We start from the raw sequence: 63,052 nt of genomic DNA on the forward strand, positions 1-63,052 counted from the left end.
GAGAGAGTGAGGGGAGAGAGGAGTAGGGGGAGGGAGGGAGCGAGGGAGGAAAAAGTAGGGAGTGAGGGTCTGTGGGGGGTCTGTGGGTGGGGCGGTCAGATTCCAAGGATCAGCTGTGTGTACTCACCTAGATGTGGTTTCAGGGGTCGAGACCCAGCTCCCGGCCCGCAGTGTGTATGTGTGTGCGCGCGTTCGTGTGTGTGTGTGGGCACGTCAGTTGTTTATATGTCCCAGAAATACAACTCACTTCTGTGTACCCGTAATACTAATGAGATACCATTAACACTGAGAGTAGTTCTAATAATTATAATACTAGCGTGTGTTAACAAGTCACTCTTTCACTACCTTTTTACTACATGTGTACCCAATACTTGCTTCTCAGATTGTACTGTCTTTGTGTCCTAAAACATTATCTCTCGAAACTGTTGTCAGGGCTGTAGTCCCATTAGTCCTTGCTCCTACAAATTTTATCTTCCTACTACTGCTAGGTGTTTTGTGTATGATAATCGCTCTGGAGCAGGGTTTAGATAGCGAGCTAACCAGTGTCCGCCGGGCCGGTTCTACCCTCAGACTTCCCGCCACCACAAACAAGTGAATTGTACGTTACTCAGAGGGGACGTCCATCCAGATGCCTGATGTACGATGCTCGCTGTACGATGCTCGTTGTACGATGACTCGTACACCTCGCCCTTCCGCCTCTGACTTCTTCGGCTATACTTTTCTCTTGCCCTTTTGAGTCCTCATTTACCACACTTATCACTTGTATGTGTGTGTGTGTGTGTGTGTGTGTGTGTGTGTGTGTGTGTGTGTGTGTATGCAGCAGGAGAGAGAGAATAAAACCACACAAGATATTATCCTGCTTTACAATGTCACTTACCTTCATTTAGTATCACCTATGTTTAACCAAGGAGAGAAATGTATTACATTATCCTACATATTATCCAATATATAACATAATGCCACTGGAGATGGACAAGGTTACCGTAGCTTTAGAATAATATGTAAAACAGATTAACAGTAATTATATAAAACTGAACATTGTTTGATACTTGATAATCCAATAATTTCTTATTTTGGTGAATAATTGTGTATCAGTAACAACGAAATATGTTTTTAATGAGAGGAAATATCTTAATAAATTCTTATATATTTTTTCCTTTGTATTTTGACTGGCATTATTTTCACACTTGTAGTACATGAGTGTTGGTGTTACCTCAGCCACCAGAAGAGATGAAGAAGATATTAAACAATGTCTGGAGTCTGGAGTGTCAGTGGGCAGCAGAGAACAAACAACAGGACGGCTGGTCGGTGTTGCTTTGAGTTGCATCATCACTTCAAACTCTTCCTGGTATACTGATGAGGCCAAGTGCAGCACCCAAGCTGAGGTAATAGCAAATATATTTTTATATATAAAATTAAATACGAACGTTTCCTGGAATGAGGACCCAACTGGTTTTTGTCTGATTTGTTTTTCATCCATCATGGTTTTCCCTTATTACTTAAAAGGCTATTACAAGGTGTTTTCTCACACTACTGAAGATTTAGATACTTCAGCAATATTTGGGAATCTTTACTGTGGAATCTTTTCGCCAACAACTGGCTTGTTTAATGCAGTACAGAGAAGAACAGTGGAAGATAAGGAGGAGTTTGAGGTAATCAGTTCCTCAGCTGGGAGTTGATGCATTCAGTCTCGAGAAAAGTAGAGCATATGCTTGACTTATATACTGCAGTCAGGTGAGTTGAAGCAGAAGGAAGTGGAGTCACTAGTGGGAAATTCCACTAGTGTAAGTAGGTCATGACTACAGTTTAGGCAGGTATTGAAGAACTCCGATATTGTGCACAAGTTTCTTATTCTTTAACATGTAGGTTTTCTAATTATTAGTATTGTTATTATAAGCTCTAAACCATAAGGGTTAAACAGCACAGCATGGTAAGGATACACTGGTAATGTGTAGCAAGAGGGAGAGGGATGATTATTAGGTTATGGAGTGCAGTGGGGCAGTGGATAGTGCGGGGGTAGAGGGTAGCTAGAGATTGAGGAAGAAAGGACTGAGGAGAGTGCTAGAGGTATCATCATCAGAGTTTGTGTAGTAAATCAGTTGCTGTCAAAAAGTCAGTGAGAGAGTCTGGATTAAAGGAGGGTCCATCAGCAAGAAGAGAAGGTAAAGAAAGGACAGTGGAGTTGGAGGTAAATTCTGTGTGCTCGTTGATAGAGAGAGCAGTCCAACAGAATGTGGCTAACAGGTACTGGAACCTGAAAATACTCACAGACAGGAACAGGGCGCCTCTCCATGAGATACCTGTGAGTAAGATGAGTGTGGCCGATGCGAAGACGGGAGAGAGTAGTCTCCAAACCTCGACATTGATGACTAGAAGACGCCCAGAAACCTATACTCGGTTTAATAGAATGAAGTTTGTTATGGAGCAGATCAGACCAACGTTGTTGCCAACAGGTGTGAAGGTGGGTAGCAATTACAGCAAAATAGTCCGTGAATAGAACACTTCTATATGAAACTGGGAGGTCATGTATTGCTGACCGTGCAGCAGTGTCTGCTTGTTCATTGCCCTGAATGTCAACATAACCATGCTAGAGATATGATGTAACCAATGTTGGATACGAAGAACTAGGGGGTGAGGTGTATTAAATTTTCGTATAGCCTGTAAAGCACTATGGGAGTGTGAAACGACCACAAATGGTGACACAGGCATAGATACAATACGGGTAAGTGCTACAGGAATGACATACAATTCAGCCGTAAAAATGCTAGCCAAGGATAATAAATGCCCTCGCAAAACAGTGTCTGGAAACACTGCTGTGACTCCAACGCCGTCAGAAGACTTAGAACCATCGGTATACAGTGTGATGGCATGAGAATTAGAGCAGAAGTGGTCAAGAAAATGAGAGTGGGAAGCCACTTTAGGTAGTTGGGCTTTCGTGCATGGCAGTGGTAAAGAGCAGACACGAACAGCTGGAACTTCCCAAGGAAGCAGGGAAAAGTGAGATGCTGCATGAACATAGAAAGGTGGTAACTGAAGAAAAGACAAGAGCGAATGTAATCGGAGAGAAAAGGGACGGGGTATACAGGGGCGACGAACAAATGAAGAACATCTACTAACATCAGTGACTATCCTATATATTGAAGGATTGTGGAGGTCACGAAATCTAACATAGTAGCGAAGGCAATGAGCATCACGGCGATCGGACAAGGATGGAATATTCACTTCTGCATAGAGGCTCTCAACCGGCGAAGAGCGAAAAGCACCGAGGCATAAACGTAATCCCTGGTGATGGATGGGATTAAGGCTAGAGAGAGTTGCAGGAGAGGCCGCCAAATAGATCTGGTCACCATAATCAAGTTTCGATAAAATTAGGGCTGAAAGTAAGCGAAGGAGTGTTCTACGATCAGCTCCCCATGAAAGATGAATGAGTGTTTTTGGAAGGTTCTGCCGGCTATGACAAGTTGTCTTTAGAGAGGTAATGTGAGGTTTCCAGGATAACCTACGGTCAAACAGAAGGCCGAAAAACCTGACCTTATCACATTCTGGGATACGTGAGCTATATAGGTACAAGTAATGATCAGAGACGACTGAACATCTAGTGAAAGTAATTTGGTGAGTTTTACTACTAGAAAATTTAAACCAATTAGTGGTAGCTCAATTTGAAACACGGTTGACCGTGTGCTGGAGAGCAACCGCAATGAGGTGAGAGGCAGTATCGGCATAAGCTATAGCAAAATCATCAACATAGAGCAATGACCAAGTATTGAAAGGAAGGACAGATGCTAGATCATTTATAGCAAGGAGAAAAGTGTTGTGCTCAGAACACATCCCTGGGGGACACCTTCAGCTTGGGTATAGTCCGGGGAAAGCACATTATTAACCCGGACATGGAAGTGTCTTTCACTTAAAAGTTCTTAAGGAAAAATGGCAGGTTACCTCGGAGGCCTAAGGAGTGGGCGTGGGTTAAGATATTATACCTCCACGTTGTGTCATATGCCTTCTCTAGGTCAAAAAAGATGGAGATAACCGAGTGATTATTGGTAAAAGCATTACGAACATATGTATCCAAGCGAATTAAGGGGTCAATGGTAGAACAGCCCTTATGTAAGCCATATTGACGAGTGGAGAGACTATTGTCAGTCTCTAACTACCACATCAAACGTCTATTTACCAGATGTTCCATCACCTTGCAAACTGCACTGGTAAGAGCAAAGGTAGAACAATGGCAGATTTCCACAACTGGGGAAGAACTTCTTGTGACCAAATAAGATTAAATAGTCTTAAGAGGACTACAAGAACTGACTGATGTAAATGCTGTAGCATTTACAGAGAGTGTTGCCTCCAGTTCCAGAAGAGTGAAAGGCACATTATATAATTCTTCTTTGAGAGAAGAAAAGTGTGAGGGTTCTAACTCTCTGGCAGACTTGGAGGAAAGAAACGAGGGGCATAGATGGAGTCCCTAAGACATACGGACATATGATTACCAATGTCAGTGGCAACGTCAAGAGTGTCTGCTATATTGACACCAGAAACCCAAAGGTTAGGAGCTGGGTCGGGGGAGTATTTACCACTCAGTTTCCATATTTTTTTCCAGACTACACTCATAGAGGAAGCCGAAGTGATAGTAGAAACATAATCCTACCAGCATATGCGTTTAGCATCACGGATGGCACGGCGAGCAACAGCTCTCTTCTGTTTAAAATCAAGGAGTCTCTCGATGCTTCTGTTGTACCGGTATCTGCCCACGCAGCGCATTTCAAACGTACTGCCCGAGCACAAGCAAGAGATCACCAAGGTACGCACATCTGAGAAGAAGTGCGGGCATATTGAAGTGAAGGGTATAGAATGTGAAGCTGCAGTTAAGAGCGAGGTCGAGGAGTAAAATCTCATCAATGGAGGAAAAGAAAGGAGCCTCATTGAAAGCAGTTAGACTCGCATAAAGATCCCAATTCACCCTGTCAAATTTCCAGGAGGTGGGGAATACGATGGAGGAGTAAGGATGAGTGGAAAATGATCGCTGTCATGCAAGTCCGGGAGGACAGACCAGATGAAGTCGAGGACAATTGAGGAAGAGCAGACCGAGAGATCGATGCAAGAGAATGAGTACAAGGATCAAAACGGGTGGGAGAACCTGTATTTAAAACATCGACGGGAAGAAAAACGAGAAAAGTCTCTAACTGAATGCCGCGGGAGTCACAGTGAGACCCCCATGAGGAAATGGTGGCCATTAAAATCACCAAGCAACAGAAGTGGTGGCAGTTAGGACGAAATTAGAAAGGCAACATCTGGGATAGATAATGCCCGAGAAGGAGAGAGATACAAAGAACAGATTGTATACCACTTATTCAAGTGGATACGGGCTGCAGTGTATTGCAGCGAAGTATATCAAAGAGCTGACGGTATGGAATATCAGTGTGTGTCAGAAGGGCACTTCCATTAAAGGTTCCATCGGAAAAATGATCCGATGAATTCAATAAATCATAGCCTGAGATAGGATGCATAACAGCGGAGTGTAATTTGGGTTCTTGTAAACAAACACTGACAGTGGACAACTGGAAGAGCAGCACCTGAAGCTCACCCCGGTTATCTCTGAGGCCACGAATATTCCACTGTAAATAAGCCATGATTTGTAATGAGAAAGATACAAGAAATCTGCAGGTAAAAGTAGCTATGGACTAGAAGGGTTAGAAAAGTCTACATGTGGCGGCAGCTTAAAATGGTCAAGCATCGAAGGAATGGGATGCTGCAAAGAAAGGAATTGCATGGATAGAGAAGAGGGAAGATGAGGAACAGGAGATGGATCGGTGCTCATTGATGGTCCAGTCTCAGCAATATATTCTGAGATAGCATCCAGTATTTTGGAAGACAAGGAAGATGTGTGGGAGACAATACTAGGGATGGAAGGAAGAGGGTGAGTAAAAATTGGAACGACAATGGACTGTACCAAACTAGGGGAGGACGAAAGGGTAGAGTAAACTGAAGAAGAAGCAGGGGAGGGGACAGAAGAGGAAGTAACTTGGGAAGGGGCAGAAGAGGAAGAAACTTGGGAAGGGATAGGGAAGGAAGATACAGTACAAGGAGGAAGGTGAACCTCCACTCTTGTAACAGAGCCAGATAGAGGTGAAGAACCAGGTACAGAGACTAGAAAGGTAAACTGAGGAGGTAGAAGAAGGGAAGGAGAGGTTAAAGGAGATTTGAGCAATGGGGATTTTATGGACTTCTGAGAAGTAGAGGGGTGATGGGGAGGATGTGTTGTGAGTGAGAAGATGAAGAAGTGAGAACAGAATGAGGTGTTGAGGTAGGGGCTTCTGAGTCCAGAACAGCAAAAGAATTAGAGACAGGAGTGACTGTGGAAGGGGTAACCACAGAGGAGGCTGCAGAAGTTGGGATCCCGGAGGAGTAGGGACGTTTAGTAACACGAGAATGAGAAATACGGGGAGGCATAGATGAGAGACTGCCATAGCATATGGGAGGCCTTCTGCCTCTTTGACACAGCGGATTCCATGCTCGTTTAAGTAAGCCTGGCAACGGCGAGAGTAAGTTGGGTGAGCCTTATGACAATTAAGGGTAGAGGGAGGTAGACTACAAGACAAATTGATGTGGCCGTCGGCACCACAGACTGGGCGTTCAGCCATGGACCTGCAATATTTTGCTGGATAACCAAAATGCCAGCAAATTCTACACTGTTGTGGTGTAGGGATCACCTTTCGATCTTGTAAACGGTGTCCCCCAATATATATACAGAGAACGGAAGCTCACGTCAGTCGAAAGTTAAGCAAGCTACATTGTAAGGGTATCGTCTCCGCCTGAGGGCAGGGAGGACATAAGTGTCGGCTTTGGGGATTTGGAGGTCTTAATTAAAGGTCTAGCTGTTCTAGAATGTCATGGCCACATGTCTGTAAATTCTGTTGAACAATGGTATGAGGCAGAATGACAGTACCACTACAAGAACTGAGGGAATGTTTTACAATAGTCACAGGAATAGTATCGATAGATGTAAGAAGAGAAAGATTGTGATCTTGGTTAGCATTGTGGACAGTGATGATGACTGTACTGCTCTTGAGAGGATGAAAGGATATATTTCTACTAACATGGTGGAGGAGTGCCTTGCCAATACTATGGTCGGAAAGATAGGCAGTAGAGGAAGTCGATCATAAAGTAAAGAATTTAGTCCATTGTGCATTCTGAAACATAGCGTGGAAAGGGAGTGCATGATATGCCGGTCTTTTCTGAGTAGAACGAGAAGGAAGCAAAGAAGTACCATCAAGTAATTGATGTGGGCATTTAGGTGTGGGACCGGAGTTGGTCTGACGTGGGACGGGCTGGTGATTCGAAAATTACCACACCATAGAGGAAGAAGCCGGAAGCATAATCAAAGAAGAGCAAAGGTCATACATATCAAAGGAGTCAGTCGAAATCCCGGTACCTGAAGTTGATGATGAAACAGCTCCAGCAAGGGGTACAGTGGCATTAGAAGTGTCCAAAGATGGTCAAAACATGAGTCAGGGTCAGAACAGGGTGCGGTATCAGGAAGGGGCCCAGGGTGAGGAGGTTCATGGATTTGGGGTTCCATAGTTAGGTCTCTTCTTTCTTTTTACTTGTTAGGAAAAAAAGTAAAGAAAAAAAAAGGTGGGGAACGTGGAGGAATAGCTCCTAGGAGGTAAAAAAGGGCCGTAAATCCCCCTCCGCACCCAAGAGAACCCCAGCACCACAAGCAGTGCAGATGCTGCATGGAACCCATGCCAGTAAACCAGCAATCCAGGATAGCAACCTCACATTCGCCGAGCCACCTTCGTGGACAAAAGAGAGGGCAGCCAGACACCCGCCACAGTGCATACCTCCTTCGACCTCCACCCCTTGGAATCCGACAGGTAGCCTCCAGAGATACACCCGTCACCTGAAAGACACCCAAAGCCACCGCCCCCCGGGAGACCGGAGAGAGATTGGGACACCACTAGGTGATGCAGATTCCACAGCAAACTACACCACCGCCAAGGATCTCAACGGAATGTGATGGACCCTGGTATCCTTTCCCCTTCATAGGAACCAGCGTGCCTGTGGGAAGAATACCAAAGGCCAAAAATAGGAAGGGAATAAGGGAGGGATGGGAAGGAGGAGGAGGAAAGGGAAAAAGGGAGGATGGGGAAGATGGGATCGGGGAGGGGACTAGGGGGTAATTAGGTTAGGTCTGAGGAAGGAAACTACGCCAAGGAGCCCCCCTTGAAAAGGTAATGTCTCTTAACTATTTACATCATAGTATGTGTAAAGCACATCAGCATCCTGGGATCATGATACAGGGAATATCTCAATGCTTGACAAACATATAGTCATGACCCGCTTACACTAGTGGACTTTTCCACTGGTGTCGCCGCCTACCCTTGCTTTTCCTCACTTATTTGTTATATATAAGCCACTTCTCCATGTACATGTACTTTTCTCAACATTGATGGACTGAACACATCGACTCTGGGTTAAGGGACTGATTATCTCAAGCTCCATCTCTCCTTACACCTTTCTGCTTTGTATAGGACTGATGAATCCAATATGTGGAGAAACATTTCTTCAGTAAAGATTCCCATATGCTGCAGAAGTGTCTCAACACTCAGATGTTGTTGTTGTGTTTATCGGGTGTTTTGGTACTGTCACTCAGGTGTTGTGGTCATGTCATTCAGATGTTGTGGTACTGTCACTCAGGTGTTGTGATAGTCACTCAGGTGTTGTGGTACTGTCACTCAGGTAGTGTTATCACTCAGGTGTTGTACTGTCACTTAGATGTTGTTCTACTGTTTCTCAGGTGTTGTGGTACTGTCACTCACGTGTTGTGGTACTGTCATTCAGATAGTGTTTTACTGTCACACAGGCGCTTTTGTCATTCAGGTGTTGTACTGGCTTCCAGGTATTATTCTTCTCTCAGGTGTTGTGATGCTCTCGTTCAATTGTTCAACAACTGTCACAGGTTTTGAGCTTCCATAACTCATAAGTTTGGATACTGTCACTCATGTTTTCTAGTACTGGTAGTCAGGTGCTACACTGGTAGTCAGGTGCTGCACTGGTAGTCAGGTGCTGCACTGGTAGTCAGGTGCTGTACTGGTAGTCAGGTGGAGTACTGATAGTCAGGTGCTGTACTGGTAGTCAGGTGGAGTACTGGTAGTCAGGTGCTGCACTGGTAGTCAGGTGGAGTACTGGTAGTCAGGTGCTATACTGGTAGTCAGGCGGAGTACTGATAGTCAGGTGCTATACTGGTAGTCAGGTGGAGTACTGGTAGTCAGGTGCTATACTGGTAGTTAGGAAGAGAACTGGTAGTCAGGTGCTGTAATGGTAGTCAGGTGGAGTACTGGTAGTCAGGTGCTGTACTGGTAGTCAGGTGCTGCACTAGTAGTCAGGTGCTGCACTGGTAGTCAGTTGGTGTACTGGTAGTCAGGTGCTGCACTGGTAGTCAGGTGGTGTACTGGTAGTCAGGTGCTGCACTGGTAGTCAGGTGCTGTACTGGTAGTCAGGTGGTGTGCTGGTAGTCAGGTGGTGTACTGGTAGTCAGGTGGTGTGCTGGTAGTCAGGTGCTGTACTGGTAGTCAGGCACTGTACTGGTAGTCAGGTGATGTACTGATAGTCAGGTGGTGTACTGGTAGTCAGGTGGTGTACTGGTAGTCAGGTGGTGTACTGGTAGCCAGGTGGTGTACTGGTAGTCAGGTGCTGCACTGGTAGTCAGGTGGTGTACTGGTAGTCAGGTGCTGCACTGGTAGTCAGGTGCTGTACTGGTAGTCAGGTGGTGTGCTGGTAGTCAGGTGCTGTACTGGTAGTCAGGCACTGTACTGGTAGTCAGGTGATGTACTGATAGTCAGGTGGTGTACTGGTAGTCAGGTGGTGTACAGGTAGTCAGGTGCTGTACTGGTAGTCAGGTGGTGTGCTGGTAGTCAGGTGGTGTACTGGTAGTCAGGTGGTGTGCTGGAAGTCAGGTGCTGTACTGGTAGTCAGGTGTTGCACTGGTAGTCAGGTGCTGTACTGGTAGTCAGGTGGTGTGCTGGTAGTCAGGTGCTGCACTGGTAGTCAGGTGCTGCACTGGTAGTCAGGTGCTGTACTGGTAGTCAGGTGGTGTGCTGGTAGTCAGGTGGTGTACTGATAGTCAGGTGGTGTACTGGTAGTCAGGTGGTGTACTGGTAGTCAGGTGCTGCACTGGTAGTCAGGTGCTGTACTGGTAGTCAGGTGGTGTGCTGGTAGTCAGGTGGTGTACTGGTAGTCAGGTGGTGTGCTGGTAGTCAGGTGCTGTACTGGTAGTCAGGCACTGTACTGGTAGTCAGGTGATGTACTGATAGTCAGGTGGTGTACTGGTAGTCAGGTGGTGTACTGGTAGTCAGGTGGTGTACTGGTAGTCAGGTGGTGTGCTGGTAGTCAGGTGGTGTACAGGTAGTCAGGCACTGTACTGGTAGTCAGGTGGTGTACTGGTAGTCAGGTGGTGTACTGGTAGCCAGGTGCTGTGCTGGTAGTCAGGTGTACTGGTAGTCAGGTGCTGTCCTGATAGGTATATTGGTAGTCTGGTAGTGTACTGAGAGTCAGGTGCTGTAGTGGTGGTCAGGTGGTGTACTAGTAGTTAGGTGGTGTACTGGTAGCCAGGTGGTGTGATTGTAGTGTTACGCAGAAAGGTGGGAAAGTTGGGGGCTAGAGCCTTGTCTAAGGGCAAAGGTAAAAGTTACACACATCTCAAGCATAAACAGGCCACCCAGGCCTATCCCAGTCAAAACAGGAAGCGCTAAACCAGTATTCGTTACTTCAATAGGTTGGTAAACAGAGGGTTAGGTAAAAATCTTAGTTAGGAACATATATCTATTTATTCAACATAACACTAAATACACACTCTAGAAACACCTTCATCTATCTTCTATCCTAAACGTCCAAATGAGGGTACACAAGAAACAGCTGGTTGGAGGTCCAAACAACATAACCACTTGGCCTAGGCAGCGTCAGGCCGTCACTTCCACTACCAACCCCATTTCTTATTTCCTCACTCCTCCCACAGCACCCTGACCATGTCAGAGCCTGGTTGAACATACAGGTAAGCCATAGAAGAGCCTATGGCCTGAGTTAGCTAAACAAAAGGAGTACACAACTACAAACTTAGCTTAAATTCACAGCATCTCCGACACCAGCCTCCACACCATGTTGACTCCACGTGACTGCCCCAAGCCACGCTTACCCAGCGTACCCAAATATAGTTGGAAAATAAATCCCCAGCAGGATTTCTTTATAATTACCGTTAGAGTACTTTACAGTTCCCCCAAAAGCACATTATGAATTATAAAATTATTCTTTACAATTATAACATTCCTACTATTATGACACCCTTCACTACTGTATATACATTACAATGTCATGCAGAACCCTGCATAACAGTAGTCATGTGCTGTACTGGTAGTCAGGTGATGTACTGGTAGTCAGGTGATGTACTGGTAGTCAGGTGCTGTAGTGGTAGTTAGGTGATGTACTGGTAGTCAGGTGATGTACTGGTAGTCAGGTGATGTACTGGTAGTCAGGTGCTGTACTGGTAGTCAGGTGATGTACTGGTAGTCAGGTGCTGTACTGGTAGTCAGGTGATGTACTGGTAGTCAGGTGATGTACTGGTAGTCAGGTGATGTACTGGTAGTCAGGTGCTGTACTGGTAGTCAGGTGATGTACTGGTAGTCAGGTGCTGTAGTGGTAGTTAGGTGATGTACTGGTAGTCAGGTGCTGTAGTGGTAGTTAGGTGATGTACTGGTAGTTAGGTGATGTCTTGGCAGTCAGGTGATGTACTGGTAGTCAGGTGATGTACTGGTAGTCAGGTGCTGTAGTGGTAGTTAGGTGATGTACTGGTAGTGAGGTGATGTACTGGTAGTCAGGTGATGTACTGCTAGTAAGGTGATGTCTTGGTAGTCAGGTGATGTACTGGTAGTCAGGTGCTGTAATGGTAGTCTGGTGCTGTACTGGTAGTCAGATGATGTACTGGTAGTGAGGTGATTCACTGGTAGCTAGGTGATGTACTGGTAGTGAGGTGATGTACTGGTAGTTAGGTGATGTACTGGTAGTCAGGTGCTGTACTGGTAGTCAGATGCTGTACTGGTAGTGAGGTGATTCACTGGTAGCTAGGTGATGTACTGGTAGTCAGGTGATGTACTGGTAGTCAGGTGATGTACTGGTAGTCAGGTGCTGTACTGGTAGTCAGGTGATGTACTGGTAGTCAGTTGATGTACTGGTAGTCAGGTGCTGTACTGGTAGTCAAGTGATGTACTGGTAGTGAGGTGATGTACTGGTAGTGAGGTGATGTATTGGTAGTCAGGTGCTGTACTGGTAGTTAGGTGATGTACTGGTAGTGAGGTGATGTACTGGTAGTGAGGTGATGCACTGGTAGTCAGGTGCTGTACTGGTAGTTAGGTGATGTACTGGTAGTCAGGTGATGTACTGGTAGTTAGGTGATATACTGGTAGTCAGGTGATGTACTGGTAGTCAGGTGATGTACTGGTAGTCAGGTGCTGTACTGGTAGTCAGGTGCTGCACTGGTAGTGAGATGATGTACTGGTAGTTAGGTAATGTACTGGTAGTCAGCTGCTGTACTGGTAATGAGGTGATGTACTGGTAGTTAGGTGATGTACTAGTAGTCAGGTGATGTACTAGTAGTCAGGTGCTGTACTGGTGGTCAGGTGCTGTACTGGTAGTGAGGTGATGTACTGGTAGTTAGGAGATGTACTGGTAGTCAGGTGATGTACTGGTAGTCAGGCGCTGTACTGGTAGTGAGGGGATGTACTGGTAGTTAGGTGATGTACTGGTAGTCAGGTGCTGTACTGGTAGTCAGGTGCTGTACTGGTAGTGAGGTGATGTACTGGTAGTTAGGTGATGTACTGGTAGTCAGATGCTGTACTGGTAGTCAGGTGATGTACTGGTAGTCAGGTGCTGCACTGGTAGTCAGGTGCTGTACTGGTGGTCAGGTGTTGTACTGGTAGTCAGGTGCTGTACTGGTAGTCAGGTGCTGTACTGGTAGTCAGGTGCTGTACTGGTAGTCAGGTGCTGTACTGGTAGTGAGGTGATGTACTGGTAGTCAAGTACTGTACTGGTAGTCAGGTGATGTACTGGTAATTAGGTGACGTACTGGTAGTAAGGTGCTATACCGGTAGTCAGGTGCTGTACTGGTAGTGAGGTGATGTACTGGTAGTTAGGTGATGTACTGGTAGTCAGATGCTGTACTGGTAGTCAGGTGCTGTACTGGTAGTGAGGTGATGTACTGGTAATTAGGTGACGTACTGGTAGTAAGGTGCTGTACTGGTAGAAAGGTAATATACTGTCACTCAGGTGTTATAATACCGTCAGTCAGGTGTTGTGGTGTTTTTTCATAGGTGCTGTAGTAATGTGACTTAGGTGTTGTACTGTCACTCAGGTGTTGTTTTATTGTCAATCAGATGTTGTGGTACTGTCACTCAGATGTTCTGGTACTGTCACTCATGTTGTGGTACTGTCACTCATGTTGTGGTACTGTCAATCAGATGTTCTGGTACTGTCACTCAGATGTTGTGGTACTGTCACTCAGATGTTGTGGCACTGTCACTCAGATGTTGTGGTACTGTCACTCAGATGTTGTGGCACTGTCACTCAGATGTTGTGGTACTGTCAATCAGATGTTGTGGTACTGTCACTCAGATGTTGTGGTACTATCACTCAGATGTTGTGGTACTGTCACTCAGTTGTGGTACTGTCAATCAGATGTTCTGGTACTGTCACTCATGTTGTGGTACTGTCAATCAGATGTTCTGGTACTGTCACTCAGATGTTGTGGTACTGTCACTCAGATGTTGTGGTACTGTCACTCATGTTGTGGTACTGTCAATCAGATGTTCTGGTACTGTCACTCAGATGTTGTGGTACTGTCACTCAGATGTTGTGGTACTGTCACTCATGTTGTGGTACTGTCACTCAGATGTTGTGGTACTGTCAATCAGATGTTCTGGTACTGTCACTCAGATGTTGTGGTACTGTCACTCAGATGTTGTGGTACTGTCACTCATGTTGTGGTACTGTCACTCAGATGTTGTGGTACTGTCAATCAGATGTTGTGGTACTGTCACTCAGATGTTGTGGTACTGTCAATCAGATGTTGTGGTACTGTCAATCAGATGTTGTGGTACTGTCACTCAGATGTTGTGGTACTGTCACTCAGATGTTGTGGTACTGTCACTCAGATAGATATTGTGGTACTGTCACTCAGATGTTGTGGTACTGTCAATCAGATGTTGTGGTACTGTCACTCAGATGTTGTGGTACTGTCACTCAGATGTTGTGGTACTGTCAATCAGATGTTGTGGTATTGTCACTCAGATGTTGTGGTACTGTCACTCATGTTGAGGTACTGTCAATCAGATGTTGTGGTACTGTCACTCAGATGTTGTGGTACTGTCACTCATGTTGTAGTACTGTCAATCAGATGTTGTGGTACTGTCACTCAGATGTTGGGGTACTGTCACTCAGGTGTTGTGGTACTGTCACTCAGATGTTGTGGTACTGTCACTCAGATGTTGTGGTACTGTCAATCAGATGTTCTGGTACTGTCACTCAGATGTTGTGGTACTGTCACTCAGATGTTGTGGTACTGTCAATCAGATGTTGTGGTACTGTCACTCATGTTGTGGTACTGTCAATCAGATGTTGTGGTACTGTCACTCAGATGTTGTGGTACTGTCACTCAGATGTTGTGGTACTGTCACTCAGATGTTGTGGTACTGTCAATCAGATGTTCTGGTACTGTCACTCAGATGTTGTGGTACTGTCACTCAGATGTTGTGGTACTGTCAATCAGATGTTGTGGTACTGTCACTCAGATGTTGTGGTACTGTCAATCAGATGTTGTGGTACTGTCACTCAGATGTTGTGGTACTGTCACTCAGATGTTGTGGTACTGTCAATCAGATGTTCTGGTACTGTCACTCAGATGTTGTGGTACTGTCACTCAGATGTTGTGGTACTGTCAATCAGATGTTGTGGTACTGTCACTCAGATATTGTGGTACTGTCAATCAGATGTTGTGGTACTGTCACTCAGATGTTGTGGTACTGTCACTCAGATGTTGTGGTACTGTCACTCAGATGTTGTGGTACTGTCACTCAGATGTTGTGGTACTGTCACTCAGATGTTGTGGTACTGTCACTCAGATGTTGTGGTACTGTCAATCAGATGTTGTGGTACTGTCACTCAGATGTTGTGGTACTGTCAATCAGATGTTGTGGTACTGTCACTCAGATGTTGTGGTACTGTCACTCAGATGTTGTGGTACTGTCACTCAGATGTTGTGGTACTGTCACTCAGATGTTGTGGTACTGTCACTCAGATGTTGTGGTACTGTCACTCAGATGTTGTGGTACTGTCACTCATGTTGGTACTGTCACTCAGATGTTGTGGTACTGTCAATCAGATGTTGTGGTACTGTCACTCAGATGTTGTGGTACTGTCACTCAGATGTTGTGGTACTGTCAATCAGATGTTGTGGTACTGTCACTCAGATGTTGTGGTACTGTCAATCAGATGTTGTGGTACTGTCACTCAGATGTTGTGGTACTGTCACTCAGATGTTGTGGTACTGTCACTCAGATGTTGTGGTACTGTCACTCAGATGTTGTGGTACTGTCAATCAGATGTTGTGGTACTGTCACTCAGATGTTGTGGTACTGTCAATCAGATGTAGTGGTACTGTCACTCATGTTGTGGTACTGTCACTCAGATGTTGTGGTACTGTCAATCAGATGTTGTGGTACTGTCACTCAGATGTTGTGGTACTGTCACTCAGATGTTGTGGTACTGTCAATCAGATGTTGTGGTACTGTCAATCAGATGTTGTGGTACTGTCACTCAGATGTTATGGTACTGTCACTCAGATGTTGTGGTACTGTCAATCAGATGTTGTGGTACTGTCACTCAGATGTTGTGGTACTGTCACTCAGATGTGGTACTGTCAATCAGATGTTGTGGTACTGTCACTCAGATGTTGTGGTACTGTCACTCAGATGTTGTGGTACTGTCACTCAGATGTTGTTGTACTGTCACTCAGATGTTGTGGTACTGTCACTCAGATGTTGTGGTACTGTCACTCAGATGTTGTGGTACTGTCAATCAGATGTTGTGGTACTGTCAATCAGATGTTGTGGTACTGTCAATCAGATGTTGTGGTACTGTCACTCAGATGTTGTGGTACTGTCACTCAGATGTTGTGGTACTGTCACTCAGATGTTGTGGTACTGTCACTCAGATGTTGTTGTACTGTCACTCAGATGTTGTGGTACTGTCACTCAGATGTTGTCGTACTGTCACTCAGATGTTGTGGTACTGTCACTCAGATGTTGTGGCACTGTCACTCAGATGTTGTGGTACTGTCACTCAGAGGTTGTTGTACTGTCACTCAGATGTTGTGGTACTGTCACTCAGATGTTGTGGTACTGTCACTCAGATGTTGTGGTACTGTCACTCAGATGTTGTGGTACTGTCACTCAGATATTGTACTGTCACTCAGGTGTTGTGGTACTGTCACTCAGGTGTTGTGGTACTGTCACTCAGATGTTGTGGTACTGTCACTCAGGTGTTGTGGTACTGTCACTCAGGTGTTGTGGTACTGTCACTCAGATGTTGTGGTACTGTCACTCAGATGTTGTGGTACTGTCACTCAGATGTTGTGGTACTGTCACTCAGATGTTGTGGTACTGTCACTCAGATGTTGTGGTACTGTCACTCAGATGTTGTTGTACTGTCACTCAGGTGTTGTGGTACTGTCACTCAGGTGTTGTGGTACTGTCACTCAGATGTTGTTGTACTGTCACTCAGGTGTTGTGGTACTGTCACTCAGGTGTTGTGGTACTGTCACTCAGTTGTCTTTTTACTCCCTCAGATGTTGTTGTACTGTCACTCAGGTGTTGTGCTACTGTCACTCAGGTGTTGTGCTACTGTCACTCAGGTGTTATGCTACTGTCACTCAGGTGTTGTGCTAACATCACCCAGGTTTTGTACTGACCCTCAGGTATTTTAGTACTGTCTCTCAGATGTTCTGCTGTTCTTACTCAGGAGCTCTGGTTCTGTCACTCCTATATTGTAGTACTGTACCTCAGGTGTTTTGGTACTGTGATTCATGTATTGTTACACAAATAACCCGCACATAAAAGAGAGAAGCTTACGACGACGTTTCGGTCCGACTTGGACCATTGACAAAGTCACACTAACAGAGGTGGAGCAGGACGGGTATATATAGGCAGGAAGAGGTGGTGGTAGTAGTAGTAGTAGTAGTAGTAGTAATAAAGTTGGTAGAATTACCGACAATATGTAAAGTAAAAGGACACAAGTGCAACTAATGTGACATTTTATTGTGGCAACGTTTCGCTCTCCAGAAGCTTTATCAAGCCATTACAAACAATACATGGACACAGAGGGTGTATATAGGCTCAGAGTGAGGTGCAATACTAGTGAGGTACCATTTCGATGTTCACTAGTGGTAGTAGTAGTAATAGTAGTAGTAGTGACAAAAGCAATACAATATGGTAGAGCAATTAATTCGTACATGAGAAAAAGGATATAAAAGCTATTACTTGGGTAACATAAAAATAGGTTGGACAAATATAGACTGGAAAGAGGCAGCTTGTTTCAGTGTTCACTCCTTGTATGTGCTTGTGTAGTATAACAGGAGAGACTATGTGATGGCAGGGTTTACTGTTTTCAGGAGGATTCTTGCTAAAACTTCGGAGATGGTGAAACTGCCGTTGTTTTGTTTAATTGTATTCGAAACAGCGATCAGTGCTGATTCAAGGCACTTGCGTCTGCGGAAATTAGTTTCTTTGATCACTAATTGGGCGTCTCTTAATTTCATGAGATGATTGGTGGAATTTCGGTGTTGTACACAGGCGTTGTTCAAGTTATCGTTCCTACATGCGTAAATGTGTTCATTGAGGCGGGTGTCGAGGTTTCTTGCTGTTTCACCTACGTAAATCTTGTCACAGCCTCCACAGGGTATAGTGTAAACTCCTGCATTGACTGGTTCGTGATGCAGGAGTTTACACTATACCCTGTGGAGGCTGTGACAAGATTTACGTAGGTGAAACAGCAAGAAACCTCGACACCCGCCTCAATGAACACATTTACGCATGTAGGAATGATAACTTGAACAACGCCTGTGTACAACACCGAAATTCCACCAATCATCTCATGAAATTCAGAGACGCCCAATTATTGATCAAAGAAACTAATTTCCGTAGACGCAAGTGCCTCGAATCAGCACTGATCGCTGTTTCGAATACAATTAAACAAAACAACGGCAGTTTCACCATCTCCGAAGTCTTAGCAAGAATCCTCCTGAAAACAGTAAACCCTGCCATCACATAGTCTCTTCTGTTATACTACACAAGCACATACAAGGAGTGAACACTGAAACAAGCTGCCTCTTTCCAGTCTATATTTGTCCAACATATTTTTATGTTACCCAAGTAATAGCTTTTACATCCTTTTTCTCATGTACGAATTAATTGCTCTACCATATTGTATTACTTTTGTCACTACTACTACTACTACTATTACTACTACTACTACTACTACTACCACCACTAGTGAACATCGAAATGGTACCTCACTAGTATTGCACGCCACTCTGAGCCTTTATATACCCTCTGTGTCCATGTATTGTTTGTAATGGCTTGATAAAGCTCCTGGAGAGCGAAACGTTGCCACAATAAAATGTCACATTAGTTGCACTTGTGTCCTTTTACTTTACAGTAGTAGTAGTAGTAGTACAAGAATTGCATATAATACCGACAAGATGAAATTAAGACACATGCACAACACCCGGGCATCCCCATCGTAGACGTAGATGTAGAAACGTCCACAACAAAGACAACCAGACGCCGCACATGTGTCTTAATTTCATCAGTAGTTGTAGTAGAAGAAGAAGAAGAAGAGGTAGTAGTAGTGGTAGTGGTAGAAGTGGGAAATAAGGAAGACGAGCCAGTCAAAAACAAAGGAAGGGGAGCACTGCAAGAGAGCTAGAACCCACAGAGGGAGAGCAAGCGCACAGAGGTGTGACTTTGTCAGTGGTCCAAGTCGGACCGAAACGTCGTCGTAAGCTTCTCTCTTTTATGTGCGGGTTATTTGTGTGTCGTTCCAGTCACGGTATTGTGCCTTTTTTGTTATTTATGTATTGCATTGTCACTCAGGTGTTTTTGTGCTTTCACACAGGTGTTTCTTGCTGTCACTTAGATGTTGTAGTTCTGTGAATCAGGTGTTGTATTGTCATTCAGGTGTTGTTCTCTCACTCAGGTAGAGTCGTACTGACATTCAGGTGTTTTTGTACTGTCACTCAGGTGTTGTGGTACTGTCACTCAGGTGTTGTGGTACTGTCACTCAGGTGTTGTGGTACTGTCACTCAGGTGTTGAGGTACTGTCACTCACGTGTTGTGGTACTGTCACTCAGGTGTTGTGGTACCGTCACTCGGGTGTTGTGGTACTCTCACTCGCGTGTTGTGTTAGCTTCACTCAGGTGTTGTGTTATTGACACTCAGGTGTTGTGGTACTGTCACTCAAATGTTGTGTTATTCTCACTCAGGTATTGTGGTACTGTCACTCAAGTGTTGTGGTACTGTCACTCAAGTGTTGTGGTACTGTCACTCAGGTGTTGTGTTATTGACACTCAGGTGTTGTGGTACTGTCACTCAAGTGTTGTGGTACTGTCACTCAGGTGTTGTGTTATTGACACTCAGGTGTTGTGGTACTGTCACTCAGGTGTTGTGGTACTGTCACTCAAATGTTGTGGTACTGTCACTCAGGTGTTGTGGTACTGTCACTCAAGTGTTGTGGTACTGTCACTCAAGTGTTGTGGTACTGTCACTCAGGTGTTGTGGTACTGTCACTCAAGTGTTGTGGTACTGTCACTCAGGTGTTGTGGTACCGTCACTCAGGTGTTGTGGTACTGTCACTCAAGTGTTGTGGTACCGTCACTCAGGTGTTGTGGTACTGTCACTCAAGTGTTGTGTTACTGTCACTCAAGTGTTGTGGTACTGTCACTCAGGTATTGTGGTACTGTCACTCAAGTGTTGTGTTACTGTCACTCAAGTGTTGTGGTACTGTCACTCAGGTGTTGTGGTACTGTCACTCAAGTGTTGTGTTACTGTCACTCAGGTGTTGTGTTACTGTCACTCAGGTATTGTGGTACTGTCACTCAAGTGTTGTGGTACTGTCACTCAGGTGTTGTGTAACTGTCACTCACGTGTTGTGTTACTGTCACTCAAGTGTTGTGGTACTGTCACTCAAGTGTTGTGGTACTGTCACTCAGGTGTTGTGTAACTGTCACTCACGTGTTGTGGTACTGTCACTCAGGTGTTGTGGTACTGTCACTCAAGTGTTGTGGTACTGTCACTCAAGTGTTGTGGTACTGTCACTCAAGTGTTGTGTTACTGTCACTCAAGTGTTGTGGTACTGTCACTCAAGTGTTGTGTTACTGTCACTCAAGTGTTGTGGTACTGTCACTCAGGTGTTGTGTTACTGTCACTCAGGTGTTGTGGTACTGTCACTCATGTGTTGTGGTACTGTCACTCAAGTGTTGTGTAACTGTCACTCACGTGTTGTGTTACTGTCACTCAAGTGTTGTGGTACTGTCACTCAGGTGTTGTGGTACTGTCACTAAAGTGTTGTGGTACTGTCACTCAAGTGTTGTGGTACTGTCACTCAGGTGTTGTGGTACTGTCAATCAGGTGTTGTGGTACTGTCACTCAAGTGTTGTGGTACTGTCACTCAAGTGTTGTGGTACTGTCACTCAAGTGTTGTGGTACTGTCACTCAGGTGTTGTGGTACTGTCACTCAGGTGTTGTGGTACTGTCACTCAAGTGTTGTGTTACTGTCACTCAGGTGTTGTGGTACTGTCAATCAGGTGTTGTGGTACTGTCACTCAAGTGTTGTGGTACTGTCACTCAAGTGTTGTGGTACTGTCACTCAAGTGTTGTGGTACTGTCACTCAGGTGTTGTGGTACTGTCACTCAAGTGTTGTGTTACTGTCACTCAGGTGTTGTGGTACTGTCAATCAGGTGTTGTGGTACTGTCACTCAAGTGTTGTGTTACTGTCACTCAGGTGTTGTGGTACTGTCAATCAGGTGTTGTGGTACTGTCACTCAAGTGTTGTGTTACTGTCACTCAAGTGTTGGGTTACTGTCACTCAAGTGTTGTGGTACTGTCACTCAAGTGTTGTGTTACTGTCACTCAAGTGTTGTGGTACTGTCACTCAAGTGTTGTGTTACTGTCACTCAAGTGTTGTGGTACTGTCACTCAAGTGTTGTGTTACTGTCACTCAAGTGTTGTGGTATTGTCACTCAAGTGTTGTGTTACTGTCACTGAGGTGTTGTGGTACTGTCACTCAACTGTTGTGTTACTGTCACTCAAGTGTTGTGGTACTGTCGCTCAAGTGTTGTGTTACTGTCACTCAAGTGTTGGGTTACTGTCACTCAAGTGTTGTGTTACTGTCACTCAAGTGTTGTGGTACTGTCACTCAAGTGTTGTGGTACTGTCACTCACGTGTTGTGGTACTGTCAATCAGGTGTTGTACTGTCACTCAAGTGTTGTGGTACTGTCACTCAGGTGTTGTGGTACTGTCAGTCAGGTGTTGTGGTACTGTCAGTCAGGTGTTGTGGTACTGCCACTCAAGTGTTGTGGTACTGTCACTCAGGTGTTGTGTTACTGTCACTCAGGTGTTGTGTTACTGTCACACAGGCGTTGTGGTACTGTCACTCAGGTGTTGCAGTACTGTCACTCAGGTGTTGTGGTACTGTCACTCAGGTGTTGTGTTACTCTTGTTGAGAAATTGTATTACCAACTAAGTTTGAAGAGTTTGTACTTAACTTAGAAAGACAGCTCATCGCCTGCACAGCCGCCCCTGCAGAGGAGGTCTTGAGAAGCTGTCGAAGTCATCTCTCAACGGGCTGTAAAGAATTATTATTTGTAAGATTATAAATTACCCCTAGGGGGTGTTATGTCAGCATATTTCATTCACTGATTGCTGACAAATTACATACTTGTTTGGACTCAAAAGTCAGCACCTCACTGCTGACTATAGGTTGATTACAAACTCCTTGCGACTCAAGAACTGCGCTGTCCCCCATACTACAAGAAATTCGTAACCTACCTTGCTCTTGTAGCGTCAGCTATGGTGTTCTTCACACCTTCGACAGATATCGGTGACTTGATAGAAGCTGAAGTGTCCTTGGATGTCCACGTCTTCCATAGTCTATGAATACGCACACTGGTACACTATGTTCCACAAGATTTGTCTTTATTGTTCATAATCTTATCACTAAAGAAGCTGATCACACTTCTCTTAAGTGTTCATTGTGTTTTATGAGACACTTTGTTCACACTAACGCACAGATCGTTCTTTGTTGGTTATCCTGGCGTCAGTGTCACTCTCAGTAGAGTCAAAAGTAATCTGAAGATGCCACAGCACCCCACGCCATTACTGCCCCTTGCACAAAGGAAAAGCTGACATAGTACTTTTGCTTCCTTGCCACTTCCTCGATGAAGCAAAACAGAATGTTTAAATCTTGCTGTCTTAAGCATAGACAACAATGTCCACTATCTTTACTATGGTAATAAAGTGGGAGCAGGATTTTCCTTAATTGTCCTGCTAAAGTAAGAGATGTACTGTCTCTTATTAAAATACACTCTGCAACACTGGACTGCAAGGAGCAGTGGTCGCTTGACCACGTCGCATACTCGTACTGCATCTGCGATCAATTACTGTAGCAGTAAACAAGACGCTTGCCCCTTCTGAGAGGGCTGGGCCCCTCAGGGCAGAAAGGGATGAAAGGGGCTGAAGGGGGCTGATACCCCCCTCCTGGAGAAAATTTCTCCACACTGGGGGGCGGTGGAGGTTCGCTGCAGGTGAACTATTCATCACTTAACATTTAATTTTCTCACTCGCCACCACTGCTGCTTGTCTTTTCTGAACAGCTTTAGTCTGTGTGGCTTCTGGAGAATCACTAATTTTGTTTTCAACATTGTGTAATTCTAACGGTACTAATTTATTTATTGTCCGCTTATTCACTACACCTTTGCTCAAAACATCAACTGTCCTGATGATTCCATTTGCATCAGGATATATGGTCACAATTTTTCCAAGTGGCCATTGGGACCTCGGACCATCATTGTCAATAATCACTATGTCACCAGGTCTTAAGGACTTAAGATTTTCAGGAACACGAGCTCCATAGAAGTGTTCTCTCAATGAGGTGAGATAGTCTTCTCGACAAATTTTCTCCCAACGTTCAATCACTTTATTAAGGTGTTTGAATTTACGTCTGAGTTGCTCAGGTTCAAAATAAGTAGGATCCTCTATGATTTCTTTATCATTCATGGGAGGAACAGGTTCGAGCCTTCTGCCATGGAGTAAATGAGATGGACTTAACACTTCTAAATTGTCCAGATCATCGGTAACATAAGTTAGAGGTCTGTTGTTGACTCTATTTTCTATTTCAGTCACAACTGTACGGAATTCTTCTAAGTCTATTCTCTGACGATGAAAAGTCTTCCTTAAACAACGTTTTACAATGCCGATCATTCTTTCATAAAATCCGCCGTGCCAAGGAGATTTAGGAGGAATGTATCTCCAACGACAACTGCGTTGATTCAGCATCTGTTGTACTTCTGGTTGATCAAAGATCTTGCTTATATAAGCAGCACCAGCAACAAAGTTCGTTGCATTATCTGAAATCATCAGTCTGGGACATGCCCTTCTGGCTGCAAACCTTCTGAATAATTTGATAAAGGTTTCAGCAGACAGGTCAGTGGCTACTTCTAGATGTACTGCTCTAGTTGTAGCACAAGTGAACAAACAGATGTACACCTTGATGGGAACTTTGTCAACTGTTTTGGTTAAAATTATTGGTCCAGTGTAATCTACACCTGTCACCTCAAATGGAGTGATATGACAAACTCTTTCAGAGGGATATGGAGGTGGACCTGGATACTGACATACTCGCATATCGTAGTGACGACAAGTAATACAGTCCTTTATTTGTTTTTTCACACTTTGTCGACCTTGAGGTATCCAGTAGGACTGTCGTATATGACAAAGTGTGTCAGCTACCCCACCATGTAACACGTTACTGTGGGCGTTTTGCACAATCAGTTTTGTTAGCCAATGATTCTTGGGGATCAATATTGGATGTATGGCTTCTTTAGGTAGTGAAGAATTATGAATTCTTCCTCGACATCTTATAATCTTTTCTGAGTCGAGATAAAGTCCTAAAGAATTAATCATAACAGGTTTCTTTGGGGATTTATCTTGTGTTTCCAGAAATTTATATTCTGTAGAGAAAACATCTTTCTGCATTAGTTTCACCCAGTATTTAATGCGTTCAAGACATTCATAATCAGGTTTTATTCCTTTAGTGAATTTAAAGACAAGAGCTGTAACTCTTAAGAGTTTACCCAAAGATGAGTATTTAGATCCATCAATGACTATTTCTGTTGTGTCTGCAGTATTTACACAACTTATTTCTGTTGTGTTCAAGCAGACTGTTTCTTCTGGCATAATGTGAGCTTTTTGCTGAGGCCAGTTATTTTCATTAGAGAGCCAGTTCGGTCCTTGGAGCCATAATTTATTATCCACAAATTTCTTGAGTGGGACACCACGTGACAACATGTCAGCTGGATTCTCTTGGGTAGAGACGTGGAGAAAGAGATAATCTCTCTGCATCTCTTTTATTTCTGCTACTCTGTTCTGTACATAGACCAACTTACTCTTATTATTTCTTAACCACTGGAGAACTGCTTCATTATCACTCCAGATCACGGTTTTTTCAATAGTGAGATGATCAAGTTCTTTGTTGAGATAGACAGCTAATTTTGTACCTACATAGAGTGCTGTCAGATCCAGTTGTGGTACTGTTCTGACCTTAAAGGGTGCTACCCTGGCCTTTGAAGTAATTAGTGTACTTCCTTCACCATTACTCATGTAAGCTACAGCGCCATAACCTCTTGTTGACGCATCACAGAACACATGTAATGTGTACTTGTTTCCCTCTTGACCTATTTGTCTGGGAAATTTAATTTGATGAAGTTGTTTAAACTCCCTGGATATTTCATCCCATGTTTGACTCATTTCTAGAGGCAAGTTCTCATCCCATCCAATTTTGAGCTTCCATGCATCTTGCATAAGCATTTTACCCTTTATGGTGAGACGAGTCCTGGAGGATCAAAACATTGTGATACCTCTGACAGTAAACTACGTATAGTGAGTGTACTGCATGATTTATTGTTTATCTTTTTGAGACTCAAAGTATCTTCCTGTGTGTTCCAATTAAGTCCCAGCATATTGTTGCAATCAGGAATTTCAGCTTCAGCGAAATCTTCTTTGATAAGTTCCCTTAATTGCTTTGAATTTGTATTCCACATCCTTAGAGGCATATTTGCTTCCTTCATCTCCTTGTTAGCTTCTCTGTATAAGGATTTCAAATCCTCCTCTTTATTCACAGTACCTTGAAGATTGTCCACATAGAAACTTTTCTTTAAGATTTCTTTGAAGGGACTTTCAGATTTCTTCAAATGTGTATTTAGAGTAGCTTCTAGTAAGAATGGAGAGGATGTTGCACCAAATAATACTGATTTGAAACGATAAGTTTTCACAGGACTTTGAGGATCATGTGGATTTTCAGGCCACAAGAATCGAGTATAATCTCTATCTATTTCTTGTAGTCCTACTCTTAAGAAAGCTTTGGAAATATCAGCCGTGTAGGCATATGGGTTTGTGCGAAATTTCATAAGCACGTCTCCAAGCTTCTCAGTTAGTGAGGGTCCGGTCATCAGACAGTCATTAAGACTTGCTACAACTTGATTTGCACGTGTGCTGCAATTATATACAACACGTAGTGGAGTGGTTTCAGAATCTTTTCTGACTCCATGGTGCGGGAGATAATGAGCTTCTGTCTTCAACTTATCTTCGACTATTTCCTCAATGAATTTATTGTCCAACTGTTCTTGTATGATATTATCATAGACAGTCAGTAGCTCTGGATTCTTCCTGAGCTCATGTATTTGTGCTCTCATTTGTCCGAAAGCAATGCGATAATTGCTAGGCAGATGTGGTGGATTTAATTTCCATGGTAACCTAACCCAATACTGTCCATCTTTATATTTGACAGTGTCCAAATATTGGCTATAAGTCTGAGACTCTTGTGGGCTTGGTTTATTTACATCAATACCTATCGCATCTAAATCCCACAACTTATCAACTGGTTCATTCATTTCTTCCAGTAATGATAATTTTTGCTGTGGTACATGATCAGCGGTTATTCTCGTAACTAGTACATTTTCCACTGAATCAATATCAGCTTCTTTCCCACTTTGAGAGGGAATGGGACCACATATCATGTGGCCTCCTGCTGTTTTCAGCAAGTGAACATCATGTTTACTTACTATATTTTGCACAAAACAGTGATAATAATCACTTCCAATGATTAAATCAATTGGACTAATTGTGTCCGTCTGTATGTCAGGACAGGCTAACTTGACCTTAGCTTCTTTCAGTGCTGCAACTGTTTCTTTTAATCCCTGGATCTGCACAGACTTAGGCAAATCATCTACTACCACAGCTTCTACTGTCTTTTTCCTGTTTCCTAGACCAACAGTGATTCTGGCTAGGTCACATGTCTGTTTACCAGAATTGTGGAAAAAACCAGCTATATCTAACTGTATTTTGGCATAGGGTTGTTTATTCAGTTTCTGCAACACTGATCTTCTTATGAAGGACCTTTGTGAGCCTTGATCAAATAATGTTAACACATTGGTTTTGTGTAATTTATTAGATAACTCAACTCGAGCTATCGGGAGAGCAGTTGCTTTAAACTTATCTCTCACGTTTAATGCTGTTGCTTGTTGACTTCCTGATTCTGTGGAAGTCTTCTGTTGTTCAGCAAAAGTATTTGGGCATAATGCTGTATGATGCATACCCTGGCTTTTAAAACACTTCTTCAGTGAGCATTTTCCTCCCTTGTGTTCACCTAAACACTTGATGCATCTTTTCAGTTGATGAACACGTTGTTTACGTGCCTCCATTGATGTGTATTGAATACAATACTGTGCCCAATGTGTTCCATCACAAAGTACACATTTTTGAGTACGTTTATGTATGACAGTCTGTTTACTGTCTGTTGTATTCACAGCTTGATAAAGGCCTATATGGGATTTCCCATTCTGTGGTTTAGTGGGAGTAGTTATACTCTTTTTATACTGAGTTGAAGGTTTATTATCCATGGGATTTGTGGATTTTTCATCTTGTTTCGTTGCTTGCATGCATGAAACTATTTTTTATTTTTTTTTATTTATTTAGTAAATTTAGCATACAAACAGAGGTACAAAAAAATACAGGTAAGAGCAGCATGCCAAAGCCACTTATATGCATAGCATTACGGGCTGGCTTAAAATTAACTTAAGATTAACTAAGCAATGATGAAATCAGTGATAAAACATTATTGTAAGCAGATAACTATAAAGCACAAATGAGTATTACAAAGACAGGTCATATGGTTGCATGCACTGCTGTACATTCAGTAGAATGGAGTATTCTGTCAGGTAGTGTATTTAAAAAAATAACTAAGTTAGATTGGGTCTTAGGTTTAACTTTTATGTGATATAATTGTGAGTAACATATAGGATATACAATTTATAAGGTTCAGTTATTCAGTATTTATTTGGTTTTGAGTGAGTAAGTGATCTTTGAGAAGAGACTTGAATTTATAAACAGGTAGTGTTTCTTTTATATTTACAGGTAATGAATTCCAGATTTTACGGCCTTTTATGTGCATTGAGTTTTTGCATAGTGTGAGATGGACACGAGGAACATCAAAGAGTGATCTGTGCCTTGTGTTATGGTCATGTGTTCTGTTGAGGTTGGCAAGGAGATGTTTGAGGGGAGGGTTAATATCAGAGTTAAGTGTTCTATGTATGTAATAGGTGCAGTAATAAGTATGGATGTTTTGTATGGTGAGTAGGTTGAGTGTTTTGAATATTGGTGGAGTGTGCTGCCTGTAGTGAGAATTTGTTATCATTCTAACTGCAGCCTTTTGTTGGGTAATTAGTGGTCTGAGATGGTTAATTGTTGTTGAGCCCCATGCACAAATTCCATAGGTGAGATAGGGGTAAATAAGAGAGTGATAGAGGGCCAGGAGGGCTGACTGTGGAACATAGTACCGTATCTTCGATAGTATGCCTACAGTCTTGGAAATTTTCTAAGAAATTTGTTGTATATGTGTATGAAATTTGAGTCTATTATCAAGGTGGATTCCTAAGAATTCTCCCTCTGTTAGCTTTGTGATAGGTGATCTGTTTATCGATATGTTAATAGGTACATCTGTAGCTCTGTTACCAAACTGAATGAAGTAGGTTTTGCCAATGTTTAGTGTAAGTTTGTTAGTCCTCATCCAGGTAGATATTTTCTGTAATTCGGTGTTTACAGTATTGGCTAGCGTGACTGGGCTCGGGTGAGAGAAGACGTATGTGGTGTCATCTGCAAAAAGTGTGGGTTTGAGTAATTGCGAAGCATTTGGTAGGTCATTTATGTATAGGAGAAAGAGAAGAGGGCCAAGGACACTTCCCTGTGGGACACCAACTGTAATTGGTTGAGCGGAAGAGCTTGCCCCATTTGCGTACACATATTGGCTTCTGTTGCTGAGGTATGACTTGAGGTAGTTGAGGGAGTGCCCTCTAATACCATAGTGTGACAATTTTACGTGGAGCAAGTCATGGTCAACTGTATCAAAAGCTTTACGTAAGTCGCCAGAAACTTACCACAGGTCAGCTGTTTTTAATAATCTTCCTGGCCTGCTAGTGTACTCGCATATAATCTAGTGATACCAGTGAATAGCAGAATACAGTGTTGTAGTAGCAACTAACCAGTATTATAATGGTACTTAGTGGAGTGGAGTGACTTTCATTAGTTTCTTTTTCTTGAAATACGAGACGTTACTGTGAATTTCATATAACCTGTAGTTACCAGCGGTCGCAATATACACAACGAGAAGCAATTATTACTACAGAAAAAGCGTCCTTCCTCCAAAATTTGCACCAGTCAACTATAGTGATAATATAGCATTTATTGTGGTGGAGACGGATAAAACAAAAATAGAAAAGCCAGATACAGCGACTGATAAACAAAGAGGTCGACTGTACGTCATTGTAGGAGCTGCCAGATATCACCGGCTCTTCAACACGCAAGTTATACTTTTGTATCAGTCAAATCACATATTACTCGGGTAGATAATTTCCAGTAGATCCTTCATGTGTTAGCTCAAATCACCGACCAGTATGTTTTAAATAAGTGACCCACTGATCAGAGCAGATCGACTGGTCCGAACCCTTGACTGGTCCGAACCCTTGACTGGTCCGAACCCTTGACTGGTCCAAACCCGGGACTGGTTTTCAAACAGTTTCGTTGGACAATAAAGCAGACTGTAAACGGATGGGTTTGTAGGCGCCCTTATAAACACAAACATTAAAAATCAGGAACGTGACGGTAAGCTGTCCAATATACAAAAAGAGTTAGAAACAGAAATACAAATAGCTAGAGCTTCATTTAAGGTTATTAATATAATATTCAAGAGGTTGCTAGTAGAATTGCAGTAAATCAACCATTCAAATCATTATGAAGCTGTGTGTAGTCTGTGGTCAGTCAAACAAACGGGCTTCCACATGGATAAATTGTCATTTTTGTGGAAATTGGTGTCACGCCCCTTGTGCAGATATCCCAGAACTAGCTACAAGCAGTATTAAAACAGAGAAGTGTTTTTGGGTATGCCCAAATGAGGAAAATCTGTGGACTAAAATCACAAGGGTATTAAAAGAGGATAACATCAAAGCTGCTTTCATAGAAAACCTGGAAGCTTTCTACAACAGATGGGAACATAAAAAGTCTGGGCTGAATGGTACTGCCCTTGATACTGGCCATGTAGTCACAAACTGTAAGGCTGGAGGTGATGTCCTAGTAATCAGTAAATGTGGGGCTGATAGTGCTGTCCTGGGAGACAGTAATGGTGAAGCTGGAGATGCTGTCCTGGGAGACAGTAATTGTGAAGCTGGAGATACTGTCCTGGGAGACAGTAATGGTGAAGCTGGAGATTTTGTCCAGGTAGTCGGGAATTATGCGCAGGAAGGAATACATATAAATGACCTCATAGTGGACAGGAGCCATAGTAGGGAAACAAGTGTAGTCAAAGATAAGATAAAACCAATATTGCAAACTAGAAATACCGCAGGAAATAGCAAACAAGAGGACTCCAATAGCAATAGTGAGGATAAATTACCAAAAACAACTGGTGGGAGCTCCATTGTTGGTGCTAGGGAGGATAGAAGTAAGACAGGGAAACATGCACCAACAGGGAATACAGTCACAGAAACCCAAGGCAAACGGAAACCAAGCCTGGCATGGGAAATCTGGAAAAACAGATGGGACATGCAACTATGACCACCCTAGAAAATGTCATGCCCATATGACAACAGGAAAATGCAAACTCCCTTCCTGTAAGCTTTTTCACCCTGAAATGTGTACCTCTTCAGTACAGGAAAGACTGTGCTATAACTTAAATTGCCAGGCATACCATCTAAAGGGGACAAAAAGATACAAAACATCCAGGCCATGGGAAAACCTGAGTAGCCACAGCCACTCAAGAGGGAGAGGTTTTTTAGTGCCAGGAAGGAAAAAAAACTGGCAGGAAATGGCAGAAATTGTACACCAAATACAGTCATTCCTGGAGTGGAACCACAGTCGATGGCCTCCACTCCAAACCAACAGATACAGATACTAATGCCGGAAAAAAAATCCCCCCCCCAGTACCAACAATACCACCAGTCCGATAACATTCTTCTTTGCAAATATACAGGGTCTAAAGCCAGCAACAAACAACAAAATACCTTTCATCCGTGGACTGCTTGCAGAGTCAAAGGCAATGTTCGCGGCTTTCACTGAGACCCACATAAAGGATCACTTGGACAACGAAATATGGATCCCAGGTTACAACCTATACAGATGTGACAGAGTGAACAGGCAAAAGGGGGGGGTTGGCCTGTACATTGCAGAGTCACTTGTTTGCACAGAACTGCTTAATGCCTCAAATGACGTAGTGGAAGTTTTAGCAGTAAAGGTCGAGAACCAAAACCTAGTCATTGTGGTAGTCTACAAGCCTCCGGATGCAACATCCCAGCAATTCCAGGAACAGCTGTTAAAAATTGACCACTGTCTGGAAAATCTTCCAGCTCCTGCACCCAACATCTTGCTCCTGGGGGATTTCAACTTAAGGCACCTAAAATGGAGGAATATAGCAAATAATATTGTTGCAGTAATAACACCAGGAGGCAGCTCTGATGAAAACTCACACTCACACGAGCTTTTAAATCTCTGCACAAAATTCAATTTAAACCAGCAAATAATAGAGCCTACTAGACTGGAGAATACACTAGACCTCATCTTCACTAACAATGATGATCTGATAAGAAATGTCACCATATCAAAAACAATATACTCAGATCACAACATAATTGAGGTTCAGACATGTATGCGTGGAGCCCCAGACCGACAAAATGAGACTAGTCACGAGGGAGCATTCACCAAATTCAACTTCAATAACAAAAACATAAAGTGGGACCAAGTAAACCAAGTCCTAACCGATATAAGCTGGGAAGATATACTAAGCAACACAGACCCAAACTTATGCCTAGAACAGATTAACTCGGTGGCACTCGATGTATGCACAAGGCTTATTCCTCTAAGAAAAAGGACGAGTAGATGTAAAATAGAAAGAGACAGGCGCTCCCTTTACAGGCGACGGAAAAGAATAACAGAGCGGCTAAAAGAGGTCAATATATCTGAAATGCGCAGGGAGACACTGGTCAGAGAAATAGCAAGCATCGAACTTAAGCTAAAAGAATCCTTTAGGAGTCAGGAATCGCGGGAAGAACTAAAAGCCATAAATGAAATCGAAAGAAACCCAAAGTATTTCTTCTCCTATTCCAAATCAAAATCGAGAACAACGTCCAGTATTGGGCCCCTACTTAAACAAGATGGGTCCTACACAGATGACAGCAAGGAAATGAGTGAGCTACTCAAGTCCCAATATGACTCAGTTTTTAGCAAGCCGCTAACCAGACTGAGAGTCGAAGATCAAAATGAATTTTTTATGAGAGAGCCACAAAATTTGATTAACACAAGCCTATCCGATGTTATCCTGACGCCAAATGACTTCGAACAGGCGATAAATGACATGCCCATGCACTCTGCCCCAGGGCCAGACTCATGGAACTCTGTGTTCATCAAGAACTGCAAGAAGCCCCTATCACGAGCCTTTTCCATCCTATGGAGAGGGAGCATGGACACGGGGGCCGTCCCTCAGTTACTAAAAACAACAGACATAGCCCCACTCCACAAAGGGGGCAGTAAAGCAACAGCAAAGAACTACAGACCAATAGCACTAACATCCCATATCATAAAAATCTTTGAAAGGGTCCTAAGAAGCAAGATCACCACCCATCTAGAAACCCATCAGTTACACAACCCAGGGCAACATGGGTTTAGAACAGGTCGCTCCTGTCTGTCTCAACTACTGGATCACTACGACAAGGTCCTAAATGCACTAGAAGACAAAAAGAATGCAGATGTAATATATACAGACTTTGCAAAAGCCTTCGACAAGTGTGACCATGGCGTAATAGCGCACAAAATGCGCGCTAAAGGAATAACAGGAAAAGTCGGTCGATGGATCTATAATTTTCTCACTAACAGAACACAGAGAGTAGTCGTCAACAGAGTAAAGTCCGAGGCAGCTACGGTGAAAAGCTCTGTTCCACAAGGCACAGTACTAGCTCCCATCTTGTTCCTCATCCTCATATCCGACATAGACAAGGATGTCAGCCACAGCACCGTGTCTTCCTTTGCAGATGACACCCGAATCTGCATGACAGTGTCTTCCATTGCAGACACTGCAAGGCTCCAGGCGGACATCAACCAAATCTTTCAGTGGGCTGCAGAAAACAATATGAAGTTCAACGATGAGAAATTTCAATTACTCAGATATGGTAAACATGAGGAAATTAAATCTTCATCAGAGTACAAAACAAATTCTGGCCACAAAATAGAGCGAAACACCAACGTCAAAGACCTGGGAGTGATTATGTCGGAGGATCTCACCTTCAAGGACCATAACATTGTATCAATCGCATCTGCTAGAAAAATGACAGGATGGATAATGAGAACCTTCAAAACTAGGGAGGCCAAGCCCATGATGACACTCTTCAGGTCACTTGTTCTATCTAGGCTGGAATATTGCTGCACTCTAACAGCACCTTTCAAGGCAGGTGAAATTGCCGACCTAGAAAATGTACAGAGAACTTTCATGGCGCGCATAACGGAGATAAAACACCTCAATTACTGGGAGCGCTTGAGGTTTCTAAACCTGTATTCCCTGGAACGCAGGAGGGAGAGATACATGATTATATACACCTGGAAAATCCTAGAGGGACTAGTACCGAACTTGCACACGAAAATCTCTCACTACGAAAGCAAAAGACTTGGCAGACGATGCACCATCCCCCCAATGAAAAGCAGGGGTGTCACTAGCACGTTAAGAGACCATACAATAAGTGTCAGGGGCCCGAGACTGTTCAACTGCCTCCCAGCACACATAAGGGGGATTACCAACAGACCCCTGGCAGTCTTCAAGCTGGCACTGGACAAGCACCTAAAGTCAGTTCCTGATCAGCCGGGCTGTGGCTCGTACGTTGGTTTGCGTGCAGCCAGCAGCAACAGCCTGGTTGATCAGGCGCTGATCCACCAGGAGGCCTGGTCACAGACCGGGCCGCGGGGGCGTTGACCCCCGAAACTCTCTCCAGGTAAACTCCAGGTAAGTCAATGAAGATCCCCAGTGGGACTTCTTTTTTCTCTATTGCAGTGTATATATGTTCTAGCATGTGTATAATAGCATCATTAGTATTTTTATTAGGCCTGAATCCAAATTGGCAGGGGTTGAGAATGTTTTGGGAGATGAGGTAGGAGTAGATTCGTTTGTCTAATGTGATTCTAAATGCCTGTAAGTCTGAAAAACAATGTTTGGGTGGCTTCAAGCTTGATATTAAGACTGCATGTCTAACTCTAGCCTTGTCAGCATCAAAGTAAATGTCTGCTAAGACACGTAAGGCTATTTGATAATTACCTTTAACCTCAGGAAATGACTTAATCAGTTCATAGGGTTCTCCCTTCACAAGACATTTAAGGTAATTGAACTTAGCAATCTCATCCATGTCAGTTCGTGAATTTACTATGGATTGAAAACCACTAATGAATTCTTCATAATTATGACCTTGGAAAATAGGTAATGACAATGTAGGTAAGCTTGGTAATGGGACACTTGTTGTTGTTACAGGTGTAACAGGTGTTTGACCACTAGTTACAGTAGGTCTCTGTGACAGTTTTGCGGCAGATAGCCTGTACTATTGAGAAATTTGGCCTTACCTGCTGTGTTTATTATAACTATATATAATGAACACTTAGCTGATAAATGACAGCAATTCGTCTACACAGCCGCCCCTGCAGACGAGGTCTAGAAGCTGTCGAAACCATCACAACAGTGGGCTGTCAAGAGATACAATTTGTAAGTATAAATTACCCCTAGGGGGTGTTATGTCAGCATATTTCATTCGATGATGGCTGACGAAATACCTACTTGTTTGGACTCAAAAGTCCACACCTTACTGCCGATTATAGGTTGATTACAAACTCCTTGTGACTCAAGAATTGCGCAATCCCCCGATCTACAAGAAATTCGTAACATACCTTGCTCTTTGTAACGTGAGCTATGGTGTTCTCAACACCTTCGACAGATATCGGTGACTTGATAGAAGCTGAAGTGTCCTTGGATGTCCACGTCTTCCATTGTCTAGGAAACGCACACTGGTACACTATGTTCCACAAGATTTGTCTTTATTGTTCACAATGTATCACAAGAGAAGCTGATCACACCTCTCTTATGTTTATCGTGTTTTGTGAGACACTTTGTCTACACTAACGCACAGATCAGTGTTCTTTGTTGGTTATCCTGGCGTCAGTGTCACTCTCACTAGAGTCAAAGATAGTCTGCCAGATGCCACAGCGCTCCATGCCGTCACTGCCCCCAGCACAAAAAAAAAAAAATGCTGACCTAGTACCTTGCATCCTTGTCACCTCCTCGATGAAGCAAAGCAGAATGTTTGTTTCTTGCTGTCTTAATCATAGACAACAATGTACACTATCTTTACTATGGTAATAAAGTGGGAGCAGGATTTTCCTTAATTGTCCTGCTAAGTAAGAGATGTACTGTCTCTTATAAAAATACACGTTGCAACACCGCTGCAAGGAGTAGAGGTCACTTGACTATGTGGCATAGCATCTGTGATCAATTACTCACTCTAGCAGTAAACAAGACGCTTGCCCCTTCTGAGTGGCCCTCAGGGCTGAGAGGCTTGGCCCCTCAGGGCTGAAAGGGCTGAAGGGGGCTGATACCCCCCTCCTGGAGAAAATTTCTCCACACTGGGGGGCGGCGGAGGTTCGCTGCAGGTGAACTATTCATCACTTAACATTAATTTGATTTTCTCACTCGCCACCACTGCTGCTTGTCTTTTCTGAACAGCTTTAGTCTGTGTGGTGTCTGGAGAATCACTAATTTTGTTTTCAACACTGTGTAATTCTAACGGCACTAGTTTATTTATTGTCCGCTTATTCACTACACCTTTGCTCAAAACATCAACTGTCCTGATGATTCCATTTGCATCAGGATATATGGTCACAATTTTTCCAAGTGGCCATTGGGACCTCGGACCATCGTTGTCGATAATCACTATGTCACCAGGTCTTAAGGACTTATGATTTTCAGGAACACCAGCTCCATAGAAGTGTTCTCTCAATGAGGTGAGATAGTCTTCTCGCCAAATTTTCTCCCAACGTTCAATCACTTTATTAAGGTGTTTGAATTTACGTCTGAGTTGCTCAGGTTCAAAATAAGTAGGATCCTCTATGATTTCTTTATCATTCATGGGAGGAACAGGTTCGAGCCTTCTGCCATGGAGTAAATGAGATGGACTTAACACTTCTAAATTGTCCAGATCATCGGTAACATAAGTTAGAGGTCTGTTGTTGACTCTATTTTCTATTTCAGTCACAACTGTACGGAATTCTTCTAAGTCTATTCTCTGACGATGAAGAGTCTTCCTTAAACAACGTTTTACAATGCCGATCATTCTTTCATAAAATCCGCCGTGCCATGGAGATTTAGGAGGAATGTATCTCCAACGACATCTGCGTTGATTCAGCATCTGTTGTACTTCTGGTTGATCAAAGATCTTGCTTATATAAGCAGCACCAGCAACAAAGTTCGTTGCATTATCTGAAATCATCAGTCTGGGACATGCCCTTCTGGCTGCAAACCTTCTGAATAATTTGATAAAGGTTTCAGCAGACATGTCAGTGGCTACTTCTAGATGTACTGCTCTAGTTGTAGCACAAGTGAACAAACAGATGTACACCTTCATGGGAACTTTGTCAACTGTTTTGGTTAAAATTATTGGTCCAGTGTAATCTACACCTGTCACCTCAAATGGAGTGATATGACTAACTCTTTCAGAGGGATATGGAGGTGGACCTGGATACTGACATACTCGCATATCGTAGTGACGACAAGTAATACAGTCCTTTATTTGTTTTTTCACACTTTGTCGACCTTGAGGTATCCAGTAGGATTGTCGTATATGACAAAGTGTGTCAGCTACCCCACCATGTAACACGTTACTGTGGGCGTTTTGCACAATCAGTTTTGTTAGCCAATGATTCTTGGGGATCAATATTGGATGTATGGCTTCTTTAGGTAGTGAAGAATAATGAATTCTTCCTCGACATCTTATAATCTTTTCTGAGTCGAGATAAAGTCCTAAAGAATTAATCATGGCAGGTTTCTTTGGGGATTTATCCTGTGTTTCTAGAAATTTATGTTCTGTAGAGAAAACATCTTTCTGTATTAGTTTCACCCAGTATTTAATGGGTTCAAGACATTCATAATCAGGTTTTATTCTTTTAATGAATTTAAAGACAAGAGCTGTAACTCTTAATAGTTTACCCAAAGATGAGTATTTAAATCCATCAATGACTATTTCTGTTGTGTCTGCAGTATTTACACAACTTATTTCTGCTGTGTTCAAGCAGACTGTTTCTTCTGGCATAATGTGAGCTTTTTGCTGAGGCCAGTTATTTTCATTAGAGAGCCAGTTCGGTCCGTGGAGCCATAATTTATTATCCACAAATTTCTTGAGTGGGACACCACGTGACAACATGTCAGCTGGATTCTCTTGGGTAGAGACGTGAAGAAAGAGATAATCTCTCTGCATCTCTTTTATTTCTGCTACTCTGTTCTGTACATTGACCAGCTTACTCTTATTATTTCTTAACCACTGGAGAACTGCTTCATTATCACTCCAGATCACGGTTTTCTCAATAGTGAGATGATCAAGTACTTTGTTGAGATAGACAGCTAATTTTGTACCTACATAGAGTGCTGTCAGTTCCAATTGTGGTACTGTTCTGACCTTCAAGGGTGCTACCCTGGCCTTTGAAGTAATTAGTGTACTTCCTTCAGCATTACTCATGTAAGCTACAGCGCCATAACCTCTGGTTGACGCATCACAGAACACATGTAATGTGTACTTGTTTCCCTCTTGACCTATTTGTCTGGGAAATGTAATTTGATGAAGTTGTTTAAACTCCCTGGATATTTCATCCCATGCTTGACTCATTTCTAGAGGCAAGTTCTCATCCCATCCAATTTTGAGTTTCCATGCATCTTGCATAAGCATTTTACCCTTTATGGTAATTGGTGAGACGAGTCCTAGAGGATCAAAACATTGTGATACCTCTGACAGTAAACTACGTTTAGTGAGTGTACTGCATGATTTATTGTTTATCTTTTTGAGACTCAGAGTATCTTCCTGTGTGTTCCAATTAAGTCCCAGCATATTGTTGCAATCAGGAATTTCAGTTTCAGGGAAATCTTCTTTGATAAGTTCCCTTAATTGCTTTGAATTTGTATTCCACATCCTTAGAGGCATATTTGCTTCTTTCATCTCCTTGTTAGCTTCTCTGAATAAGGATTTCAAATCCTCCTCTTTATTCACAGTACCTTGAAGATTGTCCACATAGAAACTTTTCTTTAAGACTTCTTTGAAGGGACTTTCAGATTTCTTCAAATGTGTATTTAGAGTAGCTTCTAGTAAGAATGGAGAGGATGTTGCACCAAATAATACTGATTTGAAACGATAAGTTTTCACAGGACTTTGAGGATCATGTGGATTTTCAGGCCACAAGAATCGAGTATAATCTCTATCTATTTCTTGTAGTCCTACTCTTAAGAAAGCCTTGGAAATATCAGCCGTGTAGGCATATGGGTTTGTGCGAAATTTCATAAGCACGTCTCCAAGCTTCTCAGTTAGTGAGGGTCCGGTCATCAGACAGTCATTAAGACTTGCTACATCTTTATTTGCACGTGCGCTGTAATTATATACAACACGTAGTGGAGTGGTTTCAGAATCTTTTCTGACTCCATGGTGCGGGAGATAATGAGCGTTTGTCTTCAACTTATCTTCGACTATTTCCTCAATGAATTTATTGTCCAACTGTTCTTGTATGATATTATCATAGACAGTCAGTAACTCTGGATTCTTCCTGAGCTCATGTATTTGTGCTTTCATCTGTCCGAAAGCCATGCGATAATTGCTAGGTAGATGTGGTGGATTTAATTTCCATGGTAACCTAACCCAGTACTGTCCATCTTTATATTTGACAGTGTCCAAATATTGGTTATAAGTCTGAGACTCTTGTGGGCTTGGTTTATTTACATCAATACCTATCGCATCTAAATCCCACAACTTATCAACTGGTTCATTCATTTCTTCCAGTAATGATAATTTTTGCTGTGGTACATGATCAGCGGTTATTCTCGTAACTAGTACATTTTCCACTGAATCAATATCAGCTTCTTTCCCACTTTGAGAGGGAATGGGACCACATATCATGTGGCCTCCTGCTGTTTTCAGCAAGTGAACATCATGTTTACTTACTATATTTTGCACAAAACAGTGATAATAATCACTTCCAATGATTAAATCAATTGGACTAATTGTGTCCGTCTGTATGTCAGGACAGGCTAACTTGACCTTAGCTGCTTTCAGTGCTGCAACTGTTTCTTTTAATCCCTGTATCTGCACAGACTTAGGCAAATCATCTACTACCACAGCTTCTACTGTCTTTTTCCTGTTTCCTAGACCAACAGTGATTCTGGCTAGGTCATATGTCTGTTTACCAGAATTGTGGAAAAACCCAGCTATATCTAACTGTATTTTGGCATAGGGTTGTTTATTCAGTTTCTGCAACACTGATCTTCTTATGAAGGACCTTTGTGAGCCTTGATCAAATAGTGTTAGCACATTGGTTTTGTGTAATTTATTAGATAACTCAACTCGAGCTATCGGGAGAGCAGTTGCTTTAAACTTATCTCTCACATTTAATGCTGTTGCTTGTTGACTTCCTGATTCTGTGGAAGTCTGCTGCTGTTCAGCAAAAGTATTTGGGCATAATGCTGTATGATGCATACCCTTGCATTTAAAACACTTCTTCAGTGAGCATTTTACTCCCTTGTGTTCACCTAAACACTTGATGCACCTTTTCAGCTGATGAATACGTTGTTTACGTGTCTCCATTGATGTGTATTGACTACAATACTGTGCCCAATGTGTTCCATCACAAAGTACACATTTTTGAGTACGTTTATGTATGACAGTCTGTTTACTGTCTATTGTATTCACAGCTTGGTAAATGCCTATATGGGATTTCCCATTATGTGGTTTAATGGGAGTAGGTATACTCTTTTTATACTGAGTTGAAGGTTTATTATCCACTGGATTTGTGGATTTTTCATCTTGTCTTGTTGCTTGCATGCATGAAACTATTGTTTGTAAACCATTGCTAATTTCCTCACAAGTGAAATAGCGTTTATTGAACATAATATTTAATCGTTCAATAGTTTGTGGTGACAACTTATCTTGTACAATACCACTGATAAACCAATCACATTGTCTTAGGTCATATTTAGCATCTAGAGATCTGAGACTATTGTCTAATGTGATTCTAAATGCCTGTAAGTCTGAAAAACAATGTTTGGGTGGCTTCAAGCTTGATATTAAGACTGCATGTCTAACTCTAGCCTTGTCAGCATCAAAGTAATTGTCTGCTAAGACACGTAAGGCTATTTGATAATTACCTTTAACCACCGGAAATGACTTAATCAGTTCATAGGGTTCTCCCTTCACAAGACATTTAAGGTAATTGAACTTGGCAATCTCATCTATGTCAGTTCGTGAATTTACTATGGATTGAAAACCACTAATGAATTCTTCATAATTATGACCTTGGAAAATAGGTAATGACAATGTAGGTAAGCTTGGTAATGGGACACTTGGTGTTGTTACAGGTGTAACAGGTGGTTGCCCACTAGTTATAGTAGGTCTCTGTGACAGAGTTTTACGGCAGATAGCCTGTACTCCTGTCCACCTTAATTGTTGATCACTAAAAGTATCCAAAACATTTTTAATTTCATCCTCAGATGGATCTGATTCAAGAAATTTATTTTCATAATGTGTATAGTCTGAATTAATTATTTCCATACGTTGTGTAAATAATTCAAACTTGACCTCAAGATCATCAAAATCTATGTTTGTATCTTGAGTTAATCCTAGACAGACTGAAATTAGATTTTCTAATTGTGTAATCTTAGTCTGTAAAGACTGAAACTGAGTTTTCAAACAAGCCATTTTAATGGTATACTGAAAATTCTAGCACCACACTTAGAGTGTTTAAAAAACACTGTACTGCTATAGACAGCTGAGTTTTTGTTATGCTTAAGTCAGCAATAATCGAGTCAGACACTACTGACCCACTAAGCTTAACCTCAGGGTCAATGACCATGAAGGGTACACAGTACATGTGGCTGGTGTTTATGGCTTAGAGTTTGGTGTGTCAGCCTGCCCATGATGATTAATCGTAAATAACGATGTTATACACTTCATTCACTATACACTATAAATGTCACTGTATAACTGTAATCACACGTGAATATTACTTACACATATATAAATTTCACTGTTAATATATATTTGAAAGCTTACACTTTATATATAAGTTCCTTTAATAACAGGTAGATCTATAAGAAACAAACTTTAACACAATCTTGTCTCTTAATTTCTGTCTATAAACATTATAAACACTGTGTATATATATACACTCAGACAAACAACATCACTTGGTGTTGTCTTAATCAGCGATTTCTCGAGATTGGAGCAGTTGATGGAGGGTGCAGGATACCATCCCCCGTCTTCTTGTTGGGTGAGTCACCCAGCTCCCGTTTTTGTTGGGTGAACGCTGGGTGAGCGCCTGTTTTCTTTTGGCTGCCCATTCTCTGTGATTGTGTCTGGAGGGACTCATTTATACTGATTTATATTGTAAAACACTAGTTTTACAGCTTTTTTCGAAGGACCTTGGCTCATAGGTTATTTGTACACTGTAGTACAACACATTTGGACCACAGTGTGGTCTTTATCCGGTTCGAGCACGACCAATACTCTGTTGGAGATTTTTGGCCTTACCTGCTGTGTTTATTATAACTATATATAATGAACACTTAGCTGATAAATGACAGCAATTCGTCTACACAGCCGCCCCTGCAGACGAGGTCTAGAAGCTGTCGAAACCATCACAACAGTGGGCTGTCAAGAGATACAATTTGTAAGTATAAATTACCCCTAGGGGGTGTTATGTCAGCATATTTCATTCGATGATGGCTGACGAAATACCTACTTGTTTGGACTCAAAAGTCCACACCTTACTGCCGATTATAGGTTGATTACAAACTCCTTGTGACTCAAGAATTGCGCAATCCCCCGATCTACAAGAAATTCGTAACATACCTTGCTCTTTGTAACGTGAGCTATGGTGTTCTCAACACCTTCGACAGATATCGGTGACTTGATAGAAGCTGAAGTGTCCTTGGATGTCCACGTCTTCCATTGTCTAGGAAACGCACACTGGTACACTATGTTCCACAAGATTTGTCTTTATTGTTCACAATGTATCACAAGAGAAGCTGATCACACCTCTCTTATGTTTATCGTGTTTTGTGAGACACTTTGTCCACACTAACGCACAGATCAGTGTTCTTTGTTGGTTATCCTGGCATCAGTGTCACTCTCACTAGAGTCAAAGATAGTCTGCCAGACGCCACAGCGCTCCATGCCGTCACTGCCCCCAGCACAAAAAAAAAACGCTGACCTAGTACCTTGCATCCTTGTCACCTCCTCGATGAAGCAAAGCAGAATGTTTGTTTCTTGCTGTCTTAATCATAGACAACAATGTACACTATCTTTACTATGGTAATAAAGTGGGAGCAGGATTTTCCTTAATTGTCCTGCTAAGTAAGAGATGTACTGTCTCTTATAAAAATACACGTTGCAACACCGCTGCAAGGAGTAGAGGTCACTTGACTACGTGGCATAGCATCTGTGATCAATTACTCACTCTAGCAGTAAACAAGATGCTCGCCCCTTCTGAGTGGCCCCTCAGGGCTGAGAGGCTTGGCCCCTCAGGGCTGAAAGGGCTGAAGGGGGCTGATACCCCCCTCCTGGAGAAAATTTCTCCACATGTACTCCTGTCCACCTTAATTGATGATTACTAAATGAATCCAAAACATTTTTAATTTCATCCTCAGATGGATCTGATTCAAGAAATTTATTTTCATAATGTGTATAGTCTGAATTAATTATTTCCAGACGTTGTGTAAGTAATTCAAATTTGACCTCAAGATCATCAAAATCTATGTTTGTATCTTGAGTTAATCCTATACAGACTGAAATTAGATTTTCTAATTGTGTAATCTTAGTCTGTAAAGACTGAAACTGAGTTTTCAAACAAGCCATTTTAATGGTATACTGAAAATTCTAGCACCACACTTAGAGTGTTTAAAAACACTGCACTGCTATAAACAGCTGAATTTTTGTTATGCTTAAGTCAGCAATAATCGAGTCAGACACTACTGACCCACTAAGCTTAACCTCAGGGTCAATGACCATGAAGGGTACACAGTACATGTGGCTGGTGTTTATGGCTTAGAGTTTGCTGTGTCAGCCTGACCATGGTGATTAATCGTAAATAACGTAATCATTCACTATACACTATAAATGTCACTGTATAACTGTAAATCACACGTGAATATTACTTACACATATGTAAAGGTCACTGTTAATATATATATATATATGAAAGCTTACACTTTTATATATAGTTCCTTTAATATAATAGGTATATCTATAAGAAACAAACTTTAACACAATCTTGTCTCTTAATTTCTGTCTATAAACATTATAAACACTGCGTGTATATACACTCAGACAAACTGAACATCACTTGGGTTGTTGTCTTAGTCAGCACCTCTTCGAGTTTGGAGCAGTGGATGACGGGTGCCATCCCCCGTTTTCTTGTTGGGTGAGTCACTCAGCTCCTGTTTTCTTTGGGTGAACGCTGGGTGAGCGCCCGTTTTCTTTTGGCTGCCCATTCTCTATGATTGAGTCTGGAGGGACTCATTTATACTGATTTATATTGTAAAACACTAGTTTTACAGCTTTTTTCGAAGGACCTTGGCTCGTAGGTTATTTGTACACTGTAGTACAACGTATTTGGACCACAGTGTGGCCTCTATCCGGTTCGAGCACGACCAATATGTTGAGAAATGGTATTACCAGCTAAGTTTAAAGAGTTTGTACTTAACTTAGAAAGACAGCCCATCGCCTGCACAGCTGCCCCTGCAGACGAGGTCTTGAGAAGCTGTCGAAGTCATCTCTCAACGGGCTGTAAAGAATTATTATTTGTAAGATTATAAATTACCCCTATGGGGTGTTATGTCAGCATATTTCATTCACTGATTGCTGACAAATTACATACTTGTGTGGACTCAAAAGTCCGCACCTCACTGCCGACTATAGGTTAATTACAAACTCCTTGCGACTCAAGAACTGCACAGTCCCCCGTACTACAAGAAATTTGTAACCTACCTTGCTCTGTAACGTGAGCTATGGTGTTCTTCACACCTTCGACAGATATCGGTGACTTGATAGAAGCTGAAGTGTCCTTGGATGTCCACGTCTTCCATAGTCTAGGAATACGCACACTGGTACACTATGTTCCACAAGATTTGTCTTTATTGTTCACAATCTTATCAATAAAGAAGCTGATCACACTTCTCTTAAGTGTTTATTGTGTTTTATGAGACACTTTGTTCACACTAACGCACAGATCGTTCTTTGTTGGTTATCCTGGCGTCAGTGTCACTCTCAGTAGAGTCAAAAGTAATCTGAAGATGCCACAGCGCCCCACGCCGTTACTGCCCCTTGCACAAAGGAAAAGCTGACATAGTACTTTTGCTTCCTTGCCACTTCCTCGATGAAGCAAAACAGAATGTTTAAATCTTGCTGTCTTAAGCATAGACAACAATGTCCACTATCTTTACTATGGTAATAAAGTGGGAGCAGAATTTTCCTTAATTGTCCTGCTAAAGTAAGAGATGTACTGTCTCTTATTAAAATACACTCTGCAACACTGGACTGCAAGGAGCAGTGGTCGCTTGACCACGTCGCATACTCGTACTGCATCTGCGATCAATTACTGTAGCAGTAAACAAGATGCTTGCCCCTTCTGAGAGGGCTGGGTCCCTCAGGGCTAAAAGAGCTGAAAGGGGCTGAAGGGGGCTGATACCCCCCTCCTGGAGAAAACTTCTCCACAACTCTCACTCAAGTGTTGTGGTACTGTCACTCAAGTGTTGTGGTTCTGTCAATCAGGTGTTGTGGTACTGTCACTCAAGTGTTGTGGTACTGTCACTCAAGTGTTGTGTTACTGTCACTCAGGTGTTGTGGTACTGTCACTCAAGTGTTGTGTTACTGTCACTCAGGTGTTGTGGTACTGTCACTCAAGTGTTGTGGTATTGTGACTCAAGTGTTGTGGTACTGTCACTCACGTGTTGTGGTACTGGGACTCACGTGTTGTGTTACTCTCACTCAGGTGTTGTGTTACTGTTACTCAAGTGTTGTGGTACTGTCAGTCAGGTGTTGTGGTACTGTCACTCAGGTGTTGTGTTATTGTCACTCAGGTGTTATGGAACTGTTACTCAGGTGTTGTGTTACTGTTACTCAAGTGTTGTGGTACTGTCAGTCAGGTGTTGTGGTACTGTCACTCAGGTGTTGTGTTATTGTCACTCAGGTGTTATGGTACTGTCACTCAGGTGTTGTGTTACTGTTACTCAAGTGTTGTGGTACTGTCAGTCAGGTGTTGTGGTACTGTCACTCAAGTGTTGTGTTACTGTCACTCAGGTGTTGTGTTATTGTCAATCAGGTGTTGTGTTACTGTCACTCAGGTGTTATGGTACTGTTACTCAGGTGTTGTGGTACTGTCACTCAGGTGTTGTGTTACTCTCACTCAAGTGTTGTGATACTTTCACTCAGGTGTTGCGGTACTGTCACTCAGGTGTTGTGGTACTGTCACTCAGGTGTTGTGGTACTGTCACACATGTGTTAGTTTCACTAAGGTGTTGTGGTACTCTCACTCAGGTGTTGTGGTACTGCGACTCACGTGTTGTGGTACTCTCATTCAGGTGTTGTGGTACTGTGACTCACGTGTTGTGGTACTTTCACTCAGGTGTTGTGGTACTGTGACTCATGTATTGTGGTAATGTCACTCAGGTGTTGTGGTACTGTCACTCAGGTGTTGTGGTGCTGTGACTCATGTTTTGTGGTACTGTCACTCATGTGTTGTGTTAGTTTCACTCAGGTGTTGTGGTACTGTGACTCACATGTTGTGATAATGTGACTCACGTGTTGTGGTGCTCTCACTCAGGTGTTGTGGTGCTGTGACTTATGTGTTGTGGTACTGTCACTCAGGTGTTGTGGTACTCTCACTCAGGTGTTGTGGTACTGTGACTCAGGTGTTGTGGTACTGTCACTCAGATTTTGTGGTACTGTCAGTATAACTACTGAATTCCCTTATACGTATACTTGTGTAGGATATTGTAGATCGTATCATCCATATATATTTAGGCTCCCTAGCCAGTAGGCTCAGTGACTAACTTGTGTGATGTCACTTGATACCATGCGAGGCCCTGGGAGCGTCCTCAGTTCATGCATAGGCCCATAGACTACACAGGCAGGCTGGGCTCCCTCTCCCTCTCCCCTTTCATACTCTGCAATATACGTGTTACCATCCAACACGTGTGTTTAACTACAACCGTCACATCACCTACGAACCCATCTCAACAATTGGTGTCAGCGGAGGGCCTGTAATTCTGACGATAAATTCTGGAGAGAAATTTCTACTGAGCTTGCCGCCATTTCGTGACCGCCTTCGGCATCCCGAGACGGGTGACGTTTTCCTTCCAAAGCCCACATCCCAGTCTAACATCCACCAGCCTGTTTGCTTCCTACTTACTGGTCAGACTCTGTGTAATAGTGTTTATATGCTTATTTGCATTACTTCCGAGGGGTTGACCCAGGGTTGCTAAGTAAGCCAAGCCAGTCTGTAGGGGAGGGGCGAGTCCAGTCCAGTCCAGCCCTACACCATTCCAGCCATGCCTGCTAAGCCAGCTTTCCACCCCTGCTGTGCTCATCGTTACAAGTTCTCAAGCCAGTCTGTGTGAAGAGTTAAGCCAAGCCAGCCAGGAACTAACCCATGTGTCTTACCTCAGTACTCAAGCAAGCCATGTGGGTACAGCCTTCTCCATCGCTCTGTGCTTCAAGTTCCAAGCCATTCTGAGTGCTTTATCATCCCTGTGTTGTTGTGGTATTTTGTGGGTTTTTTAAGCCAGACTGACTTAGAATATTTTTGTGCCTAGTGTTGGTGTACCCAGAGCACGTTGGTTAAGCCATTCATTCCATAAGCCCATGCGGTGTCTCAGCATGGCTGCCCCAAGCACTCACACCACCACCACTACCACTGTAATTTTTTACACCCATCACGGGTTCTAGCATCATATTTTTACGGACCACATAGGGGGTCAAGAGTCAAGTGTGTTCCTTCGACCCTGTGCGCCATCGTAAAAGGCTCCTGTGTGGATCCACCGTTGATTTAAGCACAAATTCTTCGAGGCACCGTGTGGAGATAAGGAACGCCGCCAGCCACGAGTCTCCAACTACCCTTCACCATCTCTCTCAATCTTTCACCAACGTCGCTACAGTGTTAATAAATATTTTTTTATAGAGACATTTACACGTGTTGAGACAATTTTCTTGACAGTGATTTCTTAGTGACATTCAGTGACTCTTGATTAGACTAAGTGTTCATTATATACTGTTTGCAATAATTTTTTTTTCTCTTCTTTCTTCAGTGTTAATTTTCGTGCTTTATTTCATGTCTGTTGTGTTCATTTATATATATATATATATATACTTGAAGTAAGTACTTTAATGTTTCTCCTTGTTGTGTGCAATATATAAGTGTCAGGGGCCCGAGACTGTTCAACTGCCTCCCAGCATACATAAGGGGGATTACCAACAGACCCCTGGCAGTCTTCAAGCTGGCACTGGACAAGCACCTAAAGTCGGTTCCTGACCAGCCGGTCTGTGGCTCGTACGTTGGTTTGCGTGCAGCCAGCAGTAACAGCCTGGTTGATCAGGTTCTGATCCACCAGGAGGCCTGGTCACAGACCGGGCCGCGGGGGCGTTGACCCCCGGAACTCTCTCCAGGTGAACTCCAGGTAAACTCCAGTATAAACTTGTGTTTTCCACTTCACAATTATCATTTGTTCACAGTATTGTGTTCTTTGCTTAGTGATTTAAGCAGTGAAGTAATTCAGTAACTTGTTATCTTATATTCTGCATCACAACTCAGTGTTGTCTCAGTTATTGTTTTTTCTCCCAGCATTTGTGTATTCTCGCTGATTTTTTTATTCATTCAATTGCCTTTTTTTTCTCTGTGTTGAACATTCTTGTGTTAATTCCCTTTATTTAGCCAGTGTCTAATTTGTCTTATCTCCACAGACAATTGTCTCATTATTTTGTTTGAAACAAGAGAATTATTTTCCAATTTTTTTCAAACACCAAGCCTATTGCAAGAAAATTCTCAAAGAATTGTGCATATATTGATATGTTGTGTTTCTGCATCACTGTGAGTGTTAACTTTCCCTGTTTTGTGTTTTGCCTCTATTATGTTTTTATATTTCATTGAAGAAATTCACTCTTAGTGCAATTTTTAACTTCTTTTTTTTTAAGATAAAGCCTTGTTTTGTTTGTTCAGTGTTTGCTTAAGCTGCAATTAAGAGTTAAAGCGTTCAATCAGTTCATTCCTTAATAATATTTTTTTTATTGCTCTTGTAAACTGCATTTTCTTGGGTGTGTAATTTTTTTCATTATTGCAATATTGACTCATTTTGCAATAATTCTTGTGTAAACATTGTGCTGCCATTAATTGTTTTTTTCTTTCAGAATTTTTTATGTAGTGTTGTGTTGAGCAGAACTTTTGATTAGTGTTTAATTTGCAATAGTGTTACAGTTTATCTCAGTGTAATATTTTGTGATTTAAATTTCACATTTCTTTTTCTGTGCATAATATTTTATTTGTGTCAATTTATTTTTTATATAGAATTGCTTTCCCAGTTTGTTTTAATTTTGCACAAGATATATTGATTCCATTTTATCATTTTTGATTGATTTATCCTTTTTTTATGAATTTCTTTATTGAATTGAGAGTAAAGACAACTCACTGTGCCATTAATACAAATTAAAGTAAATTTGAGTAAATTTGATATGAGTAAAGTACAATTTCTCTTGATTATCAAAGTGTTGCTTATCCAGTTGAGTATTTGTGTGTGTGTGTGTTTTACTTGCTCGACAATGTTTTCTTTACTTATGCAGAACAGTTAAGCATTTTCTTCCCATTTAAGTTATTGCGTTGTGTGTTCCTCAGTTATATATTTTTTCTTTAAATTCTTGCTTCATATTTTGCAAACATGTCTCAAGTCTTCTCGAGCGATGCCTCAGCACATTCTACTAGTTCAAGCAATAATTCGTCAGTCCAAAATTCGAGTAATTTTTTATCAAACGATAGACACACTCAGACTTCGAGTCTACGCAATTTTAGTCGTGACCCTTATGATGATATGCCGTTGTTCATTGGGAATCCAGACAACCTGGAAGCATGGTTTACCTCTGTTCATGCTAGATTAAATGCCTCAGTAGATGGGCCCCCATCAGAGAGTTGTATAATTAGTATCGGAAAGGAGAGTTTAGCTCGTTCACCAGCTGCTTTGAATGTCTTCAACTTGATCCGGATGAAGGACTTTCAGGGTCTAACCAAGTGGCAAGATTATGAGCAATTAATACGTAACTATCTTGACCCAGTGCGAATGACTGGTCCTTTTGTTGTTCTTAAGAAATTAGTGTGTACAGCTCCGAGGCCAGAGGAATCATTAGATGAGTTTGCTCTTCGTTTAAATAACCTAATGTCCTCATTTGTTAAGGGCAGGTCAAAGTTCCAAGTACCTTGCAGACAATGATAAACCAGCTCTTGGGGGGTTTGCCAAATTAACAGCATTTGGCATTATTAAACAGTTAATGCCACCAACTTCAATGTATGTGTACAATTCCAGTCCTCTAACTGCTGCTATGGGACTACTTGCAGCCCTTATCCATGTGTGTGACTTGTGTCCCGAGGGAACCTTCCCTTATCGAAGGTCTACGTCAACCACTTTGACTAATCCCATACCTCCTCTTGTTTGTGCCACAACCAAAACTCCCGATCGAAATCACACGCGACTGTCATCCAAAGCTAGTGTCAAGAGTCATCATTCCCATAGCATTCGTAGTATGTACAGTACCCATAGCCAAAGAACCTGCTATAATTGTGGTTACCGTGGCCATATCGCAGTAAATTGTCCTGTTAGTCGACCTAAGAGGTATCGTAATGCTGATGGGTGCAAGTCCAATCTGTCTTATTGTACTTATCACAGAATTCATGGTCATGACACATCCAAGTGCAATGCCCTCTACAACCTACAGTACTCTAGTTCCTTCCATTGCCGTTCCAACCGCAGAGCCAGGAGAGGAAATAGAGGTCGGGGTTCTCAGAACAACCAGAACCAGCCTCATTCTTCCAATTCGGGGGAATACTAGTGCCCCAGTCAACCAGTCCCATGGTGAGAGTAGGTGATAATGAGTACACCATCCCCGTTCACAATTCCTTTGAAGTCTTAAGCAATCTCGAGAATGACAATCCTGCTTATGATGTTGTTTCACACGTCTCTGATATAGATGATTTTGGGGATGAATTGGAACATACCTTCTCTGATGACAACTCTCCTTTTTGCTTGCACATAACTCCCAATGAAACGAAAAGTCCTCTAGTGCAAGCATCTATTCATAATGCACCCGTTCATGTGTTCATGGACTCTGGTGAGCAAGTTAATATCATCAGGTCTAGTTTGTTTAAAGATAAGCAGTTACGGCGTGTCCTCCTCGTTGAACCAACTACTGTAACCTCCCTTAGTGGAGTAGCTGGTTCCCTTCTGCGTGTCCTAGGTCAGACTTCCCTCACCTTTACTATCAAAGGTAGAGACTTTACTGCTTCTTTCATTGTTGTCGACCAGATTACTTTCCATAGTGACCTTCTACTGGGATTTGCTTCCATGAGGGACTTACGTATTGTGCATGACCCTTACTGATGGCATGCCCAAATTGATGACTTGATTGTTCCATTTTGGGGTTACAAGTTTGGATCCGAGATCTGCCATACTGCCACAGAGTACGATGTTCGGATTAAGTCCTTACAAGCCAATGTGTTTCCAGAAGCATACCCAATCGGTCATGCACTAGTAACTCTGTCACTCCCATCTGTGTTCCACCTACACCTTCAGGCATGCAGGATAGTGTTACACTGCCTCAAGTGTCCGAGGACACTCAGACTGCCTTGAGTGCTCAGCCTATCCCTGCAATGACTGCTAGTTCAAGAAGTAGCTTCTCCACAGGGGACGCCTTGTCTGAAAACGATTACTTGAAACTAGTAATGCCAACTCTTGTTGATGTCTGCAGAAAGACGTCTCTGTTGTGGCTAGTGTTCTCACTAGAGTGTCTGTTGTTGTTCCTATTGTTCCAGATGGTGATAATGTCCTAGTTGACAGTGATTCCTGCAAAGTAAGGGGTTTATTTGTTGAACCATCCTTACATGTTGTAAGAGACAGTAAGATCCATTTATTCCTTGCTAACACTTCTGGTCACAGTGTTCGTCTCAGAGCAAATACCAATCTTGTTGACTTGGTTCACTATCCTTACCCAGTTCAAGTACAGGATGACTTGCCACCTGACCAGTGGGTCGGTGCTATTTCAACAGGAGAGACCTCATCCACTCCACTGGATCAATCCATCCCACCAGTTGAGGAGAAAGACTTAGCTCCCACTGACTTCCCATACGAGGTCAAGCGTTTGTTGACTCTGTTGAACAAACGTCGTAAAGCCATTGCCTTACCAGGTGAGAAGATTGGTATAACGAACTTATTGTCCCATCGTATTCTACTTGAACCTGGTACTAGACCTCTCTATATACCTGCGTACAGAATGCCTCATTCCCAAGTTGCTGTCACAGAAGAATTGATCAATTAGATGCTCAATGATAGAGTTATTGCACCAAGCAATACACCCTGGAATGTGCCCTTGATCCTAGTACCTAAGAAGGACGGTACTTGGCGCCCAGTGATTGACTTCAGGAAGTTAAATGCAAAAACTATTCCAGATCGCTTCCCACTTCCTGTACTTCGTGATCTTTTACGTAACATTGGAGATAATAAAGTCTTTTCAACCCTGGACTTGTTACAAGGGTTTTGGCAAGTCCCTCTTCACGAGGACAGCCAAGAGTTAACTGCATTCTCCACTCCCACAGGTCATTATCACTCCCTCCATATTGCCTTTGGATTACGATCCTCCCATATCCGATTCTCAAGGCTTATGACCAATATTTTTAGAGGTCTCATAGGTAAAGCACTTATGGTGTACTTAGATGACGTAATCGTCATGTCCAAAGACGTGGATACACACTTGAAAAGACTTGATGTAGTACTTGGTATGCTTGAAGAAGCCAATTTAAAGATCAACCTGTGTATTATGTCAATTTTTCAGGTCAGAAATTACGTTTCTTGGTCACATAGTCACTCCTAGAGGAGTTACGACTGATCAAAGTAAAGTAACGGCAGTACTAAATTTTCCTTCTCCCATAACTACTGATGCCATTAGATCCTTTGTGGGTCTAGCAGGTTTTTATAGATCTTTCATTGCTAATTTTTCTTCAATAGCAGCTCCTCTAACTGAATTGCTTAAGAATTCAGTTAGAAGCTCCTTTCGTTTGGACCTTCCATCAAGAAAGAGCATTCCAAACACTAAAAGAAAAGTTAATGTCTGCTCCAATTTTGAAATTCCCAGATTTTTCCAAGCCCTTCTATCTGACAACTGATGCTAGTTCTATTGGCATAGGTGCCGTACTAGCTCAGAAGACTGATGACAAGTACAATGCACTTGCATTTGCTAGTCGAGTCCTTACGAAGGCTTAATAAAATTATACAGTAATGGAGCAAGAAGCTTTAGCAATAGTATGGTCTTTAAAGCTCTTCCAAGACATGTCTTGACAGACCATGTCCACTGATACCTTTATTCCAGAACAAACAACCTACTAAAAGGTTAGCCAGATGGACCTTGACTATCCAAGAGTGCAATCCTACTTTTGAACATTTACCTGGCAAGTCCAATGTAGTCGAAGATGCTTTATCACGACAAGTTAGTATAGTAACTGCAGACCCTCCATTTACTGCCGAGGATGTAAAGAATGCTCAAAGAACAGATCCCATGTGGTCTGATGTTATTCGATTCCTGCTCCAGGAAGATCTTATTCTTACTGTGAAGCCACTAGCACCCATTGGTGACTTTGTCATGAGTCAAGAATTACTGTATCGAACAGCCGAGTTGAGTACCCCAAGCAGAAGGGTATACCAATTAGTAATTCCACAGTCACTAGTGAATGTAGCCTTACAGCTAGTTCATGATGCACCAGGTGTTGCACACCCTGGTATGGATCATTCTGTGAAACAAACCAGAATGAAATACTTTTGGCCACGTATGGCAACTGACATTTCCGAGTATGTTAAGAAATGTAGTGTCTGTATGCAGCATAAAGGAAATGTCAATGGTCCTTACTCAATCCAGGTGTATCCAACTACTATCAAACCATGGGAAAGAGTTGTGCTTGATTTGTTAACCAATTTTAAATGTTCCCTCCAAGGCAACAAACATTTGTGTGTTATTGTGGACCATTTCACCAGATATTGTGAGTTAGTTTCTATTGCAGATAAGACTGCCAAGACAGTAGCTAAAGCATTTAAAGAACGCATTATCTGCAGACATACCACCCCTAAGTCCGTAGTAACAGATAATGGAGGTGAATTCTGCAACGAGATTCTTGAAAATTTGTGTACCTTGTACAAGATCTCTAAGTCAACCATTGTTCCTCATCATCCTGCGAGTAATGGTTTGGCAGAATGCACAAATAAGAAAGTACTAGATGTTTTGAGAGCCACAATCAACCCAAATAGTGAAACCTGGGATGAAGTTATACCAGATGTTCAATGTGCTATAAATTCTGCTTACAAGGCTTCCATAGGTGACACTCCACATTATGCATTGTACGGTGTAGACAAGCGTTTACCTTATGAGTTGTTATATTCCGCACCGAAACCCAATTATAACCTTGATGATTTCATAGCAACTTGTACCAGCATAGCTCAAAGTGTTTTTAGAAGAATCCGTGAGACACTTCATAAATAAACAACAGAATTTACTAGAGTAACTAATAGCTGTGCTAAGCCGACAAAAGTTAAAGTGGGTTCGAGAGTAATGCTGACTAATTTCAACAAAACATCCGCAATGCCTAAGCTCGACCAAAAGTTTGTTGGCCCTTATCGAGTAGTTGAACATATCAATGGCAATAAGTATAAGGATAGAGAAATTAGTACTGGTCAGTATAAAGAATCGCATTGAGATCATATGAAGTTAGTATGCAATGTTGATGATATTGCTACCCAGACTAATGTGACAGATGCTGACACTCCTCTTGGCTCTGTATCCTCTACCTCTAATACTCAGCCAGATAATCAGCCCGAATGTTGTTATTCTTTGAGTACTCGACAAGTAATGAGAAACCCAAAAGTATCTTTTGTAGATACTCGTTCAGATCTCCCTCAGTCAAGGCATGTGTTAGTCACTGCAAAGGAATTCGATCCTCCTAAAGATGATAACCATTCTGCATATGTAAATCTTACCCTCGCAGAGTTGGGTTTAAATGTACATATTCTGTATAATTAAATGTCCGAGATTAATGAAATTGTCAACTGTGTATTTTATTAGTTGATCAGTTTTTCAGAAATTTTTGTGTTCACGTTTCCTCCGAATTATGAGAATTTAGCAGTAATGATCTGTGCGCACAAGATTTGCCTTGCTGTTAATTACTTTCACTTTTGCAAATATATTTATTCTTCCTCAGAATCCGTAGAGTGCATAAATACAGATCGATCAATTAATTCCATCCTTTATTATACCATGAATTGTTCATATAATTCATAATGCATTACGTTAAAACCCATTACGTTAAAACCTATTATGTTAACATCCATTATGATATCCATTAGCTCTAAGTTACATATGTCTTTGCTATTTTTTGTATAGAATCAGCCCAGAGCCACCTGCCTGTTCAGCCTATAGCATAGTAGTGGATGTCGAGATGACATACATAACATGACCGAGCTGTCAGTATAGCTACTGAATTCCCTTTTACGTATACTTGTGTAGGATATTGTAGATCGTATCATCCATATATATTTAGTCTCCCTAGCCAGTAGGCTCAGTGACTAGCTTGTGTGACGTCTCATGATACCATGCGAGTCTTGTGCCTGGGAGTGTCCTCAGTTCACACATAGGCCCAGAGACTACACAGGCAGGCTGGGCTCCCTCTTCCCCTTCATACTCTGCAATATAAGTGTTACCATCCAACACGTGTGTTTAACTTCAACCATCACATCACATACGAACCAATCTCGACAGTACTGTGACTCACGTGTTGTGGTACTGTGACTCACGTGTTGTGGTACTGTGACTCACGTGTTGTGGTACTGTGACTCACGTGTTGTGTTAGTTTCACTCAGGTACTGTGGTACTGTGACTCACGTGTTATGGTACTGTGACTCACGTGTTGTGGTACTGTGACTCACGTGTTGTGTTAGTTTCACTCAGGTATTGTGGTACTGTGACTCACGTGTTGTGGTACTGTGACTCACGTGTTGTGGTACTGTCACTCAGTGCTGGGACTCACGTGTTATGGTACTGTCACTCAGTGCTGGGACTCACGTGTTATGGTACTGTCACTCAGTGCTGGGACTCACGTGTTGTGGTACTGTCACTCAGTGCTGGGACTCACGTGTTATGGTACTGTCACTCAGTGCTGGGACTCACGTGTTATGGTACTGTCACTCAGTGCTGGGACTCACGTGTTGTGGTACTGTCACTCAGTGCTGGGACTCACGTGTTATGGTACTGTCACTCAGTGCTGGGACTCACGTGTTGTGGTACTGTCACTCAGTGCTGGGACTCACGTGTTGTGGTACTGTCACTCAGTGCTGGGACTCACGTGTTATGGTACTGTCACTCAGTGCTGGGACTCACGTGTTGTGGTACTGTCACTCAGTGCTGGGACTCACGTGTTGTGGTACTGTCACTCAGTGCTGGGACTCACGTGTTATGGTACTGTCACTCAGTGCTGGGACTCACGTGTTATGGTACTGTCACTCAGTGCTGGGACTCACGTGTTATGGTACTGTCACTCAGTGCTGGGACTCACGTGTTATGGTACTGTCACTCAGTGCTGGGACTCACGTGTTGTGGTACTGTCACTCAGTGCTGGGACTCACGTGTTATGGTACTGTCACTCAGTGCTGGGACTCACGTGTTGTGGTACTGTCACTCAGTGCTGGGACTCACGTGTTATGGTACTGTCACTCAGTGCTGGGACTCACGTGTTGTGGTACTGTCACTCAGTGCTGGGACTCACGTGTTGTGGTACTGTGACTCACGTGTTGTGGTACTGTCACTCAGTGCTGGGACTCACGTGTTGTGGTACTGTCACTCAGTGCTGGGACTCACGTGTTATGGTACTGTCACTCAGTGCTGGGACTCACGTGTTGTGGTACTGTCACTCAGTGCTGGGACTCACGTGTTATGGTACTGTCACTCAGTGCTGGGACTCACGTGTTGTGGTACTGTCACTCAGTGCTGGGACTCACGTGTTATCGTAATGTCAATCAGTGCTGGTACTCACGTGTTGTGGTACTGTCACTCAGTGCTGGGACTCACGTGTTGTGGTACTGCTGGGACTCACGTGTTATGGTACTGTGACTCACGTGCTGGGACTTGTGGTACTGTGACTCACGTGTTATGATACTGTCACTCAGTGCTGGGACTCATGTGTTGTGGTACTGTCACTCAGTGCTGGGACTCACGTGTTATGGTACTGTCACTCAGTGCTGGGACTCACGTGTTATGGTACTGTCACTCAGTGCTGGGACTCACGTGTTGTGGTACTGTCACTCAGTGCTGGGACTCACGTGTTATGGTACTGTCACTCAGTGCTGGGACTCACGTGTTATGGTACTGTGACTCACGTGTTGTGGTACTGTGACTCACGTGTTATGATACTGTCACTCAGTGCTGGGACTCATGTGTTGTGGTACTGTCACTCAGTGCTGGGACTCACGTGTTATGGTACTGTGACTCACGTGTTGTGGTACTGTGACTCACGTGTTATGGTACTGTCACTCAGTGCTGGGACTCACGTGTTATGGTACTGTGACTCACGTGTTGTGGTACTGTGACTCACGTGTTATGGTACTGTCACTCAGTGCTGGGACTCACGTGTTGTGGTACTGTCACTCAGTGCTGGGACTCACGTGTTATGGTACTGTCACTCAGTGCTGGGACTCACGTGTTATGGTACTGTCACTCAGTGCTGGGACTCACGTGTTATGGTACTGTCACTCAGTGCTGGGACTCACGTGTTATGGTACTGTCACTCAGTGCTGGGACTCACGTGTTGTGGTACTGTCACTCAGTGCTGGGACTCACGTGTTATGGTACTGTCACTCAGTGCTGGGACTCACGTGTTGTGGTACTGTCACTCAGTGCTGGGACTCACGTGTTGTGGTACTGTCACTCAGTGCTGGGACTCACGTGTTATGGTACTGTCACTCAGTGCTGGGACTCACGTGTTGTGGTACTGTCACTCAGTGCTGGGACTCACGTGTTATGGTACTGTCACTCAGTGCTGGGACTCACGTGTTGTGGTACTGTGACTCACGTGTTGTGGTACTGTCACTCAGTGCTGGGACTCACGTGTTATGGTACTGTCACTCAGTGCTGGGACTCACGTGTTGTGGTACTGTCACTCAGTGCTGGGACTCACGTGTTATGGTACTGTCACTCAGTGCTGGGACTCATGTGTTGTGGTACTGTCACTCAGTGCTGGGACTCACGTGTTATGGTACTGTCACTCAGTGCTGGGACTCACGTGTTGTGGTACTGTCACTCAGTGCTGGGACTCACGTGTTATGGTACTGTCACTCAGTGCTGGGACTCACGTGTTGTGGTACTGTCACTCAGTGCTGGGACTCACGTGTTATGGTACTGTCACTCAGTGCTGGGACTCACGTGTTGTGGTACTGTCACTCAGTGCTGGGACTCATGTGTTGTGGTACTGTCACTCAGTGCTGGGACTCACGTGTTATGGTACTGTCACTCAGTGCTGGGACTCACGTGTTGTGGTACTGTCACTCAGTGCTGGGACTCACGTGTTATGGTACTGTCACTCAGTGCTGGGACTCATGTGTTGTGGTACTGTGACTCACGTGTTGTGGTACTGTGACTCACGTGTTATGGTACTGTCACTCAGTGCTGGGACTCACGTGTTGTGGTACTGTCACTCAGTGCTGGGACTCACGTGTTATGGTACTGTCACTCAGTGCTGGGACTCACGTGTTGTGGTACTGTCACTCAGTGCTGGGACTCACGTGTTGTGGTACTGTCACTCAGTGCTGGGACTCACGTGTTGTGGTACTGTCACTCAGTGCTGGGACTCACGTGTTATGGTACTGTCACTCAGTGCTGGGACTCACGTGTTGTGGTACTGTCACTCAGTGCTGGGACTCACGTGTTATGGTACTGTCACTCAGTGCTGGGACTCACGTGTTGTGGTACTGTGACTCAGTGCTGGGACTCACGTGTTGTGGTACTGTCACTCAGTGCTGGGACTCATGTGTTGTGGTACTGTCACTCAGTGCTGGGACTCACGTGTTATGGTACTGTGACTCACGTGTTGTGTTAGTTTCACTCAGGTATTGTGGTACTGTGACTCACGTGTTGTGGTACTGTCACTCAGTGCTGGGACTCACGTGTTGTGGTACTGGCACTCAGTGCTGGGACTCACGTGTTATGGTACTGTCACTCAGTGCTGGGACTCACGTGTTGTGGTACTGTCACTGTACTGTTGTCATAATATTGTTAATAAAACATTATTATTAGTTTACCATATAAACAGTGTTATATAATGTCTACAGGTGACAATGGCTCGGATACTTAATACTACGAAGAGTAGTGTCGACTTGTTCGAGGACCCAACAGTGAAGCGAGTACTGTATATGGACATGAGCTGTGTCCACCCAGACTATGGTCGTCAGGGTGTTTGTAAGAAGTTAGTGCAGGTGGGTAGTGATTATTATTATTAAAGATTCGCCGGTATTCTCCCAGCCCGGGCCTTTTCCAAGTGGTGGCCCGGCCCAGGTGGGTAGTGATTAGCACTTGTGGTGGTGTTTAATGCATGTTGGTGGTGATTAGCTCTCGGGAGGTGTTAAGGTGAAGTTGGTGGGTGGTACTTAACTCTGGAGTCTTGTTAAGGTAATGTAGGTGGGTGGTGATTTAGCTGCTGTGGTAGTGCTAAGATAATGCAGGTGGGTGGGAATTAGCTCTTTTTGTGGTTTTTAAAGTGATGCAGGTAGGTGGAAATTAGCTCTAATAGCAGTGCTAAGAGGAGGTAGGTGGGTGCTCAGTCAGCGTTAATAGAGTAACTTTAGATGTAGCAAATGGAGAGAAATGATATAGATTTCCTGCTAAATTAATACAGACATAAATTCAGTAAGCATTACGTTACGAACACATTGTTTGTGACTTCTAGGTGAATATATCTCTGGCTTCTAGATTTAGGATAGAGTCGGATTATTTTAAGTATTACGAAAGTAAGTGCATTAAGGCATAGGTACACATAAGTACAATTTTCATTCATAGGATAACCCAAAAAGAGTGAGAAAAAGTAGTTTATTTCCACTGGGATCCTTGACATAATAAAGGTTTAAAAAGGAGTGGAACTAATTGTCTGCACTTATCAAAGTCTGTCCTAGCATGAGCCAGTTCACGAACAAAACTAAAAATTACCTAAAGAATGAAGCTACAGAAAAGGAGAAGAGTGATATCTTGTATAGTTAACAATCGTATACCTACAAATGTAAACTGATCCTCTATTTAATATTCACACAGGTGAGTTAATTAGGTGTTTAATTATTATGGTTATAAGGTGACTGATTTCTACTGTATTCTTACAGCTTGTTATTAAATAATAAGATATTACCAGGACCCGAATGGAAATAAGTCACTTTGACTTTATGGTAATTATCCTAGGTAATTTTACACGAATGTTACTGTGTATGATAATTCGTGAGATCCCTTTATCCGAATTCTTGGGACCGGAAATGTGTTGGGTTTCGAGAGTGTGAGTAGAAAGAGAAGACAGCCAGTTAGGTCCAGTTCACGTACTGAACACGACTCATACGAGTCACAGTGTCCAAGACAGCCAGTTAGGTCCAGTTCACGTACTGAACACGACTCGTACGAGTCACAGCGTCCAAGACAGCCAGTTAGGTCCAGTTCACGTACTGAACACGACTCATACGAGTCACAGCGTCCAAGACAGCCAGTTAGGTCCAGTTCACGTACTGAACACGACTCATACGAGTCACAGCGTCCAAGACAGCCAGTTAGGTCCAGTTCACGTACTGAACACGACTCATACGAGTCACAGTGTCCAAGACAGCCAGTTAGGTCCAGTTCACGTACTGAACACGACTCGTACGAGTCACAGTGTCCAAGACAGCCAGTTAGGTCCAGTTCACGTACTGAACACGACTCATACGAGTCACAGCGTCCAAGACAGCCAGTTAGGTCCAGTTCACGTACTGAACACGACTCATACGAGTCACAGCGTCCAAGACAGCCAGTTAGGTCCAGTTCACGTACTGAACACGACTCATACGAGTCACAGTGTCCAGCAAATGTTCACTTGCAGCTAAACTGAGTCACACTGAAAGACACAAAATATTACCAAACACAAAAAACAGAAGCAACTTTCAGTACACAAAAACAATGAACACATCAGTTAGGAAAACTAAGTGACAATGTGAGAAGAAAAGAGGGAATATAACTTTGTTCTTTGCTGAACATTGTTCATTGCCAGTAGTTCACCATATAAATAAATTCTGCGAAGAACATTTTGCTTACAGTTCTGAATGTAAGAATCTTTTAAACTCAGGACTAGGATTTAGCAGATCCAGAATAATCGTCTGTATTCTGGCGCGTTTTTTATCATTGTTTCACGTAAATTTAGCTAGATTTAAGCTTCGTCATCAACACATGTTTTATCAACACTAATCTTCAAATATTTAATGGCCTGTCCTTCCTTAAATTTTTGTAACCATCTTGCTGAATATTCAGAATATTCATAGTTACCTTTAATATTACCTTCGTCATGATATATTTATTTTTTTTTTATATTTTATTTAAAACTTCTTGTACAAATATATATAAGTACATATATCAATATGTAACACTGACACTGGTGGTGACCAATAAACATTCACTAAACAATCTACTGAATAAGCACGTACATAGGGTCATTAAACAATCTTAACACAACGTACACACTACTTCTACGTACATTGCTTCACAAGTACACATGGGTTTATAGATATAATGGTAGCTACTCATTTAATAATGACATGAACAAGGACAACATCTGTAACACAATATATAAACACAAAACAACACAGTCAACATCTGACATTATATATACAAGTAATGCCCAAACTTACCAATATTAATTATACCTTACTTATTTTTTTTTAACTTCGTATTACAACATAATAAATATATATAAAAACCTTCCTGTATTAAACAGGTATACAAAACAGAACACATGAACATAATACACTATGTAAAGTACACAGCATTTACACAGCCACTATTTACACCTTGATCCACCTAGTGTGTCCCTAAACCATACATAATGATACATCATTTAAGTACATAGTACAATACTTATGACGTTATGACAAAAAAATTAAATTTCAAAACATTAACATAAATAATTTAAATATCATCAAACATGTATGGTTATACCTGGAATACATTCATCCTTTGCTTCATATTTCTTACAGTATAAGACACGAGGTTCAATGACCTTGCTAACGCAACCCTTCTACAACACATTGGTCCATTGTATACAATTAATCAATAAACGTACATCATCCTGACCCCCCTAAATGCCGTACACACAAGTTTTCCTGACCATAACAGTGCCACTAACAGCGTACCTTACACATTACATAATAATGACGATATTCATATCAAAGCTATCAGTATAAACAGATACCCAACAAAGTGTCACATAGCACCGGAAAACTGACCTTTACATCTTACGGTACAAGACAATTATACCTCTAGTGCTTGGACACGCACATGACTGTGTCCCTACCTACACATTACCCATGCCACGCCCTTGTGCGGGGAATCCGTACTCATGCTGCACTCCATGCGCACCAAACACGCTTAATGTACCAACAGCTAGCATACGTCATGATCACCAGGACCAACACCTGGTTATCCCTTCCAGGGGAACCAATCTTTGGACCCTCTCCTTCCAGAATGCCATACGTACCGTTCTCTACACATACTTGGATCGTGCATTCACATGGTTTTCCATAATCATGTGGTAAGAGCTTACCGTAATAATGTGCAAGGACACAATTCAATTGTATTTCCTGCTTAGAGACACTCAGATAGTGGCCCTATCTGAGGTATTCAAAAATATCATAAATACGATAACTTTAGTCTGACAAACTAATATTATTTTTTAACTAATTTTTGTCTCTAGAAGTAGGAGAACTACTTTTTTAGGTTTAAAAGACCTAAACTTTATAAGTTATCTGGAGAGAAGAGCAGATAATTATGAATTTCTAGAAATTAAATTTAAGAAGGAGTCTACTGAGATTCTTTCAATTAAAATTGGTATAAATCTGTGGTTGGCCCCACAGATTTCTGAACATTGACCATAGAATAAACCTGGCTGGTTTACTAGAAATATAATTTGGTTAAGTCGACCTGGGATGGCATCAGCTTTTACTCCTAAAGAGGGGATCGTTCAGGAGTGAATTACGTCCGCTGCTGAAATAATAAGACGAACTTGAGTATTAAAAGGGATTGGGACTCAGTTATCAACATCCAGGAGACGAAAGTTCGAGTTTGTATCATAGGGTGTCATGTTGGAGTCAAATTCAATATTTAGGAAATCTGAGTATTCATAGGATCAGTATCATTGATGTCCGATGGTTTTAATTGTGATTCTTGAGTTGTTAGTTTCATCTAAGAGATAGAGGAGCCGAAGAGAGGGTACAACAATGAAAATTAAGATAACAGCAGGTAGAATAGTTCAGATGATTTCAATTCTTGATTTTCAAGTAGGAAACGATTAATAAGTGAGTTTAGAGCTGAA

At 42.5% G+C, this 63,052-nt stretch overlaps 1 protein-coding gene across 1 annotated transcript; it reads left to right on the plus strand.

Moving 5' to 3' along the window:
* Nucleotides 1-1,173: 1,173 nt before the first annotated feature.
* On the plus strand, nt 1,174-58,937 carry LOC138851005 (uncharacterized; the record flags this gene model as incomplete). The annotated part of the gene is given in 2 exon segments (XM_070081327.1): nt 1,174-1,385; nt 58,794-58,937. Coding segments are annotated over 2 exon segments (333 nt in total), but the record flags the coding sequence as incomplete, so codon positions are not given.
* Nucleotides 58,938-63,052: the final 4,115 nt, after the last annotated feature.

This window comes from Cherax quadricarinatus, unplaced genomic scaffold (genome assembly GCF_038502225.1).
Source record: "Cherax quadricarinatus isolate ZL_2023a unplaced genomic scaffold, ASM3850222v1 Contig2341, whole genome shotgun sequence".
Taxonomy (NCBI): domain Eukaryota; kingdom Metazoa; phylum Arthropoda; class Malacostraca; order Decapoda; family Parastacidae; genus Cherax; species Cherax quadricarinatus.